The sequence below is a fragment of the Sciurus vulgaris genome (assembly GCF_902686455.1).
Source record: "Sciurus vulgaris genome assembly, chromosome: 6".
Classification (NCBI taxonomy): Eukaryota; Metazoa; Chordata; class Mammalia; order Rodentia; family Sciuridae; genus Sciurus; species Sciurus vulgaris.
The window spans coordinates 86258559-86330647 of NC_136466.1; the positions used below are offsets into that span (position 1 = coordinate 86258559).

The 72089-nt window shown below is 32.7% G+C and overlaps 1 pseudogene across 1 annotated transcript; it reads right to left on the minus strand.

Moving 5' to 3' along the window:
- Positions 1-7394: 7394 nt before the first annotated feature.
- Positions 7395-26416, minus strand: LOC306663444 (proteasome inhibitor PI31 subunit-like; annotated as a pseudogene). The gene is made up of 2 exons: positions 26395-26416; positions 7395-8597 (listed from the first exon to the last, which is right to left on the minus strand). The product of its transcript is annotated as a proteasome inhibitor PI31 subunit-like (transcript).
- Between the last annotated feature and the right edge of the window lie 45673 nt (positions 26417-72089).

The window sequence follows — 72089 nt, forward strand, 5'->3', positions numbered from 1 at the left end:
CACTTATTACTTGTAAGAAGTTAAGTTCCTTATTTTCAACAAGTATATTCCTTGTTTCTCAAATAATCCAAGGTTCTCAATCACACATTTCTTCTTTCTTCTTTAGATAATTTATTGGATGATTGTCTTTCCTGAAGATATTAAAAAGACTGAGAAATTTTAAAAACCTATAAAATTGGTAGTATATAGGAGTATATAGACATAAGAAAGTCCCAACTATTTCTCTTGAATACTAGTGCTGACATCTGGTCACTAAATGGCCAGAAGAAATAAGATTCTGTTTTCTTCAATAGAAGTCTGGAAGGTCAAAATCTCCAGTTCTACCAAATGGTGAGTGGAAGTGAGTAGTGGAATCTCTTTTTCTTCATTGTCTCAGTTATATAATTCATTGTAGAAGTGTGTCTTGGAAGTTCTTTTAACCTTGAAACTGGTCATAATTATTTCAGTGATTAGTGAGAAGACTCATTCTTATGGCTAAGCAGTCATGAATGACCAATATTGGAACTACCACAAGCAATACTACCCACAAATATAGACTTGTCTCAGGCAATTATTTGCCACCTTGCATGCAAATTTTATATTGCTAAATTGAAAGAATGACAAATTTTAATCATAGTACTATGAAGCTTAATTATGACACTTATTATATAAATATGCATTCTTATAATTAGCATTTCTCCTCAAAAGCATTTAAATTTTCCTGAGTTCAGTCTCCTATTTACTAATGTGGCATAGGAGATCCTTTTCATTCTCTGAAAGTAGAATGAATTTAGAAAGGGGGAAAGAAACTATATTCTTTTGGCAAGATCCCCAGGGTTAGGATGCCAGTTTCATTTTTCTTTTTTGTTCAGTGTTAATTTGGTTCAGCTTTGTTTGCTGCCAGTGCAGTGCTATTTGAAATCCAGAAAACAGGAAAAGAAATTGCATCCTAGTAATTCAACATATTTGATACTTGAGGTATTCTGATTCTTAAGGTTTTAATAATCTAGTTGTTTATTTCTATTTATGAAATATCATTGGAAAATATAATTTGAATATGAAGATTTTTTAAATATAATTTTAATATAAAGAATATTAAAATGATTCCATGAAAACTGCATAATGCCAAGTGTTATTCCTATCTAACCAGGCAGTTGACTCAGAAATTCATAACTACAATTTTTTGTCTTCTCATGTAGAATTTTGAAAAACAGAAAATATAACAAAATCTCTGCTAAAATAGGAGAAATGATTCTATTTTTGTAACTTTATTGAAGTCAAAATGCATAAGCACATAATTATTCTGGTAGGAACTCTACAATGAATTTTATGGAGTTAGCATAAAAGGAGATACTATTAATAAAATTATGTTCTACATGTAACTCTTTGATGATATTTAAAGAAATGTAGTGTTGCTCCCACTAATAATCTATTTGGTTTTCTCCCACATAAAAATATGAGTCTAATTTGGGGTTTTATTTCAGTTCTATGAAATTTTCTTCAGAGTTGGATTTCTTTTTTTTTTTTTTTTTTAGTTTCTGAAAAAAATAGACAAAATGGAAAAAATAGTGTCATTTTAATCTTTTTATTTAGGTTAGCTTATGAGAAAGGAAAAGGTGGCCCCTTGAAAAATCTCCCTCCCATGTTGTTATCCTAATTGCTCCCTCTCCCTACCTCCCCCATCCCACGCAGCTGTGGACTTCAGAGGCTGACAGTGATGCCTCAGACTTCACTGAATCGGGCAGGAGGCATCTGGTTTGATCTTTTCCCCACTGGTCTTGATATCACATTGGAATAAGTGAAGGATGTTTATGATCTTTATCTAAAGAAATCAGATTCAAAAAAGAAGCAGGCCTGGAGATCCCAGTTTCCTTCAAAGGCAGAAGCGGGCTCTGTCTTCCTGGGTGCTGCTCCTTGGAGGACTTGCTGGCCACTCTGCATTAGAAGAGGTTTGGGACACAAATTTGGCCTGTTGAATTCCTCCTACCACATCCCCCACCTTCAAGCCTGGAGCAGGAAACCTGGCTTGACCTCTTTTTTAGAAAATACCTTATTTTGTACCTCTTTCCAGATTACTCCATTATTTGGACTGAGCCTTAGTGAGATGGCAGAAGACTACTTATGTTCCTGAGGGATCCCAGCAGATAGAGCAAAGGAAGGAGAAGAGACAAAAGCAGCAGTTTCTAACAAAATACCACTGCTCTTAGGGGATGATATTTTAAATAAAAACAGCAGCTTTAATTGAACAAGAGTTCATTTAAAATAGAAAAAGTATTTTAAGTCTGTGATTTGATGATATTGATCATATTTGAGAAGTTCACAAACAATATTTCCTCAGTAAGTATCTGCCCTAATACTTCTGTCCTTCTTCGTTGCACCTTCTACTACATGAATAAGGACCATTATCATTGTTCTCTGCCCCGCACCCACCCATGTTTGTTCCTCTACTGTTCCTACCGTGGCCTGTCTTCCCTTCTGATTGCTATTCTGTTTTGATCAATTCATTCAATGTTTAATTTTGGTTTACTTTATTTCTCAGCTTTAGGTTTTCCCAAGTATTTTCCTTCCCTTCTCCCCTCCCTTTCTTTTCTTTCTTTTCTGCTAATGTTTGAACCCAGTGTTTCCAGCATACTAACCATATCTCAATGGTTGTTTTATACCCCCAGACCAAATAATTTTCTGTTCTTGAAAATTCTAGTTTTCCCTCTTAAATATACTGATCATGGTAATTTAAAAATTCTTGTTTAAATTCTTATATCCCTATTTTCTCTATTTCTTTAGTCTGTTATTTTTTTCTTCAATCTTCATCATTTTTATCACATCTTTTGGAGTTCTTGGAAATTATTTAATGCTAGCATTGTGGTGGAAAAATTTTGGAAGCTCTATATGATCCCATGGCAGTCTATTTACTGGGATTGTAGAATCAGTTACAAGTAAAACCCTTTTGTGGGCCCAATAGAAGTAGGATAATTCCATCTTTGTGAAAGTTCTCAATTTCCTTTTGACTTTTATTATTGGTAATTATAATTTATATCTCTGTTCTTGGCATAATTATTGCAGATCTCTTTTCTACAATAAAATATTGGTTGAGACCAGGAGTCAGCAACCTTTCTACAAGGAGTAAATGTTTTAGTCTTTGTATGTTATTTGATCTCTGTTATAACAACTCAGTTTTGCTGCTGGGGCACAAAATCATCCATAGAAAACATTCATGAATGACTGAGCATTTGTTCTAAATAAACATTTTTTACAACAGAAGCTGAGCTAAATTTAACCTGGGTATCACAGATTGCCAATATCTAGTTTATATCATAGATATTTGTTCCCATCATTGCTTGGCCTCTGCACCATGATTGAAGACATGGCTAAAGCATCAAGAAGAGAAGCCGCACAGAATAGCAGGCTCATTTTCCATAGTTCTGCTTTCCAGACTATATTTTTCTTTCTTGTCTTAGGGTACGTTGTAACTTTGAATTGCAATTATTAGCACCCTAACTCCATGAGAGCATCATACATTTGAACTACAGTGTTTGCTTGTTTACTGTTTCCTGCTCTTGCTAATCAACAAAAGCCTGAAAGGAAAAGTGGGAGGGAATGTCAACACTTCTGTCTCCTCTCTGTGATCTTGAACCTGTAAAATTTTGGTTTTCTAAATTGTGCTACATCACTTTGAATAACTATTTTTGGTATTTCTTATGGCTTTTCTTTTTATATTTAAAGAGCTAAATTGATCTCATGTGTAATAATTTATCATTAAGGAAAGCAGAAGTCCCTAAAGTGATAATTTTTAAAAAGCAATTTGTAGCCAGCTTGAATAATCAGCAAACTATAGCAGTGGAAAATGTAGTAAAAATGAAATACATAAAAGCAAACAGTAAATAAGGAAATAGAACCACGATGAAGAATATTTAGTATTACACTGCAAAAAAAAAAGAGGGGAAAACTACTTAATCTTAATAATGTAAAGTAAAATTTGAATAGTAGGATAATATGCTTTCATAGAAAGATTAATAAAATGCATTCTCTTTTGTCTAAATTACATTAAAATTGCATATAAATTCCATTGTAAATCAAAGTGATTTTGAGTTTTATTTGAAACATAAATGCCCAATATAATCAAGAAAATTACAACAATGAAAAATACTTTTAGAAGACAACACTATCATAAAGCAATCTATATAAAGGCATCAGAGTTTTTAAAAGTCATTGGTATAAGAATAGAAAAACCCAAGAGTGAAACAATGTAGAAAACAAATAGATTCCAGTATATACATAATTTAAAATTTTATGTTTCATAGCATATTTTAATTTTGTGGGATCATGACTGTTATAACAAATTCATCGACCCAAATGACTTTTCAAATGTGAGAAAATACAGATTGTCATCTCGCTATACTTACAAAAATATTTTAAATGAAATAAAAGTAAATAAAAAAATTAAACATTTTAAAATGACATTTTAAAGATTAAACATTCAATTTATTGTGAACTTTTAAAATCATTTCAGAAAATCTAAAAGATATGAAAAATAAAGACACATTTGACTTGTAATACTTAAAATATATATTGCATCAAAAACTATACCAAAAACAAGGTTAAATTACCTGTGATTGACTAAGATTAAAATTTAAAACTGAGTTAGTGTCTATAATATAGCAAAACCAGACATTCAGAAAGTGGGAAAACATGTGTAGTTTATTAATTTTGCATTACAATACATGACACATTCAATATGTTTTACTCTCATGAGCAACAAATATTGCTGGCATAACAAAGGAAGGCATTGCAATATATTGCGAGTAGAAATATAAATGTCACAATACTTGGAAATTTGGATGGCAAAACTCATTAAAATAAGAGTGTGCATATTCTACATTTCTTCTGTGAATATATCCAATAGAAATACAAACCTCACTCACATAGGGTATTTACTATAATTACATTGAGGTACAACTCAAATGAGATGGATGTTAATCTATAGGAAAATGGCTTAATATAATATGGCATATCCAAACTATGGAAAACATGATGATATCAAAAAAGAATGTTCACTTAGAAGTTCTTCCAATTTGATCTAGAAGATGAAAACTGTAAATACAATATGATCCCATTTTGTAAAATAAGAAAGTAACTTAAAAATACATATTTATACATCTAAATATGATGTCATATGTGATTTTATTAGCAAGCAAAAACAAGAGAGACATATATATATATATATATATATATATATATTAGCATCTTTGAGTGGAGTTGGGGCAAGGGATGGTGGCTCAGAAAAAGGAGAAACTAAATTTACTTAGCCCCTACAGATCGAATTCAGCAATAAGGCATATATATATATATATATATATATATATATATATATATAGATAGATATCTATCTATATATAAAGAGAGATTGAAAATTAATAGAAAAATTAGAAAGCTTGAAAAAATATGGAATATAGGTAAGAGATCTTCACAGACTGGGAAGTACCAGTTCATCTGGGACACGCAAGAGAATCTTGAATGGTACTGAAACTGATTCCTTAAATACACTTGCTATAAACAACTCTTTAGAGTCTTGCTTCTCAAAGTGTGGGTTAGGACTAGCAGCACTGGTATCACCTACAAGGTTGTTTATATAGACCTATATCTGGCATAGTCCAGAAATATCAAATCAGAATCTTCATTTTTCCATCTCCCAAGATATGGTATGCAGTTTCACATCTGACAAGCAATGCCTTAGTGGATGACTGATGGACTAAAGTCAGAACTCACAATGCATTTTTCCTATTAGGTATCTACAAATATGCATAGAAAGTATGACAAATTCTTATTTTTAAAAATCTTTATAGTACATTAATTTTAAAGAGAAAAATAGAAATAATCCAACAATAACTGTGACAGATTTTTGTGGGCCATGCACCAAGTTTATTGCTGCAAAATAATACAGATTACTTATCATTGAAGCTGTTGGCTGAGTCTTAGTCATCAAAATGGAATTTTAACAAATTAATATACTTGTTTTGTAGAACAGTCATCAAAGTATGAAAAATAATTTAAACATTAGATCACATAAAAGCATCATTATTTTCATGTTCTTTTCATTAAATACCCATATATCTTTTCATTCCATTTTTTTTACTTTGTTTTTCAAATTTGGTATTTTAAAATTTGAATTTCCCTGATGGTCATGAAAAAATTTTAATCAAAAACAATGAAGGCATAAAACCTATTTAGTCACTGACACACATTCACAAATTCTTAAAATTTTGCCCTAAAATTTATTTTTTTATTTTCCTTCAAAAATAGTTATATAACAGAAAAAAGATTAGATGAAAGAAGCAGGGAGACTACTAGAAAAGAGGAAAGGGGATCAGAGAGAAGGGGAGGGGGTGTAATATGATTGGAGTAAGTTAAATGTATGTATAGAGATACTACAATGAGCTCAATTATTCTGTATATTAAAATACACAAATAAAAACTATTTTTATGATTTGCATTAATCTCATGTTGCTTTTTACCAACTTTTAAATTTTTATAATTAATGAATGCATATTGAATAGTTACATACAATTATAAATTGGTTTTATTGTTAATTACAAATAATATATCTGGAAGATAAAACGATGTGATATGTGATTGTATATTTATCTCAATACCAACAAAAATAAATCACAGGTCACAGTATAAATGAAACAATCTCTTCATTGGTAAATGAAATAATTTCTAATTTTTAAAATTGCCAGTGAGCTAATAATGCCAATGTCATTGTCAAGATGTCTGTTGGGTAAAGCTTCTTTTATTCTTTGTCTTTCCTACATATAAGTATTATTGTTCAATATTTGAATAACAGTATGCATTACAGAGCTTTTATTACAGAACCATCACAAACTAAACTATGGTCATTTTCTCAAACCCAAAAGAAATGTGAGGAAACTCTTATAACATTATAAATATTGGGTTATTCACATAAATAGCTATGATATAAGTTGTTATGAAGTTGACCAAGGAAGATGCAAAAGGAATCAACAAGAGGAGAGAGAGAAAGAGAGAGAAGGAGAGAGGGGGAAAGAGACAGGGAGAGAGAGTGAGGGCACTCATTGTCAGTATTTCTGGAACAGTGAAACAGTTGGAGTAATGAAGGAACTAGAAGGAGATAATTCAAAAGTTTGAGAATAGTAGTAATGGTGTAAGTAGCAAATAAGCAAGAAAGTACAGAATAAACAGAGGGGAAAACTTGAGTTTCCAATATAAAGGTGCTACAAAAAATATCAGAAACATAAGAACCTTTTAGTCAATCCTAGTTAAAAAAATAAAATATATATCACAAAGTTTTTTAATAAACATTTCAAAAATGGAATCTGCCATGAGATTCTAGTACTTTTTTTTTTTTTTTTGAGAGAGATTAAATTCTATTTATTCCTCTGCTTATAGGTCACTGCTGCCCAGGCACAGGCGATCCAGAGGGTTGGCCCAGAACAGGAACAGCTGGGACATTTTGCTCTTGTCAGAATGATGCAGTCTGTATACAACGTGCCTGTCCTTGTGAAAGTCATCCTTGTGACCTGTGGGAATTCCAGTCACTCACTGCCATCCATGCAGCTAGATTTATCTCAGTAATGTCAGGAGCAACAGTAACACATGAAAGGGAAGTGTCTGAGAGGAATGAGTCCAGGTGGGAAGAGCCATTCAGTCCTACAGTCTAAATTCTCAAAACTGGAAGGAGCTATGCATTAGTGTAAAAAGAAAAGTGGGAGACTGGCAACACGAATTCTGTATTGACATTTGGTTCTCAATAATAATATCCGAAATGCATTCTGTTCTTATAGCATTGGGTGGAGGGTGTGTGTTGCCGGAGTCTCTCTGGTGGTGAGAGGCACACACCGATTTCTCTTTGGGACCTATATGCAGCCAGGTGGAAGGCTGCTGTACCTTGGCTCTGATAAGGGACGGGGAGGCAATCCCAGCCAGCCTGCAAACACATGGGCAGATTGCCTTGCCCCCAGCCCGCGAGAACACGGTTGCTGATGGGGCCGACGCGGCGGTGGCAGCTCCAGGAGGGCGGAGGGGAGGCTGGGAGGTTACATTCTTGAGGCCTTCACAGGTACTTGTCATCGAAGCCCGGCGGGGGGAGGTGGTCTGGGTTGGGTCCAGAGGGGCTAGTCCCAATGGGCCCGAAGGGGTCAAAGTGAGCTCCTGGGGCACAGCGCCTGGAGGAAGATGGTTTGGGAGGCCTGAAAATGGGTCAATAAGTGATCTTGGGAAGCCAGACCTCAGGGGGTCCGCAACCATGCCACCTCTCCGACACCCAAAAGGGTCCAGGTCTTCTCTCCCGACAGCAAATGGGCCCAGGGGATCACACCAGGGAGGCTGCCGGATGGTGTGCGGATGGTGAGGGGGAATCCGGAGGGGGTCCACCTCTCTGGCAGTGGCGGGGGGAACCCCGATGGGGACTGCTTACACTGGCCTTGTCCCACTGCTCATGGAGGGGTGTGATGAGCCCAGGCACCACAGCTCCTCATTGTTCTTGTAGGTCCTGTGGAAGTCCTGCAGGTCTTCTGCACTGATATAATCATCTAAGTTCAGGGTCAAGTCTGTCACCTGCTGTGAGTCATATTCCAGCACAAAACCTTTATTTCCATATTGTCTTCATAATCTGAGAATTGACCTATGGCTAGTCATTGAGGTTACCCTGGAGATGTAAGAATGAATGATGCTATTAGAAAGGGGTTCAGTTTTTTTCATTAAGTGTACTGTTCAGAAGTTATACACACAATGCTTTCAAATACATCCCTTTGGCTAGAATTTAATCACATGGCAACACCATGATAGAACAGAGACTGCTACATGTCTTCTTTCTTTTGGGTGGTCACATGTCTAGCTATTGTTTGGGGGTTATTACCATAGGCAAAGGGAGAACAGTTTTTGGACTAAATCTAGCAAAAAAATTAGGAGGGAAGATCCAAATCTCAGCAGATCAAGAAATTAAGGTATAAATAGGTTTATGTTTTCTTACAACCCTAATAGAATGGTACAGCCAGCACTATAATTAGTGACTACTTTTCCTGTAGGTAATTTTGTTTTCCATAAATTAAACTCAATACCAGAGAGAACTAAACCTAAACCAATACCAGATTTAGAATAAGAATATTAAAATATTTTCCATAGTAACTGGTGATAAATGTGAATATGAAAATTGCTATTTGTGAAATGCACATTTGTTCTAGAAAAATATTTTAAAATCTCAGGCTAAGCTTTTCTAGCATCATGATATACTGTATTAGGCTTTTTTTTTATGAGAAAGAACTTTTGATTAAACATGAAACTTGATGCCTTCTAGATGAAAATATGTCAAATGGGGAAAAAAGTGGCTCTCAATTTTACCAGATACCTTACTTTTTATAACTAAATGTGCGACATTAAAATATTTCCTTTTCATAATACTTTTTTAAATGCACACCCTGCTTTAATTTATTGCCCCACAATATACCACTATATCAAGAACTGTCCCAGTTGTACTCAGTTCGACTTAAAAGCTCTACTTAAGATCTCTACTTAATTCAGGTAACGGGATGGCTATTTCTGCCCTAAAACTAGAACAGAACCTACAGACAGTCATATTGCTCCATGTTTTTCTGCAGAATTTTGCAGGCGCAATAACAATGAGAAAGAAGTTGCTTGTTTTCTTGTGGTCCTCAGAGCACAGAAAACTTGAATCAAGATGAACTGACAGAAGTTCTCCTGGAGTGGTTGAGTTGTGAAAGATTTTTTTTTCCAACTGAAAGTACAGACCTCATATATTAGATCCAAGGTCCATAATTTCCATCACAGTCAATAAATTTTATCTTCTTTTTTAAGACTTGTTCCTCAGGGTAAAGTTTATATTTCAATATATCTATGCTGAAACAAAATACAAAAGATACTAAGACATTAGTTAACAAAAGATCTTAGCACAAATAGTTTAACAGTTATCTTAAATGAGGGCTAACCACGGAGAGCAGTAGAATTCAGAAGGATACATGTATGGTTCACAAAGAAAAAAATCCTCTGAGATGACACACTGATAACCGAGGCTGCGATTGGATACTATGGAGCTGTCACAGAAAGACTCTGAAGGAAATACATAGATTTTCCAGGAAACTTTCTTTTAACTAGAATTTTGTATAAATGTTTTAATGAAGGGAATTAAAATGCTTGACCCATGATTTTCCTTTGTTTAAAGTAATACCGCACATGATTTTTTCGTGAAAGATGTATGAACTGAAGCTCCCCATGCGTCACAGACCCTAGATTATGTTAAAAGATTTTAAAAAATTATTTGAGTTTTGATGAATGGATAAGATTTTTCTAGATATATTTGTATTTGTAAAGGAAAGGTAAATGTATTTATTTAAGCATATTTATAATAAAATGAAAAATATAACTTTAAAGAAAAAGATTAGATTTGATAATTTTCAGGATCCTATGAATTCTGTATCACAAAGTTCTGTGGCATGGTCAAATTATTTAAAACTGAACTAATTTTCTGATCTTGTAAAATGGAGTATCAATACCTAAACTTAGATGCCTCCAGTTTTATTTATTTTTTATTTTTTTGCAGTGCTGGGGATTGAACCCAGGGCCTTGGTGCTTGGGAGGCAACCACTCTACCAACTGAGCTATCTCCCCAGTCCCACCTCCAGTTTTAAAAAACACATTTTATGATTTAGGAATACAGCCTTAAAATAAAATTTTAGTTTTCTTAGTATTTATGTAAAATTCTTTACATAAAGGAAGAATAATTGTGTTTGAAACATACATTTTATATGACACTAGCAAATAAGGCAAATTGGATTCAGTTTCAAGAAAATATGTGAAACATATTAAAGAAGAGAAATATGCTTTGCAGAAATCAAGTGGTTCAATAGAAAGAATAAAATTAGAACTATGAAAGTGTAATTGTTAATTGGAATTATTGACTAGATTGGATTACTAATACCAATGTTTAAGAGGTTTCTGGGTGTGTCAATGAGGGTGTGTCTAGGACTGATTGGAATGTGGGATTAGAACCTAAGTGGAGCCCCTCCCTAAGCATGGGCAGCACCATCCAATAGGATGGTGGCTTGGATGGAATAAAAGTTGGAAGAACAAGGGAGCAGATGCAGTTGCAAGCTTGATTCTTTTTGAATGGGTTCTTGATTGCTGCTTTGATTGTATGAGGATAGTGGACTCTCACTCTTCTAAAGCAGACTGTGCCAGTGATTCTCCAAGGAGTTTCCAGAAGCCTTGGTCTCAGACTAGGGTAGCACAGTTGATCTCTCCTGTACTAGGGCTTCTTCTTCTTCTTCTTCTTTTTTAAATTATTTATTTATTTATTTATTTTTCCTGACTGCATTTTGATTCATTGTACACAAATGGGGTACATTATTTTGTTTCTATGGTTGTACATGATGTAGATTCATACCATTCATGTAATCTTACGTGTACATAGGGCAATGATGTCTGTCTCATTCCACTATTTTTCATACAAATGGATGGAGTTGGAGAATGTCATGCTAAGTGAAATAAGCCAATCCCCCCAAAAAAAACAAAGGCCAAATGTTTTCCCTGATAAGTGGATGATGATATATAATGGGGGAGGGGAGTGAGAGAAGAATGGAGGAACTTTAGATTATGTAGAAGGAAATGTTCTGGGGTTTCTGTCTCTTGGACTGAACACCTGCAGGGTCTTCCAGATCTCCAACTGCAGATGACCATTGTGGACTATTCAACTACTGGTCATGTAAGCCAATCTAATAAATCCCCTTTTTATAATCATACTTCCTATTGATTCTCTTCCTCTAGAGAACCTTTACTAATACAGAAGGCCAAAATTCAAAATTCAAGTTTCCTCTGGCAGAGAATGAAGTGGGAGACAACAGAGCTGTCATAAAGATGCATCTAGAACCCAACACTAAGATTTAAATTCAGTATATTTGTCCTATTAATTCTTTGAATGTGAATGTGTTTGTTTATCTTCCTCATATTCAGTTCACTCATGTGTAAGATGAGAGTTTGGGGAATTAAATGATATAACAAGTTAGCAGTGTGTAAGAGAGTGCTAAGCACTTATTTCTGTTTTAGTTCTCATTGCTAAACTAGTGCCATAATATTCCAAAGGAGAAAGGACATTTGCCATTCAAAAGAAATATTGAACTACTGTGTAAGTGTTGTGAGACAATTTAGCCAAGGTCTTTCTTTACAGATTGTGTTTCTAAAGTTAATTCAGATGTATAAAACCGCTCTTATGTTAGAGTTCCTATTGTGTTTGTATTTAAGAACACATATATTTCTTAAAAATGTGATTATATTTCAAAAGTCTGAAGAGACCAGGAGCTGAGGTCCCAGGCCTGAGAAACAGCACATATTCTACAGTTTACTCATGAGAGTGAGAAAATCATCAGCCTAGTAGGAGTCTGGGGCTAGTGAGTGACCCTATGTGGAATGGAATGGTCAAGGACTTTAGTGTCAGTAGCGTATATGTGAAGTTTCATTGTGTTCTGATATATTCTAAGAGTTATAAAGTATCTTTAGCTTTAGGGGAAAGACTACTACAGGAGTTTGTGTTAGCTGAAGTTTGAGGAAGAACATCCTGCCATCCCATCCTATACCTTCTACTCTGCTACAAGATTGCAAGAGAAGACAGAGAAGCATGGGTTGGTTTGAAGATGTTCCTCCCCAAGAGGCTAAACTAGAGGCAACAATGCTGAACAAGAGCTTATAGGCAGCATTATGAATTTAAATCATCCTATCACTCTCCCCCGTTACCAGAATGAACCTTGAAATCCAGAGGAACATTTAGGAGGCTCTTGAAGTTTTGGCTATTTTATTTTGTTAATGAAGTTAATTCTGTACATGAAAGAGATTCAGGGTCTTACAGGAAATACGCATGAAAAAGTAATGTTTTTTTCATTTAAATATGCTACTTTCAATAGCGTGTTTTAAAAAAAAATCTATCTTCTAAAATAAAAGTTATTTGAAAAGAGGTATTTTCAGGTGAGTTTACTGCTGTCACTCCAATCCTAGAGCATTGCCTGACACAAAGCAGTTATTCATCAAGTATCTGGAAATGAATGAATGGATTCTTTATGAATTTTGGAAAATAATTATTTTCTTTGTAATTTGGTAGAATATTTTTGAAAATCAAAAGTTTATTCAGCATCACTTAAATATTTTTCAATTGAATTTTTAAAACTGTCATTTCAATCTATCAATTCATTTTTCAAAAGTACAGATTTACCCCTTTTTGCATCAAAACTTACTGTTTTAAAAGTACTTATAATTAAATCACATTAAAAGTGCAGAAAGCATGGTTTAAAAGAATATGTAGAAGATTAAGTATAAATAATATTTTTAAGTAAAAATTGTATGAAACAAATAATTTAATTCTTTTTTTTTCATTTTGGTCTGAACATTTGTATTTTATTATAGTCTCTAAAATGAGTTTTACACTGTTTCTTTGTCTCTCTGGAGATAGATGTTTCTTTCACAGTTAACTGAGCAGAAATTTAAGAACTTTATCAGAAAACAACTCTGAAAATGAACGCTTTTCAGGAAAACTGGGCTGTGTTTCTTCTATGGAGCCCAGCCAGGATTAGTTAACACTAAGGAAATGAGACAATATTTTCTGTTGTTCACACATACCACATTTGCCACAAGCAGTAAAAGTAAAGCTTCATTTTGGCAACAATGAAATTTGGCTTGGAATTTCCAGCTCTGATGCTCTCAGCTGCATGGAACAACCCCAGAAGAGATGACTCGGTAGAGCAGCTATTGTTGTCTCTTGCTGCAAACAGGATTTTGAAGTGCAACCAGGAAGAAGTATTTTCCTCCATTTATATGCACACTGATAATTAGGCTCAAGGAAATGAAGTGCACAGAATGGGAATTGAGATTTTGTTTTTTAATGTGAACTTGTTTGATATCAGCTTCCACTCTTCTGACAGATGGATTCTTTTTGGCAGATGATTATGCAAACTGTTTCTTTCGTGCCTGTCTACATGAAATGTATTCTATAAACACATTGAAGCATCATGCTCCTCTGAGTCCTCAGTGCTTGGGAATGTATTAGCACCACAGTGATTTGGATGACAGGATTCAAAAGTGTCTGAGAGTGGAAACTGATAGAATACCAGTGTGATTGCTCTGAGTCTGTCAAGGGCCCTGGTTGATAAAAAGGTGGTTCCCTTGAAATTTGAGATAGGGTATTTTCACACCAAAAGAAAAAAGAGTAATTCACACATAATAGGATAAATCCCAAATAAAAAAATTGTAAATGGTTTTTAATAAGTGTTTTCACAGGTACTGGAAAACTAATGCATTTGGAAAGTAATGAGCAGGAAATTCAAAATTCATGACAAATATTCACAGAGATCATTTTGCCATTCAGAATGGAATAATCAGTTATATTTCCTAATGATTTCATAGTTTTATAGTGATTTCATAGTTTTATAGTCACAAAGAGACTTCAGCCTTTATATTTCTATAGTCAAGGAAATAAGAGCTGACTTAGTTATACATTTGCAATCCAAACTTTAGTGGGAATTTTCCTGCTGAACTACCACCAGAAAAAAAAAATAAATCTCCATCTTTGGATTAACAACCAGGTTGTTTCAATGAAAACACAGGTAATTTGTGTTAGATAAACAGATTTAGCCATTCTCTTGATGAGCAGTATGAGATCTCTCCTTTATACTTTTAATGGGTCAAGGAAATACCAACTAACGCATTGGTTAGGTTAGATACCTTATTTAAATTCTGCTAGTTTCCTTGAAGGTATGAGGATAGTATTAAGACTTCTTTTCTTTAACTGATACTGTAGGGGACTTTTTGGAAGGCAAAGGGGAGGCGATGAAAATGAAAGATAACAAGTCCATTCAGTAAAATTTGGTAAAGACACCAGACACTAAAAAAAGCTGGAGATAACAATGAACTATGTTCTATGGATTCCATATACAAAATTTACACGCTAAAGATTAGATTTCTTTTCTTGAAATAGATTATCACCTTTTATTTTCCAGTGACTGGAGCCATATACTACAGAGCAATGATACACAGTTATAGATGTTTCTGGGCAAGTGTGATAGTGACAAGAGTGTTCTGAATTATTTTTAAAAAAACTGAAGGAAAGCATGTGTGTGAGAAGAACTTTGGAGATATAAAACCATCATCTTACTGAAAATGCTGTGGTGACATCAAAGAGGTAGGCAATCTATGAGAGATACTTCAGGCACATCTGTAGCCACATACTGCTTAGTTTATTGTGATTGAATTGGAGATGTTAATGTTGGAGATTTTTCCAACATATCACTGTACATTAAATCAGGTAAATTCAACTTATACTAGTTTGTGAACAACAAAAACAACCTAACAAGAATCTGGATATTTAGATTGTATAAAACATTATTGCCTGTGGTAGGTAAATGGAATCAAATTGTTAGAATATAGTTAATGACCAAATATTTGAGAAACAATGGGAAAATTAATTGGGATACAGTATATGAATCCTCAAACTTCTAGAACTCTCTGTTTCTATTTCCACCTAATGAGGTCCTCTTTGATGGTGAAGTTAGTAGAACAGAATTACTAATTCATCTATTTAATAAATATTTGAGCACATATTGAGACATTGTTCTAAGTGAAATAAATATACCAAATAAGACAAACACATTTCTATATTGTTTGAATCTTTTATTCTAATTGTGATGGGAGAGGGTATAAGTCAATAATAAACTCAGGAAAAAGAAATAAAAATTATAATGCGGTGGGTTTGAGAGGAGATATCTGAAACTGGGAATGTATTCTTATATTATTGCATTGAAATGAGTACTAAATAATGGACATAAATGAACTGAGCAAAGATTTGCATGAAGAGAAGTAAACACTAATGGAGCAGAAACACACTACAGTGAGAATACTCTGGGGTTACAATCATCTATTCATGTGTAATAAGGCTGAGACTTAGTGGATGAATACAAATTTATTTTGCACATAACTCTGTGGATGGGGGCCATGGGAAGGGCTCTGTTGTGTTCCCACATTTGTTGTATGTGCTATTGTTGGGAATAGGGATTTATAATAGTAGATAGAGAAGATACAAATCTGATAAATTGTATTAACTGATAGCTATACACTTAACTGGGGCTGTTGGCTTGTGGTTTCAATTATTCCTGATATGAATCTCTCCAGGGGCTTGTAACAGCTTCCTTACAATACAGTGACTGGCATTTAAGGGTGAGCATTCCAAAAGAAAGGAAATAGAAACTTCCAGTCTGTTATGTGTCACTTCTGGCATGGCCAAAGTAGTCATACAGTGTACAGATTCCAGGAAAGAGGGTATGCATTTTTACCTGCAATGAAAGAAGTGTAAAGAATGTATGACTGTGTTAGTAAACTTTTCATTACATTAAATACTTGAGATAATCTTCTTAAAAATAGGAAAGGTTGACATAGGCTTAAAGTTTTGGAGGTTTTAGTCTAGGGTTTATTAAAACTGTTACTTTTAGACCTGTGGCAAGGCATTAAATGATGGTAGGGGCGTGTGGCAGAAGAAACCCTTTGTCTCATGGCTAGGAATAAAAGAATCAAGAAGCAATGTGTCCCATATTCTCCTTTGAGACAATGTTCCCAGTTATCTAAAACTTCCCATAAGGCTCCACCTTTCAAAGGTTTCTGCCATCTTACAATAGAACCAAGCTGAAGACCAAGCCTCACACATGGGTCTTTGAAGAACATTTAAAATTTGAATTATAGTAATGACCATCTTTAATCTGTCATGACAGCTTTCTGATAAAAAACACTGTTCCCACATGAAAAATATACTAATGCCTCCCAAGACCTCAGAAGTTTCATTCAGGTACACTATCAGTTTCAAGATCAGGATGTAGGATTTATCACTTTAATCAGATTTTGTTGATGATGAATATCCTCTTATGGAATAGCAAGTGAGTGATGGCTGTTGTCTGGGAACTCAGCCAGGCTAGTCTTCTCCAGCGTCATCTCTGGCTTATTCACAAGATGGTGGCCGCCTTCCAAGAGTGAATGTTCCAAGAAATATGAAGTGGAAACTGCCAGTCTCCAAAGGCCTGGAGCCAGAACAGACACAGCAAAACTTCCAATATATTCTGCCAGTCAAAGCAGTCACAGAGACCACCCCTTTGATGGGAGGAAATCAATGAATTTGTCACTTTTCTTTAATGTGCACATCTGGTATATTCAAAGTACAGAAAGATGAATTCATATGCAATGTACTATAACTGTCCTTTATGTACATATAATTTAAAATAATGTTCTTTTAAGAGCTCAGGCAGGTTGGTAGTATTCTAAATGGTATTTTTAAGTATAAATTAAATAGCTATTTATAAATTACTTTAGAACTAGGTCACTTCAGAGTGTGAGTCAACCAATGAGCGAAGAGTTCTTGGTTCTAGGGTGCAAAGATGAAATGGGGTACATCTGACCCAAAGTAATCAGGAGCTCAGTATTGAATCCAGAGCTAAAATGAGATGAGTACAACTTCAAGTCCATTGGATGGAGCGTAAGAAACAAATTGAGGTAAAATTAGTTTGAAGGTCAAGTTCAACAACAACACAGGAGCAAGTGAGAACAAGGAGGAGAGAAAAGTAAGGGAATTCTAGTAATTGTCATAGGTAGGGCTGTATTACTAGCTTCCTAGTACTGTCTCTTGGCTCCACTGTGGATGATTAGTTAGGCCTGCTTTAAGGTTAGATAGTCAGGCTGGGTGCAGTGGTGGATTCCTGTAATTCCAGCAACTTGGGAGACTGAGGCAGGAGGATCAAAAATTCAAAGCCAGCCTCAGCAATTTAGCAAGGTTCCCGGCAACTCAGTTAGACCCTGTCTCAAAATGAAAAAAAAAAAAAAAAAAAAAAAAATACAGGCTGGTGATATGACTCAGTGGTTAAGAGCCTCTGGGTTCAATCCCTGGTATCCCCCCAAAAAAGAGTAAAAATTAAACTAAAATTACATAGGGAAGAAAGACATAAGAAGTAAGGAATAATTTTCTTTCTCTGGACAACAAAAGTTAGGTGATTATTTATTGCTTAGAGTGAACGATTTGTTTTTCCCCAAATAAGATTTGGAAAATATGGATTACTAAGCTCCAAAATATGTCCAAGTATTTTTGAAGATCCAACGGAGAACTGCTTTGTTATTTTTAGATACTCTTTAGACCTCACTCGTGGCATTTCCCTAACCGTTATTTTCTTGTACAGAAAGTATAAGACTAAAAGGAAGAAGTGCTAGGAAAAATCACAGTGAATAGAATAAGAAATACAAACAGAAATCATAGTGAATAGAACAATCTATTTTTGAAAATGGGCATGGCCAAGAGTCTTATAACTTGGTAAGAGCAGGAAAGGATCAAGTTGACTCTAACACCTACTCATCCCTCAGGATGACTGCTTTTCATTCCTTTTGAAATTTCCTTGATGTCTCCCCATTTTTTAAAAACTGAGTTAGAGCACCATTGATATACTCCTTTCATTACTTTATGCCTACTATTATAATTGTCACACTATATTTTAGAATTGAAACTTATCGCTTCAATTGCCCAATATTATAAAAATATGGAAATACTATTTTTATCATAGAGTTACTAGGTTCAATGTGGTAGCCACTAGTTACATATAACTAGTATTTAGATTTAAAAATAATGTATGTGAACTCATATTAAAATAAAATTCAATTCTCCAGTTGTACAGAACACATCTCTGATGAATAATAACTATGTGTAGATAGTTGCTATCACTTTAAAATGCATAGAAATAGAACATGATAATTATCGCAACAATTCTATTGGACAGTGCTAGTCAAGATTTTTAATAAATTTTATAGAAGGAAAAAATTATTGATAACATGATTATAGTGAATTAGCTGCATGTAGGAAATGATTCATGCATATATATATATATATACACATATACATTATTGTGAAACACATATAAACATATACTTTGAATTTTAATTTCCTTGGCATGGAATTGTAATTCAATATAATAGAATTTGAGATATAAATGTATTCAATATAAATTACTTCAGAAAATATAAATTAAAACTTGGTTATGTCAAATAAAAGCATTCTCTTTCACCAAAATAGTTAATAGCTACATATAGCTATTAGTTGTATTTGTTTCAGAGATATATTTGGTTAATATGGCTTCATCAATTCTAAAATATAAACTCAATCTCTTCAGTGGTCCTTACTGAGAATCTTACATTGATGAAAAATAGGTATAAAAGAAAGACACTATAAAAATCTGCATCATGTAAATTCTGAATTTTATGTCACAAAGAAATGTATCCTGATATTTCTTTGAATCTGTCATCAGAATTAATTTAAGCTATAGAATGCTTTAAAGAGACAATCAGAGACAATGATGGAAACTGCTCAGAGTTACTACAGTGATTTTCAGACACAAAGAGGTCTAAGTTATATTAACCAGACACCGAAAAAATATGCACCCAAAAGAAGACACTTTTCTAATGTCTTGTTTTCAGCTGTTTGTAAAACCAGGTATGACTCTACAAGCTATTACCCATAAAAGAGGACAGTGGTGAGGAAACGTGAGAAAGAAAACTCTCCTTAGCCCTCAGGGGTACCAGTACTCCTGCCCCCAACCCAGTGAGTCTTCAAAGAACTTCACGTGTTGAACTTGAAATGAACCACAGCCCCTCAATTCTAAACAACTAGGGGAGAGAAAACTCTTATGCTTTGGAAAATATGAGAGAAAGAAAATTAAATATTGACTGAAGAGAAAATATTCTAATTGGATGGGAAAACTTAATTCGCTGTGGAATGGAAAATGATACCATATCTCAAAATGGTCTCAGATACATGAGCTCTTGTAGTCATATTTTTCTATTATAGATTGCCATGTATGGAACTGTAAATTTTTTATATTCTCTCTACACATTCCTATATTGCATGCTTTTGCATCTCTGCTGTTTTTTAATAATCTGAAGAAAGCACACTTTTGATTAAATATATGTAAAGCAATTATCTACTATCTTAAGTTATTCATGCAGAGTTTTCTGCTGTTTCATTCATTTGATGGAAATTTGTATATTCAAATTTTTATTTTTCTTCGCATAGTCTTCACCCTTATTGTCTTTATTTATTTTTAAAATTTTTTTTTTGTTATTTGATTCTATTTAGTTATTCATGACAGCAGAATGCCTTTTGATTCATTGTACCCAATTAGGGTACAACTTTTCCTTTCTCTGGTTGTGCACAATGTAGAGTCATGTAATTATTAATTCAATATTTCAAAACTTGCCTCTTAGTCCAATGTTCTTTTCTTTAATCTCTCCATCAACGTTAGTTCTCCCTTCTGAGCTACAAAGTATTCTTTTGTCATCCTGAAATTTTTATGCTTAAGGATCTGATGTATTTATGTGCTAGAATAATGATCTTAAGGATACTGAGTGTAAAAACAAATAAACAACAACAAAAACACATATTGTAACTTATCCTAATGTAAAATCTGTGATATATCTTTTGGGAATAAAAATTTATTTAATGGGAGTAGAACCAAGAGCTTTCCCCTCATTCTTTGTACCAAGACTATTATATACTACAATTTTATCCTCTCTGTTAAAATTTTAATCTAAGTGTTACTAAGATCTTTAATTTATCCACTATTTTTACTTGATTTGCATGATTACTTGTGTAATTATTAAGCGGAAAAATTATCAGATAGCTATAAAAGAAGAAAGAATTGCTTAACAGATATATGAAAATCACCATTATTAGGTCCAGAATTTTGAAATCAGACCTATTTGACTTGACTACTTACTGAGAATCTGAATCTGCATGTATCATAGAGGTCATCATAAATTTTAATTGACCTCACCATCAGATTGTGTTTTGGACATAGGTAGAATGACCACTATAAAATCTTCTTGGCTATAAAAATGGTTTTCCTTTGTATTCTGGCCCCATAAATATTGCCAAGGTCATATTCTATTACAGCAAATTTGAAAGCATGGATGATTAGACTTTTAGAAAGTGAATAGTTCCTTTCAGAAATATAGAAGAGAGATCTTTTGCTGGAGAAGGGTCCTATAAAGTCAGTATCTGAGGACAGTAGAGTAGTTATTTGTGTCCATTTTCAAATTGCAGTTTCAATGCTATGTCTGAAGCACAACACCAGTGATCACAGCACCTCTCTGTTAAGAAATGTCCATGTCCTAACACCCCTAACTTAAATTACAAATTCCACAGCATGGTTTACAAGTTTAAAATGTATTTCCTAAATTATTTTTCAACCATATCTCCTGCTATCCCCTGCCCCTCATACATTGCTCATACATTGTTCCATAAAAATAGCCTTCAGATTTTCAAATCACCATACTCTATACTCTCATAGACTTTAGAATGGGTGTTTTTTCTGCTACATTGACAAAACCCATCTTGTTCCTTTCCCAATCCACAGGAAAGTACATAGCTTTTGTTCTTCAGTGCGATTTTCAAATATCTGCTAAGCCTTTTTGTTTATTTCTGTGATGACCTCTCTAACCACCTTCTCCTCTATATAGAGCAAAATAACTAAAAATCCTATCATAGGCCTGAAACTGAAAGAGAAGAGGAATGGTCCTTCCATCATGATAGAACATAAAAGCATATGATTATTTCATTTGATTAAAGTATGATTCATGCTTTATATTTTGAACAGAGATATTTGTGATGGACTTTTCCTTTGTTTCTCCAAATACCATATATTCCTGCTAGGTAAATGTATTTGTGGTAGATACACTGTCCACACCTCATAAAGAAGAAAGTGTTCCTTGCTTTAAAGATTGTAGTCCTTCCATTTGTGAGCTGTTTAAAGATCTGCATTGGCTGAAAAACTCACCTTGTCCTTGTCTGAGGCCATGATTTTTCCTGACACCGCCTGATGTTGACTCCTTATAGTACAGGTGTAAGGTTACTTATTGATATTTTAAAGTAACTTTAAACCAAGAAAAGGGGTTTGCCAAGTTAGAAGAATGAGGATCAGAAAGTATGAAATAAAGACATATGAATGAACATATATAGATGGGTATGAGGTAAGAAGATTTTCAGATCACACTAATGTTCAGTGGGAGGCATCTACTACAGAGGATGCTCTACAAAGTCAAGTGGACTAAACAGACCAGTCAGATGATATCAAGTTATGTTTGTCCTTGGTTCCACCAATATGAACACCATGAATACATGCATGGAATGACCATGGTTGTAGTTTTGGAGTCTGTTCTTAAATCAAATAATGTATACTCCACTAAGTTTGATCTACAGGAGCTGGCAGCAGATGCCAAAGATGAGCTCTGCATGGAGACCATTGCCAAGGAGACCAAATGGTCACTTGATGTCAAGTTGACTACATGTCTCCCCTTATATCTAGGAGTGGCCAAGGATTTATCAGAAGACACACATAGTCCAAGCACAGTTTTTGTTGTTTTTCTGTCTTTAATATCTCAGCCAACATTGCTATTTGAGGGCTTACAGCATAATTGAATGACTGATCAGGTGACTTCCTTTCTGCAAAGGAGGTCTATTACACGGGTCCTCATGTACCATAGTACACAAGCTGTCACCACTATACATTGTTGCAGAGGTTTGCTGAAGACTCAACTGGATGGGTAACCTGGTGGCATCATGCTTCAACTGTGAGAGGTCATAAATCAGTATGCAGTATGTGCATTGAATTAAAGGATATCTTTGTCTCTTTAATTGTAATAGGAAGAATATATGGCTCCAGCAGCCTGGAATGAAGAGTGGCCTTTTTACCTGCACTCCCAATAATTCCTTGGGTCCCTTCATGATAAGTTAGACAACCTATGAAAAAGGAAATACACTTTCCAGTCAATGCAGTCAGAGTCCCCTTGAATTGTAAGCTAAGGCTATGACTATGTAACACGTGTTTCCTAAATTTCATAGAAAATTGGTTTTCGTTCTTTATAGAGAATGTATGATGTGTTACACATTGTGATAGCTTCTGGAGATAACACAGTAAAGATGATAAAACAATATCCCTTCAAAATTATACTATCTACAAAAGGCAAATATTAGTAAACTATTATTATAAGTTCATTCTCCAGATGCAGACACTAAAATAGAATTTTGAGGTGCAAGGTGTTTGTTAGGAATGAACTTTTGTGAAACAAAACAGGTTGTAACAAGATTGAATAGTAGAGAAGCTGAGACTGCAAATTCGGGCCCTTTAAGCATTGACAAAATCTGTAAACAATTTTAGAACAAGTATTGAGCATCAAAGCATCCTGTATCTGGTGAAATGCCAAGGTATTCTTATTGCAGCATTTGTTAGTTGCCAAATGTAGATTGCAAAAGGAAGGGTATAGACTTGAAAAATGTGCTCACTGTGGTTGAGATAGCCCCTGAAAACCTGTCAGCCAGAAACTGTCTGGACAGCCTTCCTGGAAGCTGGACAGCTTTTAGTTCAAGGGGGATGAGGGTGACATTTTGTCATATATAGATTCTTCCCCAAGTACATTTAGGGGTAGCTGCTCTAGGAAATAGATTAGAAGATTAAAGGGAGGATTGCTATTGCAGCTGATCAAGGAAGCAATTGATATTCATAGTGTCATTCTTCTTTTATCCCATCTAGCTTCTGTTCACCTTCATCTACCATCTGTGTTTTTCTTGGTGGCTTGTCTTAGGGAATGACCTAGAACCTAGAGTGATCTGAGCTCCTACTCAGAATGACATTCTCTGACTAGGTTTATCGTAATTATCCATGTACAGAAAAAAACTAAACATGGAAAGTATAAGGGGGTACCCAAATGGTTCGACTAGGTTCCATGAATATCATTCCTAGTCCCTTTGTTTAGTCACAATCTTAACTCCTGATGAACAGGATCAAATATAGTGACTTTTTTTTTTATGATTGTTTGTTCCTGGATACAGGGGCTGATAATATATAGATGGAGTAGCCTATAACTTTTTTAACAAAATTATATTGTTCAGATAGAAAACTAAAATGAAAAGAGAACCATATTGCACATTTTTCTATATGTAAATAAGGGCTACTCCATAATTTTCTTGACTCTATAAAATGTGATTTAAATAAAACTGCCGTGCCTAAAATTTCACAATGCCTCAGAGACAGCCCTGCTGTTTTCTTTAAAATCATTTATGCCTCTAAGTAATTAGTGGGATATTTAAAATAAGTCCACAGATGGAAGAGAATGGGATAACTTTAAGTTTCTAACTTACTTTCATTAGGTTAGCTTTATTATTTTGAAATATTTAAATTCAGGGTATCTAGAACAACAAAGAAATATTATCTTCTATCATTGGTGGCAAATTCAAATTTTTTATATATATTTGAATTTTTTTTTTTTTTTTTTTCTGGTGGGGAGTACTATGGATTGAACTCAGGGGCACTTGAACACTAAGCCACATCCTAGCCCTATTTTGTATTTTATTTAGAGGCAGGGTTTCACTGAGTTGCTTAGCACCTCACTTTTGCTGAGGCTGGCTTTGAACTCATGATTCTCCTGTCTCAGCCTTGGGAGCTACTGGAATTACAGGCATGTGCCATTGTGCCAGGATTGAATTTGTTTTTAAAGTAATTCTTCATGGTAAAACCGACTACAACAAAATTTCTCCAAAGTAGGGAAAGGAAGGTACTGTTACATTTTGATAAATCATGATAAATTTATAAAGTTTTGCACATTTCCCAAAAATAATATCTTGAAAAGAATTAAACATTGTTATTGAAATATCCTGCTGTGTTTAAAAAAGTAGAAGATGGGCTCATTTGACTTCATGACCAAATAGGTAAATTTTCTCATATTAGAACTTCATATAATTTTGTAATAAAGCTTCTTTTTTAAAAAACATAGGAATAGCCACTGTATTAAAATTGATATTTAATCTTTTAAAAAATTTCTGTACTTAGAATTGAAACCAGGGGAATTTTGTAACTGAGCTACATCCCAGAACTTTTATTTATATATATTTTTTTATTTTGAGAGTCTCACTATGTTCCTTAGGGCCTCACTAAATTGTTGAGACTGATCATGAACTAGCAATCCTCCTTTCTCAGTCTCCCAAGTTGTTGGGATTACAGGCATTTGCCACCATGTTGGACAACATATTTTCAAACTGAACTATTAATATCAAAATGATAATATGAAAAATGTTATCCCCAAAGTCACATTACTAGAGAATAAATATAGTTATAATTATAAGAAAAGGCAATTATCTTAATTCATTATTGCTTTTATGGAATAAAGTCAAATGTCTTTTTGATGCACATTTTGTATACTGAAGTTATAGGAATTGTGTTAGAAGTAGAATACACAATCTTTAACCTTAAGAAGACTAGCTTAGTCTGCCAAGGTGGCATATACCTGTTATCCCAGGGATTCAGGAAGCTGAGGCAGGAGGATAGAGAGTTCAGGCCAGACCCAGCAACTTAGCAAGGCACTTAGCAACTCAGCGAGACCCTGTCTCTAAGTAACATACAAAAAAGGGTTGTGGATGTGGCTCAGTGTTTGAGGGCCCCTGGGTTCAATCCCCAGTTCCAAAAAAAAAAAAAAAAAAAAAAAAAGAGAGAGACTCTAAGTTTGGCAGGATACCTTCACAGCATTCTTACTGGAAAAAGTACAGTTGTGAACTAAAATTACTAAAGATCAGATCTTGACTCAGCTAATTTCTAGCTGTAATACTCTCAGCTAATTTCTTCATTTTTCTGTAGTTCAAAGTCCTTACCTGAAATAGTGATGGATAAGATCACCTACCTTTCATTATTGTTGACTTTCCTTTTAGCCTTGTTAACAGGCATTTCTATATCAATTTGCAATGCAAACAATTAGATTTGTTCCTTAAATATCTATTCTTGGTTCATTGCTTTTCTTTCTCCACATTTGTGTTGCATGATTCCATTCACTCAAGTTTTCCTTAACATTTATTTAGTGATGAAGGTCAATGTTAACTCACCAGGCTGGATATCTTCCCAAAGTTTGTAACTTCTTCACTGGGCATATTCATCTGGTTGTTTGCACAGGCGCCTCGAACAGCTACAGAATTGATTTCCTCATTCTCATTCCACTCTCAAATTTTCCCTCCATTTTAGTAACACCCTAGTAATCAACATATTAGGAAATGTTCCAAGTCAAATTTCATCCCAAAAGCTCCATACTTGTAATTCCTTCACTCACTTTATCCAACATGCTTTTGTGGGAAGTACAAGTGTCATCCTATGGCATAGTTCACTATGTAAAAGAAAAACAAAATCTTTTTTGTCCAGATTACCATTTTGACATGTACTTCTTCCAGAACACATTTATTGCCTTTCTTTTGGCAGATAAGGCTTTATATGCCTTAAGACATATAAGTCTTCCTCTTGCTTCTGCAGTCTGGTAATAGAAAGCTTATGGACTTACCTTGATTTTCATCACAGACCATTTTTTCTCACAGCTATATTAAATTTATCTATTTAATTTTCTTTACTTGGGATAGCCTTTGGTATTAAAGTATCTTGAAATGAAAATTCAGGAGGTTCCAAGTTGAATTTAGTTTTGCTCATTTTAGTATCTATCATATTTAAAATTATTTGGTTATACACTGTTTTTCACCTCACCCTCCACCTGTATGCTTATGTATGTACAGGGCAGCTGTCTATCTATTTCATTTATCTTTGAGTATTGAGCAAAGCACCTGTCAGTAATTGGTAGAAATAAGGTTTATAAAGCAATAGGGAAAAAAGTTGTTGGAGTGAGGGACTTTACCCAACATAATCTCCATTAGTTCCTATCAAAAATGACCACAATAATTGTATCAACTAAGTGACAATGGTTATTTACAGGTAATAGTATATGATAGATATTTTAGTCCTCAACTTCCAAAGAGAGTATCACCCATATTCTTTGTATATGAAAATTATAGCAATATCACTAAATGCTGATTAATAGAGTTATTCAAAATAAAACCAAGATTATTAGTAAGTTACTTTTTAAAAAGTTTCATATTTTTGTTATAATTATTAATATACTGGCATTTTCATGGTTTGAAATAACAAATTATTTTAATAAAATTTTTAAAGCAAGTCACCAATATTTTAAAATAGTATTTTCCCCAATTTTAATACTAACCTACATGATGTGACTTCTGAAGATATTCCCCTTTTCCATTATTGAAATAGTTTTCTACATCATCAAAATCCTCTATGATTTGCAGACAAAATAGTAAGAACTAAGTGGAAGAAAAGTGAATAGTTCAGCTTCCTCACAACTTCTAAACTTAAATCACTTTCTACTACTCGGGTTGTGTATATGTTTACACAAACATCATTTTAGAAACATCTGTCAGTATAATCTTCAGTAAAAATGTTCATATTCATAATATTTGAATCAAAATATATTTGAGTTCAATATGACAGTATATAAACAAGAGAATAAAAATAGCTTCTTTCCTGTATTTTAGTTACTTCTTACTGTCTCCATCAAAGAAAAATTTTCAAAGCCTTAATATGTTCTAATGGGATATTTCATTCTGCAAAGCAAAAGCATCTTTACATTTATAGAAGACTTTTAAAACCTGCTGCAATTTTTTTAATAGCCCTAAATGGATTCACGACTTGCACTAAGCTCATCTTGAGCTATTCTTAGGTAGGCACTTATGTGTAGAAGGACAGGTCCATACCGAGGATGTGATTCATGCACCTGAAGACCCCAATTATGAGAAGATGTCAACTAGAATCACCAAACCAATTACTTGGAAAAAAGGAGAAGAATGATTTTAACAGCAGGAGAGAACAAAGAAAGAAGTGGTCCTTTGGTACTTGCAGGGGTTGTGAAGAACAATTTCCTAGCTGCTGTGAGATATTTTTTCTTGTCTACAGCACTCCTGATAGGGAAATGTCTGAATTATTGCCAAAAAACACTGATACTGAAAGAAGTAACTACTTATTGACATTAATGATTCTATCGAAGTACAGTTACTTGAATTCAGCAAATTATTTGAGTTGATTATAAAAATCATATTCAAAGAGTTCATTCATTATAAGTAAATGTGACCATTTCCTAATAAAAATATTAGTCTCTATTTTAACTTGTAGATACAGCATTCATCCGTTTTGCCTTTTAAAATCTTGGATGGTATTAAGAATGAAGATGACCCTACTTGCTAAAAAAGATTACAATATATATAATGGAAAGATTTCAAACATACCATTTCTAAAAAGTGAAACAATATGATTTAAAATGTCAGATTTTAGATATATGGATAAACTTTCCATAATCCATCATCCAAAACAAACTATATTATTTAGGAACAACTTGAAGGCAGACAAGCTAAAATCATGTTTCATAAAATCAAAGGGATTGTACTCAGGTGTTAGTGTCAAGAACACAGAATGATATTTTAGAGATGTGTATGTGAGCTGTTGTTTCTTTCTGTTACCTAAGTAGCTTCATATTTTCAAACTCTGCTCTCAAATCCTACTCCAATTTTCATTAAAATCATCTAGCCTGTTCAATAAAATCCAGTGGAATCAACATGAACAGTATCGATGAAAGAAAAAAATAAAACCTGTGCTGCTGAGCAGTATACACAAGGTGATTCCATTGGAGGGAGGTGGTAAACATACATAAATATACAATGTGAAGAAAGAAGATTTTCGTGTTACACATGTTCATAGTTTTTAAATTTTCAGTATATTCTAAGTTAAATATGAAATTAGGAAAAAATCTTCATTTGTTTTGAATATGAAGTTCTGTATACACGTAGATACTTTATAAAATTCACTACCTCTCAGGGGAAGCTCATCTTGCCATTCTTTCTACAGGTTATCCTCTTTATATATCCTTTTACCCTAGTTTCATATTTTTCTCATTAGCATCTTACACTAGCTAAGATTGTATATATTTTACCTGTACATCATGCTTTCTGTTTTCTGTTTAAAAATCTAATTCCAAGAGTTTATCTGCTTGTTCATTTCTAAATCTCTAGGACCAAAATATTAATACATGATAGGCAAGTACTCAGTGCATACTAGACAGATTAAATAGTATGTATAATTTTGTTCATAAATTTATTAAAATGCATATGTACACACACTAATATATAAATATGTATTACATAGAGAGAGTCACCGTTCCTTTGTTTTGTTTGTTCCCTACTTTTAAATAAAGGGAAGAAAGAGATACAAATAACAAAAATTTCAAAACTATTTGAAGAATGAAGTCTGTTTATGTAAATAACTGCTGTTTTTAAGACACATGACAAAGTTTAAAGTGCTTAATGAGAGCATTTGAAAAGTAATCTTTTAAACACCGTAAGAGCAAATGAGGAATGTGATAGATTTATGTTTATAAGCAAAATTGTTGCTCCAAGTGTGCATCTATGGGTTTTCACAATTCATTTCATTTCTATTACAGTCTTTGAAAACAAACCAAATCCCATGATGTGTGCACTGTTTGCTTCCTGCTGAGGAAGAATGTGTATCCAGATGAAAAATGTGCCAGCTACCAGGACAGTGGCCCTTTGTCAGAATCTTGAGCCTTAAAAATTAAACTATGAATTAATTTCATTCACAAACACCTTTTTGTGTTCTGATAGAATTAAAAGGCTGGGATGAGTATTTTGAAGTCAGAATGCCAAGATGACCTTAAGTACAGGTATGAAGAAGAGAGCCACTCATCCTTACCATAGCACATAAATTGAACAGTTTGGTGATCAATTACTAAGAACAAACCACAGTCAAGACACCAGGATAAACCCCAGGGAGGATACAAAGATGAGCACCCTATGACCCTTCCCACCTCTAACAGCATCACCCCCATTCCCAATGCTATCATTTACTGAGCTCCTGTTATATGCCAGACACTAAATGAGGCACAGTAGTTCTACGCATCTTGAAAGTTTCTTGAAAAATTTCTTTGGCAATGTATTGTAATCATCATTTCACAAAAAAGAAATGGAGATACAGAGAGGTTGACTTATTTCTTTCAAAACTCCTATTCATTACCTCTTGGTGTATGTGTCTTTTCTATGAGGAAGCTTTCAGCACCCAGAAAACATACTGCAATGGTCATCATAAGTGTTGATTTCACCTGTGATTCTTTGGTTCAAAAATAGACACTAGAATCCATTTAGGCTATTAATAATCTCTTAGAAATTTCAAATCAGGAATGATAGCTTCCAATTCATTTGACCGGAATATTCACACACATTAGAAATAAATTCAATATCCTTTGGATGACACTTCATCTGCAAGGGGAAGCAGAAGTTAAGTCTGCATAAAGAATGAAGCAAGCAAGCATGTACAACAAAGAAGATCTGATGCACATTTTGAGAGGATTTCAATTTTCTTTGGTAAAGTTAAGGTATATTTGATTCTTTGGGAAGTTTCCTCTTTTGACAAAGATTAAAGGAAATTGCTGTGCGGTTCAACAAACATCTGCAAACATGTGGTGGTGATTTGCTAGTGTACAGAGCAAGCCTCCAGTCTAGTATGCTGTTGCTTTCAAATTCAATTTCTGATCCCTTAAGAGGAATCTGGTATACTTACTATGCTCACTAATATCTCTGAATGTTGATACACTCAAATGGTGACTGCTAATTTTCTTTTTAAATTTTACCACAGAGGTGCAATACACCAAACAGAGCATTATGTGTCGAATTTGGCTCTTTCCTCTATAATATGATTTTAATATTATGTCATCTTTGATGGAGCACTATCATATTACTCTTTCTCTAGTAAAATAGAGACATTTCTGTATGGTGAATTCAAAGATCTACCAGAAATTAATTTTTAAAGAAACATTAAGAAATATGTATTTGGAAGGGAATTAATAGGAACTGTATTTCTTTGGGTTAGAAAATTTAATAAAAGAAAACTGTCCTTAAAACTGCTGATTTATTGCAGATATAATTTCAAACTACATAGCAGAGATAGTGGTGCTGTTGAAACACTACCAATAATAGTTATTACCGTTATTAATAATAAGACTAGCACTAAAACTTATTTCTACTACTATCATAGCAAACATTTATATAATACTTACTATGTGTCGAAATTGTTACAGAAATTAACTCAAAACTCTGGATATAAAATCAGAAAGTATTAGTTCATGTAGTTTATATCTTGAGTTGGTACTGTATTAAATCCAAGCAAGCAAGTCATTTGAAATGATTTAAGAAAAATGTTCCTTGTCACTAACATATCAGAAATTTTTCTACAATGAAATGTGATGATGGAAATGTAAGTGCTGTCTGAAATTCACAACAGTATGCACATAGAATTGATTTTACTCTGCTCTAAATGCCTGCCATTGTGGTTATTGACTTTAATTAATAGTAAAGAAATTTAAATTTTTGAAGACTGTGGAATCGTGACTAATGATTTAAATTATCTTTTGTTTATCACTAATGACTAGAAATTTTTACCATTTCAAATCTTTAATGGATTTATCTTTATTCACTTCAGTGGTCAGGCAATTGTGCATGTCATACCTTACATTACAATTGTTTTAATATCTTTTACATATGTTGTAGTACATTTGAACCTCTGTTCCTGTCAGTGTACTCAAAGTTAACATTTGGTGTAATGAATCCCTGAGTTTCTTCAATATGTTTTGAATCTCTTCACATGAAATGAAAATTTCTGTTCTGTAATTAATGATGCCATATACTCCTTTTAAATAAGGATTTTGTCAGGCTATATAACTAATGACAGAGTCACCTAAATGACCAGTTGGCATCATTAAATTTACCAACAACTGTGCAATCATCAATTCTAATTAAATTCTAAGTATGTCTTTTACCAACATGTGAACACTTTTTCTAATTGGGAAGGACCGTGATGAATAAGTTTAATGGTGCCAAGTTGGTCATTTAAGGGTTTTAGTAGTTTAGTGGGAAATCACTTGGCTTTGAAAGCATTCCTTTTCTATTCCTCAAAATTTTTGCCAATGGGAATGCATCCGTGTGATAAAATTTTTCTAGAGAAAATCATGAAAGCTTCATCTATAGCCCACTTACTGCATTTGGCAGTGACCAGAGGTGTTTTAGGGACAGCATGTTAGCACAGCAGCTGAACTCAAACTATGAAGCACTAAAGGGATACTAAAGAGTCAATGCAGAGTGCATGTGATGAGTAAAACCCTCAGGTCTTTGACTAGAATTTCGTTCTAGAGAAATTATTTTTCCCTGTGACATATCAAAACAGTTAAGGAAGCCATCTAGCCTTTTCTTATCTTTTGTTTCTCCACAGCATGTAGAAAATATTGTCAAACACATACAAGATTGTTGAATGAATGAATGAACTGCAGAAGTAGCTCAGTGACAATATCACTTTTTAGTTTTGAGCATCTAAGAAATAAAAGCAATAATATCTGATATTTATCAAATGAATTATATTCTGGTGGCTAGACTAAGAGAGTTTTACATGTTTTATGGTCTATAATACCTGAAAATAGAATCAACCAGGATTTTAGACAGAAATAAGAAACCAGTTTAGTTGTTTAAAAATTTAAAAGGTTAAATATAAGGAAGTAGTTTCTTCACCGTATTGTAAACATTGGGACTGTGTGGACTCTAGGGTATCCTACAGCAAGACCTGACAACAAAGCAGTTACCACTGAGCCACAGCGACCTTCAACAGACCAGGGCTAGAGCACACATATGGACATCTCTCTCTTCAGTTGCTGGCAGAATATGTCAATGCAGTTGGGAGATGATCATTACATCAGATGATCCCTCTGAGCTTTACTACCTAAAGCTCAGAGGAAGGCTGTTTCCTAGTAACTTTTTTTAGTCTAAAACTTTAGCAACAATACCAGTTTTGCATTTTAGCTCAAACTGTACAGGAAGGAACAAGGGAACTAGGTAGAAGGAGATTCTGAGTCCCAGTAATCATGTTCCTTGGATTATATTATTCCCATTTGCAGATGTGGAAATTGTGACTCAGATAATTTAAGCAACTTGCTCACAACTGCAAAGCTACATGCAGTGAAGAAGGCATTTAAATTAGACAAATCAGTTCACAGGAACTGTAGAAAGGACAATGTGAACATTTCACAATTTCATGGGCTTGTATTAGCAGTGGTAAATTGTCTTTCACATCCTGAGGCGGTCGTAGACTACAGTGTTTAGGTCATAGGACCAGAGAAAAAAAGAATGTAACAAACCCAATATTGACTCTTTAACTTCTGCTCAGAAGTGACACACATTTGAAATAGAAATAAGCATAATAAATTTTGATACTGCACAAAGGCCAACACAAATAGCATTTAAAAATAATTGGTGGGAATGACAAGAGGTGAAGTTGAAAACAGAAAGGTCTGTATCACCATGCAGGGGCTAGTAGGGCTGATGTAGGATTTTTGTCTCTGTCTTTAGATTAATAGAAAACCATTAAAGAACTAAAAGCTGGGGACTGACATTATTTGTATTTTACATTCATCATGATTTTCTAAAAATATCAATTTATTCAACTTTCCAGTTCCACATATCTGAGAATTGAAAGCTACTTTTCCCAGAATGCTCATCTACAGCAGGATAAACCAGTCATAGAGAAATCATTGTGTGGGGGTTGGTGGTGGTGAGGAAGAATGTGGTATACTAAAAGTGCAACCTGACAATTTGGAGGGCTGATGAATAACTATGCAGACACTTTCAGATCAAGCAGGACAGAATAGGTGTGAGGTGCATTATATCACAAACACCAGAAAAAATTTCACTTTAAACTTACTATAGCTGTCCTGAAATTATAAATAGGACCATGAGAGAAAAGGAGTGAGATTAGGTTTAATCAACAAAAGTCTAAAAAAAGGAAATTATTTTCCTACTTCTGCACAAAGAGGAAAAGATTTTACCAGAGAGGAACCAAAAAGTCAAAACCTTTATTTAAAGTGGAAACATGGACTTTTTATGCATAAAGAATATTAAGGACTCAAATATCAAATCAGGGCTAAAGGCTACCCTAATCTGGCTTTCTGAACTTGCCAAACCTAGATTTACCTACAGTTCTTGAAAAATCTATCTTTGAAAATGTCTTTAGCTTGGACTATTTTGAACCACTTTATCTACCAATAAATTATAAAATTACTTTTTATAAACTGAGAAGAAAATTGAGGATACTAGAAAATAAAATTCAAGAAATAATTATAAAGCCCAGGACACCAAGAAGGCATGAAAGCAACTAAACTTTAGAAACTCCTGTGACCTAGAAATCAGGTACAACAGAATTTTACTTCATTTCATTTACTGTTGACTACTGCATCTGTCAGCAAGGCAGACAGGCTTTCTTAGCTTGACAGTAAATACAGCCAACATTTAAATTATATTTAATATATTATATTCCCCTCCATTTATGGAAGATACTTCCTGGTACTGTTTTCTAAGGATAAATGTTAAAATGTGGGAGAAGATGTTGCACCAGGTGCTACTCATGATGGTGGTAGGTGCTGAGCCCCACATACCATGGTATGGGTCACAATTATCCATGCAAGTACTATTTTTGGTGGAGGGATACTTTGGTTGTGGGGAAAAGAAGCATTTCTTGACAGACAAATTCATGGTATACCATCTGATCAGATAACCTACTTTTCATGCTTCATACATTTGCTAAGATGTATTATTTATTGAGCATCAAGACTCATATATATATTTCCAACTGTTTCTTTACCTGCTCCCATTATGGTTAACACAAAAGGATATTCAATTTACTTGTTTCTTATTTCATACTTCTGAAGAAATGTTAAGATACTTGGAAACAGAGAGTTTACTTTGATAATATAATAGCACAAAGACTTTCAAATAATACAATTTTAATAGGAATTGATCTTTATTTCAGTTGGATATTTTTAAACATTTCATGCTGAGAAACTTAATAAGGATTACATTTATTCTTGGTAATCATCCTGTGAATTAGTTACTCTTATTATTACCACTTTGCATAGTATAAAATTTAGAGTTTTGGAAGGATATTGAAGTTTGAGATCATAACTGGTACATGTTAGAACTGACTTTTTAAATTTTTTTTTGATTTGTTCTAGTTTGTTGTACATGACAGAATGCATTTATACGTTTTGATAGATCATACATAAATGGAGTGTGATCTCTCATTTTTCTGATTGTACATATTGTAGGATCACATTGGTCATGCAGTCATATATGTACATGAGGTAATAAAGTCTGTTTCACTCTACTATCCTTCCTACCCCCACACCCCTACCCCTCCCTTCACTCTCCTCTACCAAATATAAAGTAACTCTATTCTTCCCCCCCACACTTATTGTGAATTAGCATCCATATAGAGCTGATTTTAAACCTAAAAAGCCTAACATTATTGTGCTCACTTTTAATCATGATATTAAATCATATTCTTTCAACCTTAAGAAGCATGACAATTATGACACAAATCTGAAACATTTCATTTTGCTTAATGAATGCTTTAATCATAAAAAATTATTATTTATTCAAAGAAGAGAATTTGATTAGTACTGAAAAAGTGAAGGAAAGTGGTACCTGTATAGACAGGGCAAAGACAGAAAACAATTATTTGACTAATATAGGAAATGAAAACAAAGTAAGATGGAAATAAGCTATTTTTTTTTAAATTTAACAATATCAGTCATTATTTAGAAATTTGAGTATATATCATTTGCTTTAATCTTTTCAACAAAACTGTTCATTAGGTGGTGATTAAATTGATGCTGAGATAGTAACCAGTTTAAAGAAACAGAATGTTTAAAAGACGGCATAGGATTATATCTGATTCTTGCTTAATAATCATTTTAATATGATAAAAGTAATTTATAATCATAAAATATATGTAGAATTATAAGATATTTATGTGTAGAGCTCAAATGGGTTTACCCTGTAACCAGAATATTAGAGTAAAAATTCACATAGTAAGTCTCACTGTTTATTGGGTAAAATATTTTATAGAAAAAGTACATATCCTCAGAATCTGTATTTACAAACATCTGTTGATTAACATAGTAGAAATATTTGTAATGCTAATAGTCTTTCATCTTTCAGGATAGGCATATCAAAAGCTTTACCATTTTGCTCACTAACTTTATAAATACATGAGATAATAGTCTTAATTTTTGCACTATTGATCAAGCAACTCTTTTGCTTTAAAATGCAGTATAAAACTTCTACATTTTTGAAGCTGAAAGGTAGTGGTAAATTCCCCCAACAAAAACAACATCTGTGACTGTAAGACAAAATAATTTGGATTAATAATGACTTACACCACAAAATATATTCACATTCATTTTAACTCATAAATAAATTCCTTTCCTCTTGGAATGTTTTGTGTCTTGACTGTGATTTTACAACTCCTTCTGCATCCTCAATAATCAGATAATGGAATAAAACTAACAAGGCATTTGAATAATTTTGGTAGCATTTTCCCATAATAATGTTAAAATTTAGTAGAAGCTTTTATAATTAATTCTATTTAATTGGAGATACTGAAATTGAAAATCAGGATTTTATAAGATATATGGATAGAGAAATTCTGAAAGATTTATGGTGCTTTTAAAACCACATATCCCATACATAATTTTAGAATTAAAAAGGAAAGTAACTCATATTTTCACAGAAGACATAATGAAAAAATATTGAAAATATATTGGTCCATGGGCAAAATTTAATCATTTACACAAAATATATGACCATGAATATTCAGATATTTTTAGCTTATTTGAAGACTACTCAAGGATTCATATCTCTATATATCAAGTCATTCTTGGGGACAACTGAGAAAAGAACCCATTTTTCTTTTCCTTTTATAACTTTATTGAGGCAAAATTGAAATACAATAAAATGCACATATTTGAGGTATGCAATTTGATCAGTTTTGACATATTCGATACTCATGTAACCAACACACGATCAATATAAAAAGCATTTCCATTATTACTTTCTTTAAAATTTGAAATCATGCAGACTGTTTCCTCATGCTTTAATTATACTAGAAATCAACCACCTTCAGATATATATAATCTCACTTCCACATGTAAATTACTTCAAAATTAAATGCCACACTTATAAATATCTCACAGGTAAAGGAAGAAAGCACAAGAAAAGTAAATAAAAAGTGCTTTGAACTAAGTGATAATAAAAGCTTAAAATAACAAAATCTCTGGGATTAAACAGTACGCAAAAGAACATTTATAACTTAAAGTACTTGTATCAGAAAGAAGCTACAGTAATAATCAAATTATTTTCAAATTAGGTAGTAAGACTAGGAGCAGAAATATATAAAATAAAGAAAAAATAATATGGCTCAAAGTTGATAAAAATAAAACAATCTAATCAAGAAAAAGCAAGAACACAAAAATCAATGTCGATGGAAAGGGAGCTAGAAATACTAAAAAACATATTAAGGTAATATTACAATTGCATGCAAACATATGTGATAGCTTACATAACATGGTCTACATTAGAGAAGGATTCATGTGCTGTTGAGAGTATATTCAGTCATTGATGGATGAAATATTCTATATATGTCTATAAAGTCTAAATTAGCAATTGTATTTTTTTAGTTCTACAGCTTCTTTATTTAGTTTTTATTTGAAGGATCTATCCAATGGTGACAGAGGCATGTTAATAATACCCAGTATTATTGTGTCATAGTCTATTTGATTCTTGAAACTCAGAATGGTTTGTTTGATATATGTTAATGCTCCATGATTTGGGGCATAAATATTTACAATTTGTTGTGTCTTATTGATGTATAAATCCCTTAAAGCAGTATCAAATGTCCTTTTGTCCCTTTCTATTAACTTTGACTTGAAGTCCACTTTATCTGATATGATGGTAGAAATCCCTGCTTGTTTACAAGATCCACGTGAATGATATGTTTTTTCCCATCCTTTCACCTTCAATCTGTGGACGTCTTTGCCTATGAGATGATTCTCTTGAAGACAGCATGATGTTGGGTCTTGTATTTCAATCCAATCTATCGGTCTCTGTCTTTTGACTGATTGGTTTAGGGCTTTTACATTCAATGCTATTATTGAGGAATGATTTTTATTCCCTTACATTTTGATTTATTTCTGGTTTTTATTTTAACTTAGTTTTTCCTTTGCTTGACTATTCTTCTAGTGTAATTTTCCTCCCTTTGCTGGTTTTAATTTTATTTTTTTATTTCTTCTACATGGAATATTTTATTGAGAATGTTTTATAGTGCAGTCTTTCTAGTTGTAAATTCTTTTAACTTTTGTTTATCATGGAAGGTTTTTATTTCATCTTCAGTTCTGAAGCTTAATTTTTCTGGGTATAGTATTCTTGGCTGGCATCCAGTTTCTTTCAGATTTTGGTCTATATTATTTCAAGATGTTCTAAATCAGAGGGTCTGGTTGAGAAGTCAGCTGAGATCCAAGTTGGTTTCCCTCTAAATGTTACCCTCTGTTTGTCTCTACCTGTCTTTAAAAATTCTATCCTTATTCCATATGTCAGGGGTTTTCATAATATTGTGCCTTCTTCTGGATCTGTTGTAATTTTGTATATTTTGGTTCCTGTAAGCCTCCTGTATTTCATTTTTCATTTCATTCTTTAGGCTTGGGAAATTTTCTGATATTATTTCATTGAAAAGAGTGTATTCCTTTAGTTTGCATCTCTGAGACTTCATCTATCCTGATAAATCCAAAATTTGATCTTTTCAAGTTATCCCATATTTCTTGGAAGTTCTATTCATGGTCTGAGAAAAAAGCCTCTGATAGGACTCCTATGTTAGAGATGTACTTAGGATGTTCCTCTTAAGAATAGAACTCACCCCTATTGATTTTTGTACAAGTAGAACAGCATCTTGGGAACAACTCTCATTGGCTTTGGAGCAAACTGAACTGTCCATATATGGGTTGAGCATGTTTCTTTACATGGGTGTAACAAAGGATGCAAATTATAGATTATATGGGTTCTTTGCCCATAAAGTTGATTGTGACACACTGAATTAGTTACTGAGGAGAAACATGGATGAACCTGAAGTATTAAGTATTTTCAAATGTAGTCACAGAAAGTCAGACAATTAAAGATTTAAATCCAGCTCCAGAAACAACAGTGCTCAACTTTGAACGCTGTCTCTTGATACCAACATTAAGTTTGCTACATTTAGTTAGATCCTTGAGACTTCATTTTTAAAAAGAAATTGTATATCAAATGCAAGCAACTTAAAAATCAAAGAATGCCTAGAGAAAAGACAGGGAAAGAATAGACAAGTTGAAAGATAGGATAAATATACAATAATTCATCAGTTAATGGGACTGAATGAATATTTATTAAGAACCTATTCTTTATGTAAAACAATCTGTTAGATCTAAATATAGTAAGATATTTTATTGCAGATATGACAACAATATAAGTTACTGAATAAAGTTTTTAGGCAATAATGAATATATTTAAGTCAACATGTCCCCAATTCTTTGGGGCCTCTCTTCTGAAAGTAATGCATGACTCAGAATTTGCCCATGTATTTCAAAGAAAGAAAAGAAATCCATAATCCTGTAATGAAAAAGTGAAAATTTATAATAATGCTACAAAGCAAAACTCTGGGAATAGAGATTTCTAATCTAAATTAACCATATTCCATGAGCCTCAAATTTTCCTTCCATAAATGCATTTTCATGGAAAAAATGATAATTTTACAGGCCTATAAAAAGAATATTAAAAACTCTAACATGAATTGAATTGATAATGTTTTATGCATTGGTGTACTATATACATATGAAAAAATAATACTCAGTTTCAACATTTAGTACTAAGTAGCCTTCATTGGCAATGTACTAAAAGTATCTTGTAAACAGTGCAGGTCTTGTGATCCCCTGGGGTCACTTGGATTTAGTTTTGGCTTATTATTTAGCTGTCATAGTTATGTGATAAAATAATTTGGGGCCATAGCAACTGACAGACTTGAAAATTTAAAAACACTCAAATTTTTACAATAAGATCACATTTTATAACTTCAGCAGTAACTTACTGTTACAAATGAAATGTTATTACAGCATTTATTAAATTGGATTTCAGTTCACAACCCTTTCATATAATTAAAATATGAAGTGCGATAATTCAGAAATTGTCAATGATAAAAATATTTTATTTTCACCTTCTTTTCTGTTCTTGAAACATGAGCAAACACTTTATGTGACTATTTGAAAAATGATGTTATATTATTGGATTTTAAAGACACCTTACCTCTGGGATCATACATCAAGTGCACATACATATTTCAAGATGAGATAGATATTAAGTTGACCATTTTTTATTTGTCAGATATAAACTGATACACAGCATCCCTGTTAAAGTATGTATGCCTTTCTGGCATTATATCACTGATTCAATACATGATCTATGTTGCTTAGGGAGACAGTTAACTGTCACAGATCCACAATAGCATGGTCTCCAGAGTGATATATTTCCATCACTAAACTGAGCAAACTCATACATGCAAACACATATGTATTTTATATATATTCACCATTATAATAAAATGGTAGACAGTATAAGTCATATATAGCATTAGAAATTAAAATGATGGAGCTATGAAAGATATTTAAAACTTTTTAATTTATTTAACTTGTCTGTGGGACCCACTAGTTTTGTTTTTTGCTATGGGTCATTCTTTATTTTTTGTTAATTTTTATTTTTATAGGCTGCATTTCAATTCATTGTACCCAAATAGGGTACACCTTTTTGTTTCTTATTTATTATTTTGTGGAGTTTTCTGAGTCAAGACAAAATGATTTTCATGACCCCTTTTAGTAAGTGATAATTTAAAAATATTATGAAGACCAAGTTAAGTCAATAACTAAATTGTTTTGTCATTCAATGTTTTTGGATCTGTGCCATTTTTTAATGTAAGTTAGAGCTAGCAGGCAGGGAAGAAGCTAAAGTACCTAACCATGAAAACAATATAATGTAAAGTGTTTATACTTGTACCTTAATTCTGAGAAAACCAGGATTGTATTGATTCAGAAGAGAACTATATAGCTAATAACACAAAAAGATCTTTCCATAATTACTTAGTCTTGTTCAGTCAAGGATCCCAGTTGAAATTCTGAATGTATAATAACCAAAAAACCATAATGTTAGATATAACAGAAATCTATTTTGAATAAGAAGAAACCATGTGAACAGAAAATCAATGTATTTTCCAATGTCAAAATTTGATTCACATCTGTGATCTTAACTGACCAGTCGGCTACAACATTCTTCGTATGTCTTACATCAATAAATGTGATGACAGTAATATGACAAAAGCATTCTCTTACTTAAATTATTATATTAATATAACATTTATATACAATAAAAACACCTTTTGTTAATATGAAACATACTGGTCTATATGATGGCTCTCAATTTAATAAAGATTCATCTAAACTAGCCATGATTCAACTTATTGCTTAGCATAATAAACAGATCATTAAATATTGTACAGAATTGAATTTGAGTAAAGAGCTCTTTATCTAGGTTTCATTGGGCTAGCTTAATTGGCTTTATTAATGAAGATAATTTGTAATAATAGTTAAGGATGAATGTGTACAACCTAATTTTTCACTGTGAGTATCTAAATGATACTTAAATTGAATACTTTGATTTAATGATTAAAAATAAGTCAGAGTAAATGTATAATTATCTTATAAATATTCAAGTAATAAAAATTAAAATAACAGATGATTACAAGTGCTTTTAAAAAAATACAACTGAGAGACCCTTGGGAATTTTTGTATTAAAATATGCCTAATTATAGATACAGAAAATGATGGTAATAAATAAACAAGAAGTAACAAGAATCTACAGATCCACAAAAATGGGGTGAAGTGAGTAGTGAAATGAGAAATTATCAGTTTTCTATTATTGTTTCAACCTAAGTGTGTATATGTGTGGTGGAAGAGGAGAGCAGAATGATTACCTGTAAAATATTTCTAGGGAATTTTGCTCTTAATGATTGTGAGTTTTAATGAATATAATCCAACCAATAAACCATTTTATCAATTATCTAAGCATGAAATTTTTATCTTAATGTTTTTTATTATATTAATGACATGAATTTCTAATAAACAGGAGTAAGCTACAATGAAATAAAACATCTCCTCTAATAAGAAAAGTACATTATGCAATTGTGGAAAAGTTTTGTAGACTATAAATTAATTTTTCCCCCATTAGCCCAAGATTGCATAATACGGACATCTAAACATCCCCAAATTGTTATAGTATATGTTAAAATAAAAGATCAGGTTTTTCTCACAGTTATGATATGGCATAAGAACTGTGGATAAGCAGAGTTTTGTGTATAAGGTATTCTTTGGGTTTAACTAAACTCTGAAATATGTATATTCATTTTGATTTTGAGATTTTATGTAAGTGTGATTATTTTTGTATTAGTGCATTATAGTTATGCATAATATTGGAGTTCATTTTTACTTAATTATACAAGCACATAAAATAATTTCTTCCAATTTTAGTCCTCAATACTTCCCCTGTTCTCCCTTTCTTCCATTCCAACCAAAATTCCCTTTCCTTTACTGCAGTGGTCTTCTTTCTATTTACTTGTTTTTAAATTAGTGCCTAATAAATATACATAAAGGTGAAATGTACTGTATTATATCCATATGCAAACAAAGGGTATTTCAGTCAATTTTATTCCCTTCTTCCTCCCTTTTCTCTCCTTCCCTTCTGTTCAACCCCCTTCCTCTACTCCATTGGTCTCTATTATTTATATATTTCAATTACATTTAATTATTCTGTTTTCTATATAAGATATCTAATATCACAAATTTATTTTGTAAAATTGTTTTTATTATTATGTGGTAAAATTGGGAGTATATTAAAGAGATTTGAATATTAATTTCAGAAGTTCTTTTCTTCATGCTTTTTCATTAGTCTTAACAAATTATACAAGAAAGTCTCTTTTCTGTGACCTATTCCCACCTATTAATAGCCATAAAGATTCATATTTTTATCTTGTAGATCAGTGTATAGTCTTTGTGCTAGCTACTACTTAAATGCACTGTAAATTTGATGTATTATTTTCCTCAACTTCCATTAGGAGAAATTCTCTTTTTCCATTGTAAGCACATTTAAAAATAATTTAAGAGTAAAAATAAACTAGAAAATATTACAAAATTTATTATGTTTTTAAAAGTTATTTTTTTAATATTGGAGGAATATTTTCAGATAACTTGTTATAAACTACTAGGATTTCTTAATCCGAATTTTATCTATAAAACTCAACATTTTTTTCTTCTTTTCTTTTCATTGGTGAGGATCAGATATAGGCTCTTGTGCATGCTATGCAGGCAGTCTGTCACTGAGTACATGCTGCATGATTTCTAGAATTTAGCATAGAAAAATATTGCACCTTCATCTGAACTAGTATCTAAATGAAATTTAGCATTTCATTTTGTTATAAAAATATCTACCAGACCATCATATGAATAGAATCTGTGTCATCATATTACATGGTTGTGGTACATACCTTAAAACATTATTTATGATCACTATATTGTCCATAATTTTTCAGTTATTTACACATTTGTAGTTTTCTTATCTTCAGATGCTTGTTGTTTCCAGCACAGTTGTGTAATCACTGGACAACTCTGTTGCTTTACCAGCTATTGAAACCTGAAGTTTTAGAGTCCCTCCATGAAAATTCAAATCTTATATTTCTTTCTCTCTTCTATATTATCCTTTCTTTGTTAATTAATATGTAGAAGAAGTGCGATATCTCTCAAAATGTTCAAGGCTGTATAAGTCAAGTGAAAATAATTATTTTTAAAGAATTGTTGTAACATAGATAAGTATGATTGCTGTGTATATAGTATAAGTACACTGGAGAAATTCAAATACGTCTCTTGAAAAGCATTCTTTTAATGTACCTGTTGACCATTTGAATGTCTTCCTTTGAAAACCACATCTACTGAGTTCTATTACCCATTTTAATTTAGTTACTTAGTTTCTAATCATAATTTTAAAAACTATCATCCATGTGTTGTATCATGATGAGTTATTTACCAGTCTATAAGTTCTAAAGATTGTTTCTTCTTGACTCCTTTTTAAAATATCATTTGCGTTATGAAGTAAAGAATTTAGCATACTGCATATGGTTTAAATCTTGTCTTTGTATTATGGTTCTTTGAAAATATTACCTTTAAGAAATAGTTTTGCATAAGAATCTCAGAGTATAACAGAAGTTAGAATCACTATTTCTGGAAAGGCATAAAAACATTTATTTATTTACCCACTCCTTCTTCCCAACAATATAATTTGATTTACATTAAGTCTTATGTACCTCTTGTTAGTGTTGCATAAGTTTAGAAAGTAAAATGCAATTGGTTCTTCTGATATTGCTATCAACTGTATGCTGAATGACCTAAGATTTACAAGTAAGAATTAAGAAAAAATGTATTAGAATGACAAAAATATTTTAGAAAATAATACTATCATAAAAATAGATCGGTGGTTTGGATGAGTTAATCTTAAATACAATGACATTTTGACTGATATAATAAATAATGAAACAACAAGATGCCAGGATAAATGATAGTGTGTTGATAATTTTAAAAGACATGGGAGAAGAACAAGATTTCCTCTTATGTTTGAGCTTTGATCACACACACACACACACACACACACACACATATATACGTATATATATATATATATATATATGTTTTATTGAGTGAAGTTAAAATACACTGACTATTATTCTGATATTGGGATTTGGTATTTGCCTTAAGAGAGCTCCTTGAAAGTAAGAGGCATAAGGGTTGAAACCTAATAACCATTCATCAAGTTCTAATGTGACTATCATTAAAACATAATTATTTTGTGGTATACGTGGTTAATGATTCAATTATTTTCAATTACCAAAAGGTGTCAGGTAACCAATTAAACGTGGGGAGCACATGGTTATTTTATCCTTAACAATATTAACTAGGAGTCAGAATTTAAAAGAAAAAAATTACCTTGTTCAGAATCCAATTTAGGTAGCATGGTGCAATACCCATGTAAATACTGAAGGGACTATCGTTTACCATTGGCATTTGGCATGTTTACTAATGAACTACCAGACTAGTGACTGTAGTGTCCAAATGATTCTTTAAAAATATTGTCAAGAGTTAAAACATCATTGGTAAAGGAAAATGTGAGCTGACCAGAATTCAGAAGAGTGCAATTCCAGTCCCAGCTCTGTTTAACTGTATGATAATGATAAGCCCATTTGGGACATGTTCATTTACCTCCTGGTGTTTGGTTTACATGGTTTAGGAGACATATATAAGACATGTAGGGTCTTTTTTGGTTTTTGTTTGTTTGTTTGTTTGTTTGTTTAAGGGTCAAGTTCCTTTTAAAAAATTATAAAGTGACCCAATTAGATAAGTCCACCAATGTAGACATAGATACCTGCCTATAATTGAGGTCAGAGAACACCCAGAAGATAATTGCCATAAATTCCTGTTTAAAAATAAGTTTGAATGCAAATTTAATAATGATAACTATTAAATTTCAATCAGAAATATCAGATACAGGAATATCCTTAGTTTATTTTATTTATAACAGTCTTTAATTACTGACTTTTTTTTTTAACCCCACAAGCCCATCCAAGAGCTGATGATGCTGAGAATCTTCTCTCAGGAACAAAAAATAATGGGAGGTATTTAAAAGAGTAAGTTAACTAATTAGCTATAGAAAGGATGTAGATTGATTTTATTAATAAAATAAAATATCAAGATGAAAGTATTTGGCATAATGTATACCTATTGATTTCTTCTGAAAATCAAGGTATTTCTTCATGAATTAAAATTTAAAGATATCAGTTTGCAATGATTTAAAAAAGTTTGTCTTAGACGTTCAATAATTAGATTCAAATATAATAATCCATAACACGTGTGTCAGCTATTTTTAAGATGACATAGAAGAATTTGCTAATTAGAATAGCCAGAAATTCATTCTTGTTTTATTTCTACATATACACAGACAAATTAGTTTCATATTCTTGAGTCATATCTCAAGGTTTATATTAGCACTACATGTTAACAATATAAAAATGAATAATATATTCCATAAAAAGTATTTTCTTTAAAGAAAAATCAAATGGGCATGTTGAACTGTCAGTCAAAAATTTAGTTGACAATAACTGCATAATTTAAATTGTATAATTTGAAAGTTTAATATATTTCTGCACTCAAGAAACTACCACCACACTGAAAGTAAGCAAAACATTATTATCCTAAAGAGTTTCCTTTGGTCTTTTGTAATCTCTCCCTACTACCATTCTGCAATCCCTGCTACCAGTAACAACTGATCTTATTTCTGTATTACAGATCAGTATGCGTTTTATAGAATCATATGGCTCACTCAGGATATTTGAAATTCATTTTATTCCATTGATCAATTTGTTAATCTTCATATAAATCAAACTTTATCTGCAATATTATGTCTATTGTATTGTCTTAAGATATTGTTCAATTTCCAAATTTATTCTTCCCTTGCAAAAGTATTTAACTCTTCTAAGTCATTTGTATTTATCTATGAATTTTTATCATACCAATTCTAACAAAATGTGGCTAAAATTTTTAAGCTCAAAATATATTTACAGCAGCACTTTGAGAACGTTGATGTAAGTACAAAGGAAATTTTCACGTTTGAAAATCCATTTAGTTGTGCAATGAAGTTCTTCCACCTAACCTTTAATTGGAAGAGATGAATGCATAATGTAGTGGCATGTTTAAAGATGAACATCTAGAGAAGAATCTAACACAGAGGTCAACAGACATTTTTCTGTTAAAGGATAGTCAACAAATGCTTTAAGACATTGCAGACAACATATTGATTGTTCTAATTAAAAACTAAACAGATTTTTAAAAATATAAATTCAAGAATTTCTTAGCTTGGGTGTGAACAAAACAGGTTATGTGCTGGAACTGTTCAGGACTTCAGTAGAATTCTTTAATACCTTCCAAAGGAGAAGGTACTCAAAATCTGACATTCAGGGTTTGATGTAATTATTTGTACATATATTGTGAAAAAATAAGATGAAATACATAATAACTAAATGACTGGATCTGAGTCGAGGTATTGGGATGTAATCATTCTAGATTATTACTTAGGAATTAGAGTTATAAATATTCACTAATTATTTTAATGTGTTAGTAAGATATAGAAACTCTGCACAAAAATATAGAACAATATTCAGTTTCATCAGCTAAAGGATACTTATGAGGCTTTAACACTGCAAGGGGTAGATGAGGAAGACATTTTTTGGCATCTTGTCTTAACAAAGGTTCTCAGTCTTAGCAAAAATACAAAATTGCCAAGTCCTTCAGGTGGTTCTCTTTTGGAATAGTGCCATAGGTGGGAGTGGTAGGAATGTCAGCTTTATAATCTATGGTGGCTCTCATATGGCTGTCAGTGCATTTCTTACAAAGAAAAATGCAATTTCTCTGGAAAATGCAACATGTATTGAAATATCACATATTTGAAATTATATGTTCTTTAAAAATTTAAAATATGTTTAAGGAGAGGGAAATGCTAACAACCTTGCTTTGATCATTACAGATTTTATACATATATCAAATTATCACACTGTCACAGATATATATATGCAATTGAAATAGTAATTATTAATTTAAAATAGAAATGTTACATTTGAAAAATATTGATTTGATATTGATTTTAATTAGAATTATTATTTTAAAATGCATTGTATATTTTACTCACACAACATGATATTACAGAATGCATGATGATAATAAAGTGGTTACTATGATAAAGCAAATTAACCTACCCACCATCTTACATAGGTATCCTTTTATTTATTTATTTTTTGTACAAAAAAAGCAGCTCACATCTAGATTTAGCAGAAGTCTCTAATATTATACAGTTTCAGTAACTGTAGCTCTTATATGATGATCATCTTGGCCATTAGCTGTCTTGGTCATCAGGTCAATGGCCATGATATCAGTGCTTGTGTTTAAGTACTCCTTACTTAATAAACTCTCCAGAGCATAAGAATGGTGATGCTAGTCAGGCACAGTGGCATACATCTGTAAACTCATTGGTTCCAGAAGTTGAGGGAGAAGATCACAAGTTCAAGACCAGCCTCTGCAACTTAGGGAGACCTTATGCAGATCTTATCTCAAAATAAAATATAAAAACAGATCTGGGAATGTAACCCAGTGGTAAAGCACCCCTGGGTCTACTCCCCAGTAACAGAGAAAAAGAAACAAGAAAAGAAATGGTGGCTGACAAAATGGATGTGCCACAGAGAAGTGGTGAAGTGCTTCTTCTAGGTGAAAAGGTGAGCATTTTTTTATTTAATAAGGAAAGAAAGAACATAGTATACTGAGATTGTTAAAACCTACAGTAAAAACAAGTATGTGTTCCATTCCTAAAAGTGTGAAGTAGAAAACAGATCCCATTGGTTTCACTGTCATGTGTCAAACTACATGAGTTATGGCCACAGAGCACGGTAAGCACTTGATTGAGATGGAAAAGGAATTAAATTTGTGTCCTATAAGGAAAAACAGTATTTAAAAACTTCAGTACTACTCCAGATTGCCAGCAGTCCCTGGAGGTCTTAGACTGTATCTCCTGTGGATAAAGTGGGACTGTTGTAATTGTTCTGGAAATTATTAGAATTAAAAGTATGATATAGGTCATAAAGCATGAGACATAAGAAGTTTTCTACATCAATTTTAAATATAATTAATTATATTGAACTGGTTAGTATTAACATCTTTAGATAAGAAAGGATGTTTATAAATATTTATTTATATACCAATTAGCACAGAGGTACAAAGGCAAAGATTAGCCATTAGTTAGATTTGATTTTTCTTTCCTTCTGAAGAAAAAATTGGGAACTGGGATATAGGTAAGCAGCTGATTGCTATGGTTTGAAAGAGTAAGAATAGAGTAATGATGGTGTTTTCATCAGCTTTCTCATTGCTGTGGCCAAAAGGCTGACAACAGTTTTAGAGAGCAAATCTTCCATTCCTCTGAGCTCAAGGTAGGGCACAACATCATGGTGGAAGAATGTCATGAAGGGAAGCAGTTCAAGACCTCACAGTAGGAGGCAGTGAGAGAGCTAAACTCAGTTCACAAAATATATACCCTAAAGGCACATCGTCAGGGACCCATGTCTTCCTGCTACACCCTACATGCCTTCAAATTGCTGCTCAGTTAATTGCTATGAGGGGATTAATTCACTCACTGGGTTAAGGCAATCATTTCACTGCTAAACCTTCTAGCATTATTTCATACATAAGCTTTTGTGAGACACCTAATCTAAACCATAACAAATGATCAGAATCATGGATAATTAATCTTATTTATTCAGGAAGTAATATTAGAGATATAACACTGTTAAACATTGAATGCTTCCTTTTAACTATGCTAAAATAAATATATTAAAGGGTTTTCTAATTCTTCCCTGACAGGCAATCAGTCCTCTATATCTGTAGATTTTATATGTAAAGAGTTAACCAACTGGAGATCTAAAATATTTGAAAAAAATTACATCTATATTGAGTATGTACATAATTTTTCTTTTTGTTTTTGTCTAAATAATACAACATATGAACAATTAGCATTCAATTTACCTTATACTTGGTTAAAAGTAAACTAGAGATTATTCAAAATATGCAGAAAGTGACAGATAGGTTTTATACAAATACACTATTTTATATAAGAAACTGGAGCCATCTGTGGACTTTGACAATTAAGGGATCCCAGGTACATCATTCTAGATCTTCAGAAATTATTAACAGTTTAGATGTAAAACATTATCAGTAAAACCTACCAACCTCTTTGCCAATAATTTTATTTTCTTTAATATCCTGCATTGTACTGGGCTTATAGTTAATAATTACAGATTACTTTAACTGACTTTGCTTTATCTTCATATACTTTGCTGGAAAAAGCATCATTATCTACCTTTTCATTATGTCCTTAACAATTATCTTCTAAAGCAACCAAAGATTATTAAAATAAAGTTAACTATGCAATTTATTATAAACTCCATGAAAATGCTTACTAGTTAGAAATACTCAAAGTTCTCATGGATTAGCATTAGGGTCAAGTTATTCTAAAAAAAAAATCATGATTGTCATACCCTACAATTTTTTCTCATGCATTCTCTTAGTCACCAGACATATTAATAAGCATCTATTTAAATAATCTTGGGATTGCTAAATTTCCCTTAATGCCATACTAAAGTCAAGATAGGTAGCATCTCATTACAAACATCTCCACTCAAATATTGAGATGGCTATCACTCAGCAAAAACATCTAAGTAACAGAATTTCATCACTGTCGTTTTCCTCTAACTTCCTTTATAGGAGGCTCACATAGATATTTTTCAAAGTAGAAAATGTCTCTTAGTATCCTAAATTGAAGTTGGACTCTGTCTTTTCATTTCAAAGGACTGTATCCATTTTGTTGATAGAAATAAAAAAGATTAATGACCCATTTTTCTTTGGCAACAGCAGCATTTTACATTATAATAGAGAAATTCAATCAGGCTAGAAATGACAGTCTTTGGTCAGGAAATATATGAGAACATCGGAGGCATATGAATCAAGCATTTAAAATATATTTGTTGACAATGCAGCAAAATTCAATTGTTTTAGGAACTACCTAATGGATAACTCATTCCTCCGTCAAATATTTTACAAACAATGCTATTCTTGAGGTTCTTAAAAATCATAGCAGATGATCAAAATATCTTCCTGCTGTTTTCTCTGATCTCTGATATGTAAGTTATTGTTAGAAAATGAAGAGTACTTGAAGTTGTGTGTCAATTTTTTTAGACAACTAGAATTCTATTTAAGGATCTATTCTTTCAGAACTTAAACGATAAGCTTAGTGGTCTTAAAGAATTAATGAAGCTTCTCAAATAAATATCAAATTTGTTCTAGGTGAATATTTGGCATATCTGTTTAATATTGGCATATCTTGTCTCTAAAATAAAATAACTAGAAATATTTTAAAGTAGATTATTTTGGTTCAATGTTAATGGATCTATATTTTTCCCAACATAAATAGAATATTCATTTCCATTTTTAATTTGAAGGAAATATGGAAATCATTTATCATAATAATTAGTTATGAAAATGAAAAATAAAGTTAAGTTCAGAGAGTCATATATTTCTAAGTAAATTTGTCATGCCAGTAGTATGTATGTTTCATTAATTTCTAAAAAAAATTTAATTTGTTGTCATGTTTGTACCTGTCTTGTCACTGTCCTCATCACTACAGTCCTCTCAAGAGTCAGCCAGATTATTCCTTGGGAAAAAGTCAGTTTTAGTCATCATGAGAAACAATCAGATTCCACAGCTAGGTTGTGAAATTGGACTTTGTGTAGAACATTTGATCAATTTCACGTTCAGAAACTTGCATTTCCTGCTGTTTGTAGAAGAGAGCTGTCTGGGCACCAAAGAGAAAAATCACAATGACCGTGACATCCTCATAGGTGAAGTCACTTGGTAAGCTCTCCCCAAGACCACAGGGTCACAGGAGCAGTGATGCCTACCAGGGCTTTATCCTAACTAGTAAGACAAATCCAATCTCTTCCTGTACAGGCACAGATGTAGGTGCTTAAAGATTCTAATGTTCTCTGAATATGTCCACTGCATGTCTTTAGATAAAGATGAGGAGTGAGGATAGAAAATGTGACAACTAATGCTGTTTTGGGCAGGTGGAGACATTTCTTATTGTCTTGTAGGTTTGTAATTGCATTAGAGAAAGACCATTTACTGCTTTTCAGGCTACGTGCTGGATAAAAGCTGTCTTGAAATCTGAATAAGGGAGTATGCTGGAGAAGAATAGTATTATGGCATTTGCAAATAAATGGGTAGAACTGGAGAATATCATGCTAAGTGAAATAAGCAATCTCAAAAAACCAAAGGCCGACTGTTTTCCCTGATAAGTAGAGAATGATATATAATGGGGTTGGGAGTGTGGGGAGTGAGAGAAGAATGGGGGAATTTTAGATTATGTAGAATGAATGAGAGGGAGGGGGGTATGAAAAATGGTTGAATGAGGCAGACGTCATTACCCTATGTACATGTGTAATTACATGAACGGTATAAATCTACATTGTATACAACCATAGAAATGAAATGATGTACCCCATTTGTGTACAATGAATCAAAATGCAGTCTGTAAAAAATAAAAAATAAATAATTAAAAAATGCATGTGAACTAGTTAATACATATGTTGTAACGTTTCAACTTTAATAATAATTATTATTAAATTTCCTGTACTTGGATAATATCCAATTTAATCATCAAAACAATCCTATCAGCAAGCTATATTTATTTCATTTTATGTTGTAGGAAACTGGGGTTTAGAAAAGGAAAATGAGTACCATAAGATTAAAATTGGCTTTCAAATTTAAATGTGTCTAGTCCCAATGCCATGTCCTTAACCACTACCTGCCTTGCCATCTTCTTCTCTCAGAGGACTGAGATGTGTGTCTCTTGAGCTGAACAAAGAGTGATTTCAAAGAAAAAAACCTCCATTTTATCACTGTATCTTCTTTGGAATTTAGCCTATTGAATATTTATACCTCAAGCAAAAAATATCTGCCCAGAACATCTGAAGAGTGAGTTTTAATTTTTAACATGAAAGGCAACACATTTTCTCGTCATAAATTCTCTGGGAGAACCTAGAAAAAAAGTGTTAATGCCTTTCAGTTCCTGCCATGACACTGCAACACCCTGAGTCAAAACCCCAAAAAGAAAAAAAATGTAAAATCATCGTACTATCTTATTACTTCATATTCTTTAAAATAATCACATCAAATCAGTCTGAAATTTTCAAAGACTAAGCTAGTATAGTTCAATGACATGCAGCAGTGGAGCAATACAAAGCACTATGATGCTCATTTCATCTCGTGTTGGTAGGTAAATCCAAACCTATTGTTAAAATTTAATAAAAACAAAATGGGACAGAAACTTAATGGCAAACAAAAAAGTAAAAATTAAATTCTATGAAAAATAGTATTACATAAAATAATAATACATTTATTATTTATTTTGAAAACTTAAAGGCATCCTCATTATGTCATGCAATGGAAAGTATGTGTTTTTTACCATTATTATTCTAATTGTTCTGAAATTTTAAATAATAATAAGATTTAGAAATATCGACTTGTGTGTATGTCATAAAAATTGTAGACAAAATTTTGTTCTGACGCATTAATATCATTTAAAGAAAGGTAGGTTTTTCTATAAATGGCAACAATGACGGTCTTTCTAAGGTGTTAAAATTCTCCTTGATTTATACAAAGTATATTTTAGATGGACTTAATTATTAAAACAGAAAAAAATAATAAAAAAATATAGTGAAATTACTTTTATTTTTAAATGGGGAAATGATCTAAAAGCAAGGAAACAAGCAGTGGAAATTGATAGAAAATGACTATTAGAAGTTTGGAATGGGATTCTCCATTCCTTCTCCCCACCCCTTATTTTGCTCTAGCTTTCACACATGAGAGAAAAGACTAGACCTTTGACTTTCTGGGTCTGACCTATTTCATTTTGCAAGGCATTTCCAGTTCCATCCATTTACCACCGAATGCCATAATTGAATTCTACTTTATAGTTGGGCAAAATTCCATTTTGAATAGATGCTAACTTTTCCATCCTATACATACATAAATATATCACAGTGAATTTCACCTCTATGTGTAACAGTAATGTACTAATTTAAAAAATTGTAAATAGACAAAAGACCAGTAAAATAGAGGAAAGGGAACAGGAGGAGGGAAAAGGAGAGGGAAAGGGGAAGTACTGGGGACTGAAATGGAGCAAATCATACCTCATGCATATATGATTATGTCAAAGTGAATTCCAGTATTATACATAATTACAATGCACCAATAAAATAATTCCTATATATACATATAATGTATACAAATGTATATTAAAGATTTTTTTACAAGTTTCAAAAGGTACACTCATACATTGTTGGTGGGACTGCAAATTGGTGGAACCACTCTGGAAAGAAGCTTAGAGATTCCTCAAAAAACAAGGAATGTAACTAGCATTCGACCCAGTTATCACACTCTTCAGTATATACTCAAACGACTTAAAATTAGCATACTACAGTGACTCAGTCACATCAATGTTTATAGGAGTTTACAATAGCAAAGCTATGGAATCCACCTAGGTGCCCTTCAATAGGTAAATGGATAAAGAAAATGTAGTATGTATACACAATGGAATATTACTCAGGCATAAAGAGGAATGAAATTATGGCATTTGTAAATGGATGGATCTGGAGGATATCATGCTAAGTGAAATGAACCAATCTCCAAAAACCAAAGGCTGAATGTTCTCTCTGACATGTGGATGCCAAAATACAATAAGGGGTGGTGGGAGGAGAATAGTAGTTCATTGGATTAGACAAAGTGGAATGAAAGGAGGGGAGGGAGATCAGATTAGGGAAGATAGTTAGAATGAATCGTACATAACTTCCCTATGCTCACATATGAATACACAACCAGTGAAACGCCACATCATATACAACCCTAAGAATGGGATCCTAATGAGAATAAGTTATACTTCATGTATATATCATATGTCAAAATATGCTCTACTGTTATGTGTATCTAAAAAGAAGAAATATAATAACTAACTAAATATATAAATGAATAAAGAAAGTTTCAAATGGGTTGGGAATGAAAGTCAGCATTGAGTGTTTGCCTATTATGCTTGAGACCCTGAGTTCCATCCCCAGCAGCACCAAAACAGAGAAAAGCAAAACAAACAAATCGGAATTCTACATGGTAGAAGATACTTTAAACAGCTGGGCATCGTGGCTCAGACCTGTAAACCCAGCTACTCCAGTGATTGAGGCAGGAGCACGGCAAGTTTCAGGTTAGCCTCGGCAATTTAGGAAGACCCTGCCTCACAGTAAGAAATGAAAAGAGTGGGAGATACAGCTCAGTGGTAAAGTGTCCCTGGGTTCAATCCCCAGTTCCTTAAAAAAAAAAAAAAAAAAAAAAATTGCAATACAATGACATCCTCACCACTAGCTATCCATAAGCTCTCAAGGCCTTGAGTGCTGTGGCTATGTCCAGCCTTAGAAGCTTCTACAAATTAACACAGGTAGGAGAGAGAGACTTGCTCTGAGACACTATTTTTGATAGTAGTAAGCAATTCAGATTTGCCCTCAAAATTCAATAGTTACCATATGCATAGCAAATATCAGCAGCTGGAATTGTTGAAAGAAACATGTCAGCAGACATCTACCTCTGATAATCAGAGAATCGGATCAACAGAGAGCTACAATTTCCTAATCCGTCTTTCAAATCCCCAGTGGAATGTCTTCAGCTAAATGTGCAGTATAGAAAATTTATTTATTATTTTTCATACTATACTGAACTCTACTTTCTATTTTTAATGATAAAAATTGTATCTAAAACATGTTAAGAATCTTTGCATTGCTGATTTTGAATAGCCTCAGAGAGTTTGACTTGACAATGTGAACCAAGGTTAAATTTCCTGAAAGTCAAGTGCAAGAACAAAGTGAGACAGACATTCAAAATTGCAGAGTTAAAAAACTAAAGACATTAAATTTGGCTTATCTTGAAAGCAAAAATTATGAAATTTTTATCTGAAATAAAAAGAGGAAAGTGATATGAAATAAGGGTCATTCCCACTTTAGTTCAGAAAATGTGAAAGACCATAATGTTTACATGATAAAAAATTCCATATTTTTTACTATACTTAGATGAACCTCCAGTTTTTGATGAAATCTATCAAGAATTGTTTCAGCATTACTGATTTAACGTTGTTATAGTATAGACCAGCTTTAATATATCAAGGTTTTCTGTTCTTCTGGGAGCTGAATTACATTCTCTGGGGTTTTTGATTTGACATTTCATTTAACTTTCAGTATAATAGTTTTCATGTCCCAGTGATGGTTAGAATATTAGCCAAATTTAAGAATAATTGGTAAATCTGCCCTAAACATGATAATGTCAAAAGGTAGAGTTTCTATCTAACAAAAACAAGAGGTCAGACTCATTGAGCTACTGTATTTAATATAACTCCAAGAATTAATCTACCTGAAATACTTCAAATACTGTTTTTTATTCAGTCATGCATAGAGTAAATAAAGCAATTTTTAAGTGGACTATTTTGAATGCATATGTGAGTTTATATTAAAGGAGGCAAAATCTGGAAGAGACAGAAATAAGACAAATCAATATTTGGAAAATAAAAGTGGAAGCAAACCAGTATTAATGGTTTCGTTTACTGCTTTCTACTCTGTGTATAAAAAAGCTGTTCTTATACAGCTTTATGAATAAGAAAGTCTATGACTGGAAAATTCATTTTATTAATAAATATTCTCAGATACTTAAAAAACACTATGCAGACCAGAATCACATTGGTTCTGTAAAGTAAAACATCTATGCTCATGTACAAGGAACTCGTAACAATGAAATACTCCTGGAGTCTTCCGTTCACAGTTTTAAGTGGATGCCTTTATTGCAGTTTGCTCTCTCTATCCATGTTCCAAAACAAAGTTTCCCTGGTTAGAGGTAGGACTAGTTTGCTCCCACCACTCTTTCAAGAACTTCTTGACTATTCTTGCTTGTAATTTTTCATATGAACTTAATGATCAACTTGACAAATACCATGAAGAACATTAAAGAAAAACCTTGAAAATATATTTGTTGAGATCAGAGTAAATGTATAAAATATGATACTTAGGCGTTTAAGTCTTGGAATATAAGAAAACAGTATATTCTTATTCATCCAAGTGTACCCTCATGTCTTTAAGAAGTATGTGATCGTTTTCCTATGTAGATTTTTTTCATATTTTTAATTTATGCCTTGGGTTTTGGTTTTGTATTTCCTATAGAGAATAGGGAGTTGTAGCATTTGTCTTCTATTAACTATTAAGTTTTATGAAATTCACAAATAAAACATATACAGATCAATGAACATCACTATTTTAAGAAAAATACAAGTAATAACATTACCATTCTAGTCATTTTTTAATCAAGAAATGGAACAGAGCCAGGTGCCCCAGTGCATGCTGTAATTCCAGCTACTTGAGAGGGTAAGACAGGAGAATTTCAAATTTGAGTTCAGCTTGGGTACTGTGAACCCAAGCTTCTTGTGTATGCTCTCGGTTAATGTATATATTTGTTTAGCATGTATCTATTTCTGGTAGTTATATATATATATACTAGGATTACAATTGTTGGGTTATGTGATGTATACAATTCAGTTTTAGTAATTAATATTAATCATTGTCCTAAAGTAATTGTACTAATCATTTACAACACTCTCATAATGTTTGAGAATCCAATTATTGTATGTAAAGATGTGATCTCTGAGCAGGAAACTAATTTCTAATATTGAATATACAGTGCACAGTCGGGTGACTAGTGTCACCTGGAAGATATCTCATATTTCTATTCCTCATATCACTAATGCTTCCATTTCAATAAAAGAATGCTGAAAAGTGCATAACATTGTGATATTATATTTATGATACTAAAACAGATCATTTGGTAAATTTATGGTATATGTGTATACACAGATATGAAGCGTGGATACTTTAATTTTCTTGGTACCTGGGACTGAACCCAGGTTTGCATAACTGCTGAGCTACATCTGCGGTCCTTTTCATGTTTTTGTTTTGTTTTTTTTCAGACAAGTTCTTGCTAAGTTGCTTAGCACCTCACTAACTTGCTGAGGCTGATGTTGAACTCTTGATACTCCTGCCTTAACCTCCCTAGTTGCTAGAAATACAGGAGTGTGTCTGAAGTTCTGACTCTTTAATTTACAACATTTAAATATGTATAGCACATTTCAACAGTGAACTTTGAATGTATTTGATACTTTTCAATAAAACATTTTAATTTCCAAATATATAATATGTTTTTTCATCCTCTATTTTTCACTCAACACTCCAATTTATTGGCTCAAGCTTGGAATTCATTAACAAGACCCTTAGAGCTCAAGAAATAAAACCAAGAATCAATAAATGGAATTCCGTCAAATTAAAAAAGTTTCTTTAAACCAAAGGAAATAACTCAGAATGTGAAGAGAAAGCCTACAGAATAGGAGGAACTCTGTCATTTACTCGTCCTACAGGGGATTAATATCCAGAATATATGAAGAATTCAAAAACTTCAACACAAAGAAAACACAAATAGCCCAGTCAACAAATGGGCAAAATAAAACAGACATCTCTTAAAAGAAGAAAACAAACCGTTAACAAATATGTGAAAAAATGTTCACCATTCCTAGCAGTCATGGAATGCAAACAAAATGATACAGAGATTTCATACTCCCATAAAAACGGCAATCATCAAGAACACAAATAATAATAAATTCTGGGGTGCATTTGAGTAAAAGTTACAATTATTCCCTTTATCTGAGTTTAACCTTTTCAGAAAGTAAATTTTTTGGGCCTGGTTAACACATAAATGGAAGAATAACCCAACAAATGTGAAACTACACTCTTGTTTATTTATGTCATAAATAATGTGGACTAGTATGGAGATCAGATTTAAAATTAATGGCATTTCCATACCCAAGACACACAAAGCATGTTAGTGTGATGTAAAAATATCTCACCTAGGTAAATGTTGGTAAATTTGAATTCTAATTTTAGTTGAAAATTGAATAGTACCCAGTTGTGTTATTCTACCATGGTTTTACATAGCTACCATTGAGAAAAATTGGATAAAGCATGCATGTTATCTCTCTCTGTACTCTTTCTTTTTTAATTTATTTTTATTGTAAACAAATGGAATACATCTTGTTTATCTGCTTGTACATGAAGAAGAGGCATACAACTTGTGTGATCATACATTTATATAGGGTAATGGTGATGATTCATTCTGTTATTTTTCCTCCCCCCCCCACACCTCCCACCCCCTCTTTTCCCTCTATACAGTCCCTCCTTCCTCCATTCTTGCCTCCCTCCCACCCCCCCCCCATTATGTGTCATCATCCGCTTATCAGCGAGATCATTTGTCCTTTGGTTTTTTGAAATTGGCTTATCTCACTTAGCATGATATTCTTCAATTTCATCCATTTGCCTGCAAATGTATTCTTTATGGCTGAGTAATATTCCATTTTGTGTATACACACACACACACACACACACACACACACACACACACACATTTTATCACAGTTTCTTTATCCATTCATCAATTGAAGGGCATATAGATGATTCCACAATCTGGCTATTGTGAATTGAGCAACTATGAACATTGATGTGACTGCATCACTGTAGTATGCAGATTTTAAGTCCTTTGGGTATAGGCCAAGGAGTGGGATAGCTGGGTCAAATGGTGGTTCCTTTCCAAGTTTTCTAAGGAATCTCCACACTGCTTTCCAGAATGGATGCACTAATTTGCAACCCCACCAGCAATGTATGAGTGTACCTTTTTTCCCCACATCCTCGCCAACAACTATTGTTGCTGTGTTCTTGATAATCGCCTTTCTAATTGGGGTGAGATGGAATCTTAGGGTAGTTTTGATTTGCATTTCTCTTATTATTGAAGATGTTGAACATTTTTTCAAATATCTGTTGATTGCTTGTAGATCTTCTTCTGTGAAGTGTCTGTTCATTTCCTTAGCCCATTTGTTGATTGGGTTATTTGTGTTCTTGGTGTAGAGTTTTTTGAGTTCTTTATATGTTCTGGAAATTAGTGCTCTATGTGAAGTATGAGTGGCAAAGATTTTCTCCCACTCTGTAGGCTCTCTCTTCACATTGCTGATAGTTTCCTTTGCTGAGAGAAAGCTTTCTAGTTTGAATCTATCCCAGTTATTGATTCTTGCTTTTATTTCCTGTGCTATGGGAGTCCTGTTAAGGAAGTCTGATCCTAAGCTGATATGTTGAAGATTTGGACCTACTTTTTCTTCTATAAGATGCAGGGTCTCTGGTCTGATTCCAAGGGCCTTGATCCATTTCGAGTTCAGTTTTGTGAAGGGTGAGAGATAGGGGTTTAATTTCATTCTGCTGAATATGGAATTCCAGTTTTCCAAGCACCATTTGTTGAGAGGCTATCTTTTCTCCATTGCATATTTTTGGCACCTTTGTCTAGTATGAGAAAGTTGTATTTATTTGGGTTTGTGTCCATGTCCTCTATTCTGTACAATTAATCTACCTGTCTATTTTGGTACCAATACCATGCTATTTTTGTTACTATTGCTTTGTAGTATAGTTGAAGTTCTGGTATTGCAATACCCCCTGCTTCATTCTTTCTGCTAAGGATTGCTTTAGCTATTCTGGGTTTCTTATTCTTCCAGATGAATTTCATGATTGCTTGTTCTATTTCTGTTAACTGTGTCATTGGGATTTTAATTGGAATTGTATTAAATCTGTATAGTACTTTTAGTAGTATGACCATTTTGATAATATTAATTCTGTCTATCCAAGAACTTGGGAGATCTTACCATCTTCTAAGGTTTTCTTTAATTTCTTTCTTTAGTGTTTTGTAGTTCTCATTGTAGAGGTGTTTCACCTCTTTTGTGAGATTGATTCCCAAGCATTTTATTTTTTTCAAGGCTAATGTAAATGGGGTAGTTTTCCTAACTTCTCTTTCTGAAGAGTCATCACTAATGAATAAAAATGCATTAGATTTATGAGCATTGCTCTTATAGCCTGCTATTTTACTAAATTCACTTATGGGTTCTAAAAGTTTTCTGGTGGAATTTTTTGGCTCCTCTAAATATATAATCATGTCATCAGCAAATAGGGATAGTTTGAGTTCTTCTTTTCCTATTCATATCCCTTTAATTTCTTTGTTCTGTCTAATTGCTCTGGCTAGAGTTTCAAGGACAATGTTGAATAGAAACAGGACATCCCTGCCTTGTTCCAGTTTTTAGGGGGAATGCTTTCAGTTTTTCACCATTTAGAATGATATTGGCCATGGCCTTAGCATAGATGGCCTTTACAATGTTAAGGAATGTTCCCACTATCCCTATTTTTTCTAGTGTTTTGAGCATGAAGGGATGCTGTATTTTATCAAATGCTTTTCTGCATCTATTGAAATAATCATGTGATTCTTGACTTTAAGTCTGTTGATATGGTGAATGACATTTATTGATTTCTGAATGTTGAACAAACCTTCCATCCCTGGGATAAAACCCACTTGATCGTGGTGCAGTATCTTTTCAATATATTTTTGTATGTGATTTGCTAAAATTTTATTGAGAATTTTTGCATCAATGTACTTTAAGGATATTGCTCTGAAATTATCTTTCCTTTATGTGTCTCTGTCTGGTTTAGGTTTTAGGGTATATTGCCTTCATAGAATGAGTTTGGGAGGGTTCCCTCCTCTTCTATTTCATGAAATACTTTGAGAAGTATTGGAATGAGCTCTTCTTTAAAGGTTTTGTAGAACTCGGCTGAGAACCCATCTGGTCCTGGACTTTTTTTTTTGTTGGTAGGCTTTTGATGTCTTTTTCTATTTCATTACTTGAAATTGATCTATTTAAATTGTGTATGTCCTCCTTGTTCAGTTTGGGTAATTCATATGTCTCTAGAAACCTGTTGATGTCTCGAGATTTTCTATTTTGTTGGAGTATAGATTTTCAAAATAGCTTCTATTTTTAACTAGTTTTGTATATCATTTGGGTCTGTCATGGATATTTCCTTGTTTATTCTGAATTTTAGTAATTTGAGTCTTCTCTCTCCTTCTCTTTGTTAGTGTGGCTAAGTGTTTATCGATTTTGTTTAGTTTTTCAAAGAACCAACTTTTTATTTTGTCAATTTTTTTGATTGTTTCTTTTGTTTCAATTTCATTGCTTTCATCTCTGATTTTAACTATTTCCTGTCTTCTACTACTTTTGGTGTTGCTCTGTTCCTCTTTTTCTAGGGCTTTGAGCTGTAGTTGTTTATTTGTAGATTTTTTTTCTTCTTTTATTGATTGCGCTCCATGAAATAAATTTTTCTCTAAGAATCGCTTTCACAGTGTCCCGGAGATTTTGATATGATGTATCTTTGTTCTCATTTACCTCTAAGAATTTTTTAATATACCCTGATATCTTCTGTTATGTAGTCATCATTCGATAGCATATTACTTAATCTCCTTGACGTATATGGATGAGCCACTCTTTGGGGCATTGATATTCATGATTGTTATGTCTTGCTGATTTATGCTTCCCTTAAGCTGTATGAAATGTCCTTCTTTATCCCTTCTGACTAAATTGGCTTGAAGTCCACAGTATCTGATATGAGGATGGATACTCTGCCTTTTTTGCTGAGTCCATGTGCATGGTATGTTTTTTCCCATCCTTTCACCTTTAGTCTGTGGGTATCTCTTTCTGTGAGATGAGTCTCTTGCAGACAGCATATTATTGGATCTTTCTTCTTAATCCAATCTGGCAGTCTATGTTTTTTTATTGATGCGTTCAGGCCATTAACATTCAGAGTTATTATTGAAATATGATTTGTATTCCAGGTCATTTGGCTCATTTTTGTTTTTTCACACAACTTGGTTTCACCTTTATTTGGCTATTCCTTTAGGGTATTTCCTCCCTTTGCTGATTTACATTGTTGCTTCTCATCTCTTCCTTATGGAATATTTTGCTGAGAATGTTCTGCAGTGCCAGCTTTCTTTTTGTAAATTCTTTTAGCTTTTGTTTATCATGGAAGGATTTTATTTTGTCTTCAAATGTGGAGGTACGTTTTGCTGGGTATAAGATTCTTGGTTGGCATCCATTTTCTTTCACAGCTTGAAAAATGTTGTTCCAGTTCCTTCTAGCTTTTAGTGTCTGGATTGAAAAATCTGCTGATATCTGTATTGGTTTCCCTGTGAATGTAATTTGATTCTTTTCTCTCACAGCCTTTAAAATTCTGTCTTTATTTTGTATGTTAGTTATTTTCATAATAATGTGCCTTGGTGTGGGTCTATTGTAATTTTGTGTATTTGGAGTCCTATAAGCCTCTTGTACTTCGTTTTCCATTTCATTCTTCAAATTTTGGAAATTTTCTGATATTATTTCATTGAATAGATTGTTCATTTCTTTGGTTTGTTTCTCTGAGCCTTCCTCAATCCCAATAATTCTTAATTTTGGCCTTTTCATGATATCCCATAGTTCTTGTAGATTCTGTTCATGATTTCTTACTGTCTTCTCTGTTTGGTCAACTTTGTTTTCAAGACTAAATATTTTGTCTTCAATGTCTGAGGTTCTGTCTTTCAGGTGTTCTATTCTATTGGTTATCCTTCCTATGGAGTTTTTAATTTTGTTTATTGTTTCATTTCAAGGATTTCTGTTTGTTTGTTTGTTTGTTTTCAGTATCTCTAACTCTTTATTGAAATGATCTTTGCTTCCTGCATTTGCTCTTTTAATTGTTGATTGGTGCAATCATTCAAAGCCTGCATTTGCTCTTTCATCTCATCATTTGCTTCCCTCATCATTTTAATTATGTACATTCTGAAGTCCCTTTCTGAGTTTTCTTCTGCCATGCTGTCATTGTATTGTATTGATGTAGCATCTAGGTTTGTTTGGGATATTTTCTTCCCTTGTTTTCTCATATTCATAAGGTATTTACCCCTCTAGTAGTGAAACTCTGAGATATTGCAGATTTCCACTATTGACTTATAGTGTCCCTGTAGATTTCCAATAACTTACCTCCTAGCCTCAGTAGCCTGAAGTCTTGGAGAAACTTGATAATGCAGTGCTCCACAAGGAAGCTACCCCTCTATGGGTGGTGGCCTTCAGGTGGGGTATATTCCCTGCTAGTGGACAGAGGCGCTTCAACTTGTTGACCGATGGTCAGTCAGATGGGGGACTAGACGGCAGGCTGGGGCATGCTGGCCTGGGCCTGTGTCTCTGGTTCTCCCGCCCTGGTGGGAAAGCCCCACCTGGCAGGGAAGACTCACCCAGTGGTAAAGTCTCACTGGGTGGCCCTCCCTCAAGAAGCTGCCTGTGTTCCAGTCCTGCCACCGGTCCTGGGTCCCTTGCTCTTTGCCGAAGCCTCTTGCTGAGTGGCCCCTCCTCTACAATACTTCCAGTTTTCTGGGTTCACATTGGGGGAGTCTTACTGGGCAACTCTACTCCACAAAGTTCCCTGCAATATGGGATTATGGCCCTGTCTGGGTAGCCTTGCCCAGTGGGAGAGACTCACCCAGTGGCTCTTAGTTGTTCCCAAGTCTCTCAATACCTCCTCTTCTTGAATCCTGAGTCCTGGAGCGACATGAAATGCAGTCATCCTCTAGGCCGCCATCTTGAAAAACCTCTCTATACTCGTTCTTATAGCTACATGTGAATTCACAATTATCTTAAAAGTAAAAAAAATGCAAAATAATGATAGTTATGTTGGATTTTAATTTATCATTTAGTTATTATCAGGAATAATTTAGGTAATGCATATTCAAGTAGTTCATAATATACAAAATCTTATAGAAATTATAGATAAAACATTATATACTTACGTAGCCAAAAATTTAAAGAGAGATTCAAAGGTAAACAGCCTAGAGAAAGACACTTATCTTACCTATAACTGTAGGCTATTTCAAAGTTGTTTTCTTTCAAAGAGTACTTAGGTGTATGTGTAATGAATAGAATGTCTTCTGGTACACATTCAGTATTAAGATGATGTCATAATGATTCAGATAATTAAATATTTATGCATAAACAATACTTCACCATAATTTCTAAACACTGAACACTTCTCATATTCAGTGGAAATGATACTTTTAAGCAAGATGTAATTGCAATAATCTATTGCAAAAATGTTTGAAAACATAACATAAATTTATTACACAGAAATTCTACCAGGATATGATGATATTAAATGTAAAATTGAGGACTATAAAAATAAAATGCCCATATAATTGGTATTTTTGATATGACCAGAGTTTGAACAATTCAAAGTGAGAATAAGACTAACATCTACATAGAAAATATGAAAAGAACATGATTTATATTCTTTTTCTTCTATCACATTGTCAGAGTTCAGTATGTTTGATCACACACTGTTTCAAGGGTGAAAGGAAAAAAATGCCTTCAGCTTCCACTCTTAAAAATACAAATTATCTTGACAAGTTTGGAGAGCAATTTGACAATACCTATCAAAATATATAATCATAATACCTTTTGATCTAGCAGTGTTATTTCTAGTTTTTAGTCATATAAATGACATCTGGGAATGTTCTTAAAATACATGAAAATTTATTCACTGCTACAGTATTTTTAACATCAAAAGACTAAAAAACTCAAATATCTTGAAATAAAAGATTGGTTATGGTTACACAAAGAAATACCATCTAGTCACTAACAATCAATATAAATCTCTTTTTCCTTTTATTTTAAAATTGTAAATATGTCTTTGAATAAAGAAAGTAAGTTGTAAAATATTGTATAAGCTGGGTATGACAACATACATCTTTAATCTCAGCAACTCAGGAGAGTGAGGCAGGAGGATCACAAGTTCAAGACCTCCTTGGGCAGCTTAGAGAGACTCGGCTAGAAAAATAAATAAAAAATTAAAAAGGGCTGGAGATGTAGCTCAGTGGTAGAATGCCTCTGGGTTTCAATATCCACTACCATAAAAAATGTTTATTACAATATATAACATATATTGTTGTGAGATATATATACATATATACACACACACACATATATAAATGTAAACCCATGATATACCATATATACATATATATATATAATTTTTATGATACCATTTTTGGATAAAACTTTAAGAAAGGTGGTCAAATTCTCTCATATTCTTAACTGAAATGCTGGAACTCATAAATAAGATTTGCAAAAGTCCTGACAGAAAAATGGTTTCATTTTTAAAAATTTTAAATTTGTATATTTTTAAAATTTATTTTTCTTTCTTTGGTGGTGCCAGGCATTTAACTTAGGACTGGTTTTATAACCTATGTCTAGTCAAGAAAGGGTTCATAGATTTAGAAAGAGAATACTTTCAGATGCTTTAGTTGTGTAGGATGGGTAGGCAAATCTTTTATATCATTTTAGGAGGAATTTAATGGGTCTTGTTAAAGCACTTGTCCTCCTCAGTGTGGAAGATACTTTGTGATCACTTCTGATTCATGTTTGAGGAGTTAAAGATCAAAGGCTGTGTTTGCATCTTCAAATTCTGGTGGGAAAACAAAAGGTAGCTCTTTTCTGCTAGAAATAAATCACTGGTATGAAAAGAGCTGCATGTGACTATTTCCCTGTATTACCTGTGATAAGGGACTTTCAAAATTACTATGAATGCCCCAATTTTTAGAGGATCTGCTTAATAAATGTTGAGAAATGCATACAGTCATGTAAACTTTGGAGTAAATAAGACAAAGAAACTTTCAATCATTGCACAAATGTTCTTCACACCCTTCGTAATCAACACTTTCCATATTTTGGGCAAAAAAAAAAATCTATTTTCTGTGAATATAGATTGGTTTTGCCAGTTCTAAAATGTAACATAATGGAAGACAGCTAGACTCTTAATCAAAGGAAATCACAGATGTAGCAAGCCATTTTCCCCAAGACTTTAGAGTAGCATGGAGAAAGTGGAAGGAAAGCCTATTAGTCTAGGCTTTGTCAGATGATGACAATAAACGTGTGCTTGGTTTACCACAGTGACTTGTCAGGGATATTAAGTTACAGACTTTCCAAATACTTAACAAAATATAAATGCCATGTCATAGTGATAACAATGTATTGTTCAGGGTAAAATTACAAAAAAGACTGTATGTTCAATATGGATATAGTTTTTTTCACAGTCTTGATATGTAGTTGGTTGAATCTGCAAACATAGAACCCATGATGGGACAGCCAAGTGCATCTCCTCCAATGCTGGGTTGTCTTTTCATCTGCTAACAGGGGCTGCCACAGAACAAAATGTTGATTTTCAATTTAATGAAATCTAATTTACTGATTGTTCTCTTTTATGTACCTTTCTTTGTGTATAGTGGAAGAACTTTTCTCCAAGCCAAAAGATACTCTCCTGTTTTGTATTCTCAAAGCTTTGTACTAAAGATGAATATCTTTATACTTCAGGTGAATATCTTATGCGTTTAAATCTATGTTGCATTGTGAGGGGCATTTTGAGGGATATTCTCTGTGAATATCTAAGTGCTCTAGCACAATCTGTTGAAGACTCTTTTCTCATTAAATTACATTTGTCCCTTTGTCACAAATCAGTTGACCACATTCATGTGGTACTATTTCTGAATTCCCAATTGATCTTTGTCCATCCATCCATGGTATCATATTCTAGAGCATTAGACCTATATATGTTTTAAACTTGAGTAGGATAATTATCCTCGTTTATTATTTTTCAAAGATGTTTTGCTAGTCTAAGTTTCTTTTATATTTCCATGTAAATTTTAAAATAATCTTGTCTATTGTTAAAGAAATTATTGATGGAAGAATTATATTAAAAATTATATTAAGGCATAAATTAGTTTGAGAAATAACATTGTTAGTAGATTAAGGGTTCTACTCCATTTAGATAATTATATTTAGATTTCTTTACTGTTTTATAATATTCAGTGTGGAGGTCCTGTATCTGTGTGTGTTGTTTTTTGTTTTTTTTTTTTTTTTTTTTAGTTTGTTCAAAAGTATTTGATATATTTTGAGCTAGTGTAAATGGCATGACTTTCCTTCCAGTTTTCAAGTATTCACCTTTAGAATATATACTTATCCAAGTTAATCTTCTATACTAACACCCTACTCCATTTATTTATTCATTCTGTGAGTTCATTTATGATTTCTTCTAGTTTTGTACATAAAGCATCATATGTTTGGCAAATCAGGAGAACTTTATTTCAGGCCTTTATTTGCCATTTACTACATTTTCTTGCAGAATTGTACTATTTAGAACTTCCAGAATTATCTTGAATGACAGTGATAATTGTGGGCATCTTTACTTTATTCAGGATCTTAATGGAAAACATTTAAGTCTCTCACTAGGAACTATGACACTGTTTTCGTATATTTTTTATCAATTTAAGAAGAACCCCTATATTCCTATTTTTTCTGAGTTTCTTTAATTATTAGTGGATGTTGATTATTTCCAAATACTTTATCCACATAAAATTATATTATCATAACATTTCATTCCATTGCATATCAATGCTATGAATTTTGTATTTTTCAAATACTGAACTAGCTATGTATACTTGGAATTAGCACCACTTAGGCATGTTGTATTTTTCACTATATTGATGAATTCTACTTATTAGTATTCTATTTACTAAAATTTGCATCTATTTCAGAATGTTATATGAGCTGTACTTTTTCATTCTTTTCATAATACTTCTCTTTTCTAGCACCATTTGTTAGAGTATCCTTTCTCCACTGTGTTCTTGGCATCATTTTCAAAGATCAGTTGGCTTTAAGGGTGAGGACTTAATTCTGGGATTTCTACTCCATTCCTTTGAATGACAAGCCTGTTTTCATGCCAGGATTATACTTTTTTGGTTACTGTAGCTTTATTACATATTTTTAAAAAAAGAAATATGATGTATTATCTTACTCTTTCTAAATATCTATTCTATTTTCTATTGATGTTCTGTGGATTCTAATTATAGAATTGTTTTTCATTCCCACCCTCTACTTCTGTGAAATATCATCATAGAGATTTTTACAAGGAAAGCATTAATTTAGATCAGTTTGGTTAATTTGGGTAATTTTATATCTTTAAGTTTTCCTATCTAAGGACACAAGATGGCTTTCCATTTGCTTGGGTCTTTTAAAATTGTTTTCATTAGTTTTATAGTGTTGATACCACAAATCTTTCACTTTTTTCCTGGGGTGCTGGAGATCCAACCTCAGGCCTTGTGCGTGTGAACCACAAGTCCTACCACTGAGTCACATCCCTAGCCTTTCATTTCTTTTATTAAATTTATTTTTAAATATTTTATTTTATTTTGGGGGTACTATTGTAAATGAAATTGTTCTCAAATTCAATTTCAGAGCATTTGTTATTGTGTAAGAACACACTGATATTTATTTTAATTTTATATTCTGCAACTTTGCTAAATTTATTAGTTACATATTTTATAAAATGGAGTCTTTAGTGTTTTCTACACAAAAGATCATTTTGTCTGCAAACATGGACAGTTTCATTTCTTCCTTTCTGAGTTGGTTGCCTTATTTTTCTTTTTCTTACTTAACTGAATTAGGATTTCCAGTACCATGTTGAACAGAAATGATGACAGTGACATCCTTGACTTGTTTTGGATCATAAAAAAAAGGTTTCAGTTTTATTTACTTTTAATAAGTGTCTGTGCAGTTTTTGCATATGGTCTTTATTGTTTTAACGTAGTATTGATCTACTTCTAGATTTTGAGGGATTTTCTCATTAAACTGTGTAGAATGTTTTTCAAATATCTTTATGAATGTTGAAACAAACATGTGCTCATCATCTTAGTATGATGTCACATTATTTGATTTTCGTATATTTAAATCCCTTTGCACTCCAGGTATGCAAATTCCGTTTGATCATGATGCATGATCTTCTTAATATGCTGTTGTATTTTGTTTGCTCATGTTCTATTGAGAAATTATATGCCTATATTCATCAGGGTTACTTTTCTCTAGCTTCTTGTCGTGCCTTTGTCTAGTTTGATATCAAGATATTAATAGTCTCTTAAAATGAGTTTGGAAATCTTCCTCTTATTAAATTATTTAGAAAATTTTGAGAAAGATTGGTATTAATGTTTTATAAAATTCATTCAATGTTTTCTAGAATTTGCCTGTCAAATCTGCTGATCCTGGTCTTTTATTTATTAGAAGGATTTTAATTAACAGAAATTAAATCTCAATATACTAATTTTTGCTCTGTTAAAATTTTCTATTTCTTCTTCATTATGTAGTCTTTGTAGATTGTGTGTTTCTACGAATTTAACAATTCCAGGTTTTCTGTTTAATTAGGATATAGTCAATCATAGTTGTATCTTATGCTCCTTTTTATTTCTGTAGCAGCAGTTGTATCTGTTTGACCATCTGATTTGAATCTTCTTTTCTTTCTTCTTACTGTAGTTAAGGTTTATTGATTTTGTTTATACTTTCAAAAAAGTAATTCTTGGTTTAATTGATGATTATCACAATTGTTCTATTTTCTCTTGTATTTGCTTTTGCTCAAAATTACCTGCTGTTTTCCATTATATTTACCAACTGGGTCTTATTTTAAATTTTTATTGGCTCTTTTTAGTCATTCATGATAGTAGAATCTATTTTGATATATTTATACAAGTAAAATATATATCTTATTCTAATCTAATCCCAGTCTTATGGATGTACATGATGTTGAATACACTGTGATGTACAGAGCAAAGTTATGTCAGATTCATTGCACTGTCTTTTTCTAGCAATTTGACATGTAAAATGAGGTTCTTTATTTGGACCACGTTAACAAAGAAGTGTTCATTACAATAATCTCCATTACTCTTCTTCATATATTTCATAAGTTTTTCAATTGTTTCCATTTTTAAAAATTTCACTTGATTTTTAAAAATTTCACTTGATTTTTAAAAACTGTTTTTTATCCCAAATTTGCTCCAGTAGGTAGTAGTTGGTTAATTTTCATTCTTAGAAATCTTTCAGTTTTTCCTGTGCTCTTGATTCAAGTGTCACAGATTTTCAAGTGTCAAGTGTCAGATTTTAATCATCTTGCATGTGTTAAGACATGTTTTATAAGTTAATCAACAGTTTATTTCAAAAAGAAGATCTTTGTGGTGTTTGAGAAACATATATATATGTATATATATATGTGTGTGTATATATACATATATATGTGTGTATATATATGTATATATACACATACACTAGGAATTTCATATATATATATATATAGGACTTACATATACACATAGGACTTACATATACACATATACACACACACATATATATACACGCATGTATATATATGCATATATATGTAATTCCTAGTGTATTGACCTGTTTTCATTGTGAAACATCCTTCTTTGGCTCTTGTAACAATTTTTTAGTTGAAACTCTATTTTGTCTGATGTAGATATTGACTTCCTGCTCTCTTTTCATTACCATTTGCATATAACGTTTTTTTTCCATTGTTTCATTTTTAGCCTATGTGAGTTAGATCCAAAGTGAATTTCATTTGGTCAGACTATGGTTGGGTCTCTGTTGATATTGTTCATTCATCCATTCTAGGTTTTTGTTGGAGATGATTTATCAGGTTAGATGTTTTTTTATGTTGTAGATGGACACAGCACAATACCTTCATTTGATTTATGTATTTTTTTGTGTTACTAAGGATGGAACCCATTGCCTCACATGAGCTAGGAAAATGCTCTACCTCTGAGCTACAACCCTGGTCTTCTATTCATATTTAAGTTAATCATCGATAATGAATATTTCCTATTGACATTTTGTTAATTGTTTAATGATTGGTAATTTCTTTTACCTTTCTTGCAACTGTGCTGTCTTCCTTTGTGTTTTGTTGATTTTATGTATTACCTTTGGGATAATAGAAAATATTATATCATGAATAATACACCTTAAGCTGATAAATTAAGTTCAATGAGATGCAAAAGTTCTACATTTTAATTATCTTCTCCTGCCACACAATTTATTTACAGGTGCCACATTTACATCTGTTCACATTTTGTTTTCAATATAGCATAGTTGTTTGTAAAGTTTTTCTTTTTTAAATTTTAGACTGAAAGTTACCAACCACTATCATATTAGTACAGTGTTCTGTATTTGTCTATATATTGAACTTCACCAGTTTTCTTTTGTTATCATTTTGCTGTCTAGCACACATTTATTTTAACTGGAAGAACATTATTTAAACTTCGGGTTATAGCAGATCTTCTCTGCCACTACTCCATGTTTTGGAGAATAATAACACTTCCTCATTGGGGTCAGGTGGGCTGAGTCACCTTGAAATTTTCCACCGCTAATCTTTACCTCCCAGGGCTGGGAGTGGAGGGACTCTTTGTTGCAGCTGAGTTGGTGGATGGACAGATTCCTGGACTGGTTTGCTACTTCAGGGTCCTCTCTAGGAGTCTCATTTTAGTCAGCTTTTTTTCTACCGTGACTAAAATATCTGACCAGAACAATTTTAAAGGAGGAAAATTTTATTTGAGGGCTCACGGTTTCAGAGGTCTTACTCCATAAAAGGCTGGCTGCATTC